A 60,948-nucleotide genomic window follows, 5' to 3' on the forward strand; every position below is an offset into this window, starting at 1 on the left:
TGTTCTATATAGTAGAAAAGTAGCGTTCTTCACACTTTTTGCTAACATTAGTCAGCTGTAAGATCTTAGAACAAAGATGAGTTAAAAAACGATAATCTTTGCAGAAAGATGCAAGACCTTAGATGTAAAATCTTAGTGCTAAAAAAACGGGCCAATTGGCATTTGTCCCTACACGCATTAAATAAAAGTCCCAGAAATACTTATAAGATAACTTATTACGGGTCATCAACAGTGTTGCCAGTGCTTTGAAATAAATAGTACCAGTTTTCCGATTAAAATTTTACCGCAAAAATGTAATTTGTATCATCGGAACAGCAGGTTAAAAATTTGCCATAACAATAAGAAAATTTTCAATAAACTATAACTTGGAACAGATATTTGAGTCAAAAAGGAGCAAATAAAACCTAAATATATCGAGAAATCTGATTGTACCAAAAAACTTCCAAATGTACTGCACTGTGCCAGGACCTCTAAATTGTACCAAAAACGGTGGAATTGTACCGCGTTGGCAAAAATGACCATCAATACCTTTATTTTATTCATGAATATGTCACATACAGAAAGAAGCCTTTGGCATTTTCTTTTCAAAAACCTAGAATAGGCCAAACTATCTTTTTCAAGATATTTCTCTTTGCTAGGACTTGGATCTTAGACCGTGTCGATTCTAAAAGTGCATTTTCTTATTTCGATCCACTGCACCTTAACCGAAGCAGCTTAATTGCTTTCAACTCAACCCCCTATTTGATTCAATTCTCATTCAACTGAACCCACATTTAATGCAAGTCCATGTAACAGAACTTCCATTCAATTAAATTTAATGATTTAATTTTAGTGTTAATCGTCTAATGGTTAATTAAATCTAATAGTTTAGTCAACTCATCTATATGGAGCTGATTTTTCCAGGGGAACTTACTTTGGTGGGGGGGGGGAGATCAAGATTCGACGAAAAACTTATGTTGTTCGGATACATTTTTGGGTTAGTTAGAGGTGATTTCATTTTAATTTCATCAGAAATTACTGCGTTGAATTTGAGGTAGGGGTGACCTGTAAAGAACAAAATTAATGAGTTTGAGTGGAATGGGGGTAATTTGCATGGGGCTTGAATTAAATATGGTCGCATTTGAACAAGGGTTCGGTTAAATTGAAGATAGATTTCATATGCTTTGAATTTCACGTGATTTTGCTAAATGGATTTGATTTGAATGGGGTCGAATCGAATGTATGTTGAGATACACAAAGGTTGGGACAAATTGGGTTGAGTTGAATGGGGCTAAGTCGCATTAAGTTACAATCTTCTGTAATTTTTGGACAATATTTTAAGACTCCCATCAAACTTAATAGCTGTTTGAGATTTGAATATGATTTAGATCTTTGACTTTAAATAAAGATATTCGAAAGCTCCTAATCAATAATTTACATAAAAACGACTAACAAGGTCTGAACATTCATTTTCTTCTAAAAACAGTCTATTCAAGTTGATTTGCCACTAAACCGCTTCTGATGTAACAATAAAAGCAAAGAAAATGAAATTAGTTTAACCAATAAAGAAGCAACGCTCAGAGTTTGAACGACTAGTAACCTATTTTCCAAGGTTTCTGGGAGTTGATGCTTGACATTGTCCTAGGCTATTGCTTCCTAGAAAACTGTCAATCGGGAGAAAACCTACGACAGTTTTTGAAAACCTTTAAATTCCCCATTGTGTAAAGTATTCAAATATAGTTTACTTGTTCAAATGGATTATTTTTTTTGCAAAACTATTATATAGTTGGGAAACCTACAACATTGGTTAAAAGAACGTTTTTTCTTATTGTATAATATTGGTTACATTGAACGATTCGTTGCCAGGGATCACCTAATTTATGCCACCTGGTTTGTATCTCGGAGTGCCACAAGGTTCCACCACGTATGACACAGTTCTGCCACGTTTGGCACACTTTTGCTACGCTTGGTAAGAGCCACCTAATGTTTGTGATTTTGAAAGTCGGTCCCATCGATTCCTTGTTCAAAATGGCGCGTAAATCCAGCCCGTCAAGGCGTCAAGCTAAAAATACGGCCGCTTTCGGCTTCAAAACATTTTGTCAGTTCAGCCCTTAGTTGGAGCGAGTATAAAATGTGTATAGACGTGCATGTTCAGTGTAGCATTGATCAGGGTTGCCACCCAGTGAGAAAAAATCACTAGATTTTAGGGATTTTTGATAGGTTTAGTGATTTTCTTCAATAATCAAGTTCTAGAATATAGCTAAGAATATGTCTTGAATTTTACGTAACTTCCGCTTATGTCAACGTATCTTCAGTTCACGTAGCAACATTGGTTAAAAGAAAGATTTTTCTTATTATCTTATTATTTCTTATCCTTATTATCTAGCATTATGTAAAAAAAAAGTTTTTTCTAACGAAAGTGAAAAGCTAATTTAAAAACTGAAACAATTATAACACCGTATTTACATATAATAGTATTGCGTACTAACGTATACCGTATACCCCATGCTACTATATCAGTGTTACGTATATTAGTATTACACCGTATTACGTATAACATTGTGTGAAATATCACAAACAAGGCCAAATGCCAGAAAGGGCTGTGATAATTTAGCATATATGCAATTTATCAGTCAGTTCGTAAGAAGTGTAATGTAAGTAAATAATGAACTGGACTGGTAATGAACTATAATTAAGGAGCAGCTAGGGCTAATAGCAATCGACAATCTAAAAAACAATTTTTAAGATCAATTAATGCACCAAAAAATTGAATTTTGCATAATTATTCTAAATATAAAACTCATAAGTTTAAAATTACCCATCGTAAGCTACGAGCCTGAGAAAATTTCTCTGTTTTTCAAAAAAGGGGGAAAACATCGAAGGGATAAGTGATACTGATGAAAATCACAACATCAATTTCACCATATTAGAAAACCCACTGTAGAAGCTTCAAGCTCCTGTCTACAAAGATTTGGTGTTCTGATTTTTTTTTCACATCAGTAGGGAAGCCCTTTCGACTCCGAGGCGAACACCGTGCTGCCATCTATAATCGAGTCTAATGGTTTTTCTCACTGAGGATGAAAAAACATGGTTTTTCTCACTTTGATGGTTGTTTTCTTGAATGTCAACAACCATTGCTGGAAGTTTCTTGGATGCCAACAGCAATTTATGTATGTGCTTATGGTTTTTCTCACTGAGGATGAAAAAAATGGTTTTTCTCACTTTGATGGATGTTTCTTGGATGTCAACAATAATTGATGGATGTTTCTTGGATGTCAACATCCGGTCGGAATACTATGATAAGAAGGTGACATCATCAGCTAAGGTTAATTACGTATTTTCTTGAATGTCAACATCCGGTTGGAATACTATAATAACAAGGTGACATCATCAGATAAGGAAATTTCAATATTGGAATATTCTTATTAGAGAGTTGAAAATACAGACATGAAAAGATAATTGATTGACACAATTTCTCCATGAGACATGATAAATTTGAAAGTAGAAACTAAAATGGTAAACCATCTGAAGGAATGCTAACTCCTATTAAGAGATACATATTGTTTTTTATTTGGGTCTTTCTCGACTGTGGTCGTTATAATACACAAGCTCCATTTGAATAGTGTTATAAGGTCCCCTATCCCAACCCCAAAGGCCCCCTGGCCCCCAAAATCCCCACGGGCCCTCAAAAGCCCCCAGGTCCCCAAAGGGCCCCCAGGCCCCCAAATGACCCCCGGACCCCCAAAAGCCCCCTCCCCCAGAGCACCAAAAGGGCCCTCCTCACCCCCGGGCCCCCCTCGCCCATCCTACTATCCCCTCCTCTCCTCCCTCTCCCCCAGGGTTGGTGTTTGCAAGTCCAAGTGTTTGTTTTTGTTGGTTTGTATGTTTAAAGTGCCTATCTATCTCTATTTGTATGTCTGAATCTATTTGTTTATGTGTCTTAGTTGGTTTTTGCAAGTCCAAGAAATTGTCTTTGTTGGTTTGTATGTCTAAAGTGCCTATCTTTCTCTGTTTGTATGTCTGAATCTATTTGCTTGTATGTCTGGGTTGGTGTTTGCAAGTCCAAGAATTTGTCTTTCCTGGATTGTATGTCTAAAGTGCCTGTCTTTCTCTGTTCTGTCTTTCTCTGTTTGTATGTCTGAATCTATTTGTTTGCATGTCTGGGTTGGTGTTTGCAAGTCAAAGAATTTGTCGTTGTTGGTTTGAATGTCTAAAGTGCCTGTCTTTCTCTGTTTGTATGCCTGAATCTATTTTTTGCATGTCTGGGTTAATTTTGCAAGTGCCAGAATTTGTCTTTGCTGGATTGTATGTCTAAAGTGCTCTTTTTATTTAAATGTCTGGGTTGGTGTTTGCAAGTCCAAGAATTTTTCTTTGTTGGTTTGAATGTTTAAAGTGAATGTTTTTCTCTGTTTGTATGTCCGATTGTATTTTTATGTACGTTAGGGTTGATGTTTGCAAGTCAAAGAATTTGTCTTTGCTCGTTTGAATGTCTAAATTGTCTGACTTTCTCGGTTTGTATGACTGAATCTATTTGTTTGCATGTGTGGGTTTTTGTTCGCAAGTCCAAGAATTTGTGTTTGATGGTTAGAATGTCTAAAGTGCATATCTTTATCTTTTTCTATGTATTAATGTATATTTTTGCATGTGTGGGTTGGTGTTTGCAAGTCCAAGAAATTATAATTGCTGGTTTGAATGACTAAAGTGAATGTCTTTATCAGTTTGTATGTCTGAATCTATTTGTTTGCATGTCTGGGTTGATGTTAGCAACTCGAAGAATTTGTTTTTGTTGGTTTGAATGTCTAAGATGCCTGTCTTTCTCTATTTGTATATCTGAATCTATTTGTTTGCATGTCTGGGTTGGTGTTTGCAAGTCCAAGAAATTGTCTTTGTTGGTTTGAATGCCTAAAGTGCCTGCCTTTTTCTGTTTGTATGACTGAATCTATTTGTTTAAATGTCTGGGTTGGTGTTTTTAAGCCCAAGAATTTGTCATTGTTGGTTTGAATGTCTAAAGTGCCTGTCTTTCTCTGTTGGTATGTTTGAATCTATTTGTTTGCATGTCTGGGTTGATGTTTGCAACTCTAAGAATTTGTCATTGTTGGTTTGAATGTCTAAAGTGCCTGCCCTTCTCTGTTTGTGTATCGGAATATATTTGTTTGCATGTCTGGGTTGGTGTTTGCAATTCCAACAATTAGTCTTTATTGGTTTTAATGCCTAAAGTGACTGCCTTTCTCTATTTGTATATCTGAATCTGTTTGTTTGCATGTCTGGCTTGATGTTTGCAATTCCAAGAGTTTGTCTTTGTTGGTTTGAATGTCTAAACTGTATGTCTTTCTGTGTTTGTATGACTGAATCTATTTGTTTACATGTCTGGGTTGGTGTTTGTCGAAGTCCAAGAATTTGTCGTTGTTCGTTTGAATGTCTAAAGTGCCTGTCTTTCTCTGCTTGTATGTCTGAATCTGTTTGTTTTTTCTCACTGAGGATGTTTTTCATGGTTTTTCTCACTGTTTGATGGATGTTTCTTGGATGTCAATAACAATTTATGTATGTTTTCATGGTTTTTCTCACTTTGTTGGTTTGAATGTCTAAAGTGCATGTCTTTCTCTGTTTGTATGACTGAATCTTTTTGTTTGCATGTCTGGGTTGGTGTTTGCAAGTCCATGAATTTGTCTTTGTTGGTTTGAATGTCTAAAGTGTCTGTCTTTCTCTGTTTGTATGTCTGAATCTATTTGTTTGTATGTCTGGGTTGGTGTTTGCAAGTCCAAGAATTTCTATTTGTTGGTTTAAATGTCTAAAGTACATGTCTTTTTCTGTTTGTATGTATGAATCTATTTGTTTGCATGTCTGGTTTGGTTTTTGCAAGTCCAAGAATTTGTATTTGTTGGTTTGTATGTCTAAAGTGCCTGTCTTTCTCTGTTTGTATATCTGAATCTATTTGTTTGTATGTCTGGGTTGGTGTTTGCAAGTCCAAGAATTTGTCTTTGTTGGTTTGAACGTCTAAAGTGCCTGTCTTTCTCTGTTTATATGTTTGAATCTATTTGTTTGTATGTCTGGGTTGGTGTTTGCAAGTCCAAGAATTTGTCTTTGTTGGTTTGAATGTCTAAAGTGTCTGTCTTTCTCTGTTTTTATGTCTGAATCTATTTGTTTGCATGTCTGGGTTGGTGTTTGCAAGTCCAAGAATTTGTCTTTGTTGGTTTGAAGGTCTAAAGTGTCTGTCTTCATCTGTTTGTATATCTGAATCTATTTGTTTGCATGTTTGAGTTGGTGTTTGCAAGTCCAAGAATTTATCATTGTTGGTTTTAATGTATAAAGTGCATGTCTTTGTCTGTTTGTATGTCTGAATCTATTAGTTTGCATGTCTGGGTTGGTGTTTGCAAGTCAAAGAATTTGTCGTTGTTGGTTTGAATGTCTAAAGTGCCTGTCTTTCTCTGTTTGTATGCCTGAATCTATTTTTTGCATGTCTGGGTTAATTTTGCAAGTGCCAGAATTTGTCTTTGCTGGATTGTATGTCTAAAGTGCTCTTTTTATTTAAATGTCTGGGTTGATGTTTGCAAGTCCAAGAATTTGTCTTTGTTGGTTTGAATGTCTAACGTGCATGTTTTTCTCTGTTTGTATGTTTGAATGTATTTATTTGTAAGTCTGGGTTGGTCTTTGCAAGTCCAAGAATTCGTCTTTGTTGGTTTGAATGTCTAAAGTGTCTGCCTTTCTCTGTTTCTATGACTGAATTTATTTGTTTGCATGTCTGGGTTGGTGTTTGCAAGTTCAAGAATTTGTCTTTGTTGGTTTGAATGTCTAAAGTGTATATCTTTCTCTGTTTCTATGTCTGAATCTATTTGTTTGCATGTCTGGGTTGGTGTTTGCAAGTCCAAGAAATAGTAATTGTTGGTTTGAATGTCTAAAGTGCATGTCTTTCTCTGTTTTTATGTCTGAATCTATTTGTTTGCATGTCTGGGTTGATGTTAGCAACTCGAAGAATTTGTTTTTGTTGGTTTGAATGTCTAAGGTGCCTGTCTTTCTCTTTTTGTATATCTGAATCTATTTGTTTGCATGTCTGGGTTGGTGTTTGCAAGTCCAAGAAATTGTCTTTGTTGGTTTGAATGCCTAAAGTGCCTGCCTTTTTCTGTTTGTATGACTGAATCTATTTGTTTACATGTCTGGGTTGGTGTTTTTAAGCCCAAGAATTTGTCATTGTTGGTTTGAATGTCTAAAGTGCCTGTCTTTCTCTGTTTGTATGTCTGAATCCATTTCTTTGCATGTCTGGGTTGATGTTTGCAACTCGAATTTGTCTTTGTTGGTTTGACTGTCGAACGTGCCTGTCTTTCTCTGTTTGTATGACTGAATCTATTTGTTTTCATGTCTGGGTTGGTGTTTGCAAGTCCAAGAATTAGTCTTTGTTGGTTTGAATGCCTAAAGTGCCTGCCTTTCTCCCTTTGTATATCTGAATCTGTTTGTTTGCATGTCTGTCTTGATGTTTGCAATTCCAAGAATTTGTCTTTGTTGGTTTGAATGTCTAAACTGCATGTCTTTCTGTGTTTGTATGACTGAATCTATTTGTTTACATGTCTGGGTTGGTGTTTTTCGAAGTCCAAGAATTTGTCTTTGTTGGTTTCAATGTCTATAGTGTCTTTCTTTCTCTGCTTGAATGTCTGAATCTGTTTGTTTTATCTTCCTGGGGATGTTTTTTCATGGTTTTTCTCACTGTTTGATGGATGTTTCTTGGATGTCAATAAAAATTTATGAATTTTTTAATTGTTCTTCTCACTTTGTTCGTTTGAATGTCTAAAGTGCATGTTTTTTTCTGTTTGTATGACTGAATCTTTTTGTTTGCATGTCTGGGTTGGTATTTGCAAGTCCAAGAATTTTTGTTTGTTGGTTTGAATGCCTAAAGTGTCTGTCTTTTCTATGTTTTTATGTCTGAATCTATTTGTTTGCACGTTTGGGTTAGTGTTTGCAAGTCCAAGAAATTCACATTGTTGGTTTGAATGTCTAAAGTGCATGTCTTTCTCTGTTTATATGTCTGAATCTATTTGTTTGCATGTCTGGTTTGGTTTTTGCAAGTCCAAGAATTTGTATTTGTTGGTTTGTATGTCTAAAGTGCCTGCCTTTCTCTGTTTGTATATCTGAATCTATTTGTTTGTATGTCTGGGTTGGTGTTTGCAAGTCCAAGAATTCGTCTTTGTTGGTTTGAATGTCTAAAGTGTCTGTCTTTCTCTGTTTATATGTTTGAATCTATTTGTTTGCATGTCTGGTTTGATTTTTGCAAGTAAAAGAATTTGTTTCTGGTCAATTGAATGTCTAAAGTTACTGTTTGTCTCTGTCTGTACGTCTGATTACATTTGTTTTTGTATCTGTGATTGTGTTTAAAATTCAAAGAATTTGTCTTTGATGATTTGAATGTCTAAAGTGCCTGTCTTCATCTGTTTGTATATCTGAATCTATTTGTTTGCATGTTTGAGTTGGTGTTTGCAAGTCCAAGAATTTATCATTGTTGGTTTTAATGTATAAAGTGCATGTCTTTGTCTGTTTGTATGTCTGAATCTATTAGTTTGCATGTCTGGGTTGGTGTTTGCAAATCCAAGAATTTGTCTTTGCTGGATTGAATGTCTAAAGTGCATGTCTTTCTATGTTTGTATGTCTGAATGTATTTGTTTGCATGTCTGGGTTGGTGTTTGAAAGTCAAAGAATTTATCTTTGTTGGTTTGAATGTCTAAAGTATCCGTCTTTCTCTTTTTGTATGCCTGAATCTATTTGTTTACATGTGTGGATTGGTGTTTGCAAGTCAAAGAATTTGTCTTTGTTGATTTGAATGTCAAAAGTGCCTGTCTTTCTCTGTTTGTATGTCTGAATATTTTTGTTTGCATGTCTGGGTTGGTGTTTACAAGTCTGAGAATTTGTCTTTGTTGGTTTGAATGTCTAAAGTTCCTGTCTTTCTCTGTTTGTATTTCTGAATCTATTTGTTTACATGTCTGGGTTGGTGTTTGGTTAGGTTAGCTAGTAAACATTTCTCCATGTTTAAGTTAGGTTAGGATAGCTTATCATGAGTGCTCATGATAAGCTAACCTAAACTAACCTAACTTATACATGGAGAAATGTTTAATGTCTAAAGTGCATGTCTTTCTCTGTTTCTATGTCTGAATCTATTTGTTTACGTGTCTGGGTTGGTGTTTGGTTAGGATAGGTTAGCTAGTAAACATTTCTCCATGTTTAAGTTAGGTTAGGTTAGGTTAGCTTATCATGAGCGCTCATGATAAGCTAACCTAACCTAGCCTAATTAAACATGGAGAAATGTTCACTTGCTAACCTAACCTAACCAAACACCAACCCAGACATGTAAACAAATAGATTCAGACATAGAAACAGAGACAGACATGCACTTTAGACATTCTAACCAACAAAGACAAATTCTTGGACTTGCAAAAAACCAACCCAGACATGGAAACAAATAGATTCAGACATACAAACAGAGAAAGACAGACACTTTAGACATTCCAATCAAAAAAGACACATTCTTGGACTTGCAAACAACAACCCTGACATGTAAACAACTAGATTCAAATATACAAACAGAGAAAGACAGGCACTTTAGAAATTCAAACCAACAAAGACAAATTCTTGGACTTGCAAACACCAACCCAGACACGCAAACAAATAGATTCAGACATACAAACAGAAAAAGACAGGAACTTTAGACATTCAAACCAACAAAGACAAATTCTAAGACTTGTAAACACTAACCCAACCATGCAAACAAATAGATTCAGACATACAAACAGAGTAAACCATGCACTTTAGACATTCAAACCAACAAAGACAAATTCTTGGACTTGCAAACACCAACCCAGACATGCAAACAAGTAGATTCAGACATACAAAGAGAGAAAGACATACACTTTAGACATTCAAACCAACAAAGACAAATTCTGGGGCTGCCAAACACCAGCCCAGACATGCAAACAAATAGATTCACACATAAAAACAGGGAAAAACAGGCGCATTAGACATTCAAATCAACAAAGACAAATTCTTGGACTTGATAACACCAACCCACACATGTAAACAAATAGATTCAGACATACAAAAAGAGAAAGACAGACACTTTAGACATTTCAAACCAACAAAGATAAATTCTTGGACTTGCAAACACCAACCCAGACATGCAAACAAATACATTCAGACATACAAAGAGAGAAAGACATGCACTTTAGACATTCAAACCAGCAAAGACAAATTCTTGGACTTGCAAAAACCAACCCAGACATGCAAACAAATTGATTCAGTCATATAAACAGAGAAAGGCAGAAACTTTAGACATTCAAACCCACAAAGACAAATGCTCGGACTTGCAAACACCAACCCTGACATGCAAACAAATAGATTCGGATATAAAAAGAGAGAAAGACAGACACTTTAGAAATTCAAACCAACAAAGACAAATTCTTGGACTTGCAAACACCAACCCAGACATGCAAAAACATAGATTCAGACATAAAAAGAGAGAAAGACAGTCACTTTAGAAATTCAAACCAACAAAGACAGATTCTTGGACTTGCAAACACCAACCCAGACATACAAACAAATAGATTCAGACATACAAACAGAGAAAGACAGGAACTTTAGACATTCAAACCAACAAAGAAAAATTCTAGGACTTTTAAACACCAACCCAGACATGCAAACAAACAGATTCAGACATACAAAAACAGAAAAACAGACACTTTAGAAATTCAAACCACCAAAGAAAAATTCTTTGACTTGCAAACCCCAACCCAGATATGCAAAGTAATAGATTCAGACATACAAACAGAGAAAGATAGGCACTTTAGACATTCAAACCAACAATGACAAATTCTTGGACTTGCAAACACCAACCCAGACATGCAAACAAATAGATTTAGACATACGAACAGAGAAAGATAGACATTTTAGACATTGAAACCAACAAAGATAAATTCTTGGACTTGCAAACACCAACTCAAACATTCAAACGAATAGATTCAGATATACAAACAGAGAAAAACAGACTCTTCAGACATTCAAACCAACAAAGGCAAATTCTTGGACTTGCAAACACCAACCCAGTCATACAAACAAATAGATTCAGATATACAAACAGAGAGAGACATGCACTTTAGACATACAAACCAACAAATACAAATTCTTGGACTTGCAAACACCAACCCAGACATACAAACAAATAGATTCAGACATACAAACAGAGAAAGAAAGACACTTTAGACTTTCAAACCAACAAAGACAAATTCTTGGACTTGCAAACACCAACCCAGACATGAAAACAAAAAGATTCAAACATACAAACAGAGAAAGACAGGCACTTTAGACATTCAAACCAACAAAGACAAATTCTGGGGTTGCCAAACACCAGCCCAGACATGCAAACAAATAGATTCACACATACAAACAGGGAAAAACAGGCACATTAGACATTCAAATCAACAAAGACAAATTCTTGGACTTGATAACACCAACCCACACATGTAAACAAATAGATTCAGACATACAAAAAGAGAAAGACAGACACTTTAGACATTTCAAACAAACAAAGATAAATTCTTGGACTTGCAAACACCAACCCAGACATGCAAACAAATACATTCAGACATACAAACAGATAAAGACATGCACTTTAGACATTCAAACCAGCAAAGACAAATTCTTGGACTTGCAAAAACCAACCCAGACATGCAAACAAATTGATTCAGTCATATAAACAGAGAAAGGCAGAAACTTTCGACATTCAAACCCACAAAGACAAATGCTCGGACTTGCAAACACCAACCCTGACGTACAAACAAATAGAATCGGATATAAAAACAGAGAAAGACAGACACTTTAGACATTCAAACCAACAAAGACAAATTCTTGGACTTGCAAACACCAACCCAGACATGCAAAACAATAGATTCAGACATAAAAACAGAGAAAGACAGGCACTTTAGACATTAAAACCAACAAAGACAAATTCTTGGACTTGCAAACATCAACCCAGACATTCAAAAAAATAGATTCAGACACAAAAACAGAGAAAGACAGGAACTTTAGACATTCAAACCAACAAAGACAAATTCTCGGACTTGCAAACACCAACCCAGACATGCAAACAAACAGATTCAGACATACAAAAGCAGAAAGACAGACACTTTAGAAATTCAAACCACCAAAGAAAAATTCTTGGACTTGCAAACCCCAACCCAGATATGCAAAGTAATAGATTCAGACATACAAACAGAGAAAGATAGGCACTTTAGACATTCAAACCAACAATTACAAATTCTTGGACTTGCAAACACCAACCCACACATGCAAACAAATAGATTTAGACATACGAACAGAGAAATATAGACACTTTAGACATTCAAACCAACAAATATAAATTCTTGGACTTGCAAACACCAACTCAAACATTCAAACGAATAGATTCAGATATACAAACAGAGAAAGACAGACTCTTCAGACATTCAAACCAACAAAGGCAAATTCTTGGACTTGCAAACCCCAACCCAGACATGTAAACAAATAGATTCAGATATGCAAACAGAGAAAGGCAGGCACTTTAGGCATTCAAACCAACGAAGGCAAATTCTTGGACTTGCAAACACCAACCCAGACATGCAAACAAATACATTCAGACATACAAACAGAGAAAGACATGCACCTTAGACATTAAAACCAGCAATGACAAATTCTAGGACTTGGAAACACCAACCCAGACATGCAAACAAATAGATTCAGACATACAAACAGAAAAAGACAGGCACTTTAGACATACAAACCAACAAAAACAAACACTTGGACTTGCAAACACCAACCCTGGGGGAGGAGGAGGGGAGGAGGGGATAGTAGGATGGGGGAGGGGGCCCGGGGCCCGAATGTCTTTGGGGGCCCTTTGGGGGTTTTTAGGGGGCCCGGAGGGCCTTTGGGGTTGGGGTAGGGGACCTTATATTACTATTCGAATGGAGCTTGTGTATTATAACGACCACAGTCGAGAATGGCCCAAATAAAAAACAATATGTATCTCTTAATAGGAGGTAGCATTCCCTCAGATGGTTTACCATTTTCGTTTCTACTTTCAAATTTATCTTGTCTCATGGAGAAATTGTGTCAATCAGTTATCTTTTCCTGTCTGTATTTTCAACTCTCTAATAAGAATATTCCAATATTGAAATTTCTTTATCTGATGATGTTACCTTGTTATCATAGTATTACAACCGGATGTTGAAATTCAAGAAAATAATTAACCTTATCTGATGATGTCACCTTCTTATCATAGTATTCCAACTGGATGTTGACATTCAAGAAAATAATTAACCTTATCTGATAATGTCACCTTCTTATCATAGTATTCCAACTGGATGTTGACATTCAAGAAAATAATTAACCTTATCTGATGATGTCACCTTCTTATCATAGTATTCCAACCAGATGTTGACATCCAAGAAACATCCATGAATTGTTGTTGACATCCAAGAAACATCCATCAAAGTGAGAAAAACAATGTTTTTTCATCCTCAGTGAGAAAAACCATAAAAACATGCATAAATTGCTGTTGACATCCAAGAAACACCCAGCAATTGTTGTTGACATCCAAGAAAACAACCATCAAAGTGAGAAAAACCATGTTTTTTCATCCTCAGTGAGAAAAACCATTAGACTCGATTATAGATGGCAGTACGGTGTTCGCCTCGGAGTCGAAAGGGCTTCCCTACTCGCATCAAGGAATCATGTTTATTTTTATTTAATTTTTTTATATTCCCGGGGTTGATCACACTGAGCCAATGGTCCTAGAAGATCAGGAGAGTCATCGATCAAAGGATACTAATATGAAGCAGGACAGTAGGTAATTGTGAAGGTGGGAGGAGGGCTGGATATGTTAAAGAGGGCATGCCGATAGACAAATTGCTTTTCAGGTAAAATTAGAAAGGGGTTTCGGAAGGGAGGAAGTAATGTCTTGCCTTCCCTATTTAGATTAACCCGAGTAAGACCGTGGCAGATTGATAGCAGTGGAGGATCCAGGGGGTGAGGGGGCAATCGCCCCCCTAAAATAGTGTAAAGCAGTGTAATTTACTTAGTTAGCGCAAGATTGCGTTAATTAAACTTGTTCCTAACGAAAGTTCATCGGATCAACCTATTTTGCCCCCCTCCCACTAAAAAAAAACCTGGATCCTCCCCTGATTAGTAGTTTTCTTCTTGTTGCAGAAAACTGTTTTAAATTTATATAAGAATTTAATATAATTATTTGATTACCTTGATGTTTCATAAGATTATATACATTGGTACGTAACTGAACATCAGCTATTATGAATGGAGGGTGGTGGGCCATTGTGGAGGCAAATATTCAAAGAGTATATTTGAATGCTCAAATTCTTTAAGTCTCATTGAACCTCCAGATAAATATAGAAGGAGTTTTGTGAAAGTAGGCGGGGTAGATTGAAATTGATGTGTAATCGCTCTTAATTCTTGGGAATGTCTTCAGTCTATTGGTATTGGGGGATGATAGCACCCCTCTCATTGTGACAATGTTTATTTATGTAGCATAAAAGATTATGTTCACATGAGTTCAAAAACGGAAGTGGCAAAACAGAGACTAGGAAACGAGGGGGGGAGGGTTTGTAAGTGCTGCTAGTAGATTTGTTTTCACCGGGTTTAATGGTAATATTTCTCATTTCCAATTTATATGCAATGTTCAAGGTCTTATTATTTGCCTTGGGGGAATTAATCCTTACTAGTCTCCATTGGTAGTATCCCTATAAAATAGGTTGGCCAAATAATTCGCCATTAGAACCACGGAAAGGATAACCCTGTCTATGATTTTTTAATATTTCAACCCCATTCACCTAAAAAATATTCGAGGGGCGCGTTTTTCACGGATGAGAATAATTTTTGAAGTAGTGTTTTAAGAATACTAAATTTAAATGTAAAATAGGGACTTAAAGGAAGGTGTAGTAGCCCCCTTCACATTTAAGAGAGCCCTAGATCTGAAAATAAAGAGTAACCCATGTCAAATGAAACCAATACTCTAAAAAGTTTTGATTACAACATTTGCAAAAACAAAATATATCATTAATTTTAATTTTGCTGTACGACATGGATAAATTTTAAAGTTACTCATTATAAGATATTAACACATAAAAATTGGCTTAAATTTTGAAACAGAAATTAAACTACCCCCAAAAAGAGTATGGGTTATTTCCCTTGAAGTGTGCTTGTCAAAAGCAATTATTTAATTTGATGAGTCCGGTTTCAGAGGGGACAGCCCTCCTAACATCACAGGTAATTGTGGGTAAACTTAAAAAAATAGAAATTAAATGAAACAAAATTCTCAAACGATAGCAAATAGTGACATTAAAACATAAAACGAGCAGAAATTGTTCTGTATATGAGACTAGCTGCCCCCTCCTCAGCCTCTCGGTTTTTACGATAAGTATTATAGCGATATAAAAATCTTTAAGAGAATGGGGAAAACATTCAAGGTTAATGCTCGGCTTCCTCAAAAAAAAATTTTTATTAAAAAAAAAAAAAAAAATCTAGTGTTACCAAGATTTATTAGTTTAACTTCAATATACATAATTTTAGTCAACCATAATAACCTGGAGTCTAACCAATTATTCTGATATGCTACCCAATAAAGATTTGAAGAAACTAATCACTGAAACCAGCGCTGGACTAGACCCATCAATCGAAGAATCAGAGAAAATTTTCGGCTTTGTCGTTGTAGGTCTTGGTTTTCGGCCAACAAAACGGTATATTTCACTGGCTTTACCTGTATCAGATATCTCGGCATCTGGAACATGCAAAACAAGGTTTTTATGAGTTGTCCCTATATTTTCACTGCTATCACTCTGAAAGCGAAGTTTTGAATATAAAGATTTCGGTCCTTGATACGCTCGATAATCAATCCCATAAGGCAAGGGGGAATACTCTGATGAAGGCAACATTTCCCTGCCTTTAGCTCTTCTGGCTTTTATACTTGACAAAATTTGATCACTTACAAAATAAGGAAGACGAGTAGCCCTTCGAGGTTTCAAAGTAGTTTCGGGACGGGGGGGTAGCGTAGGAAAAAGTTCAGCCAGGCTTATATCTTCCGGTAAATGTGTCAAGTTTTCAACATCTCGGTCAATTTCTGTTGAACTCTCAATTACTTGTTTTCTATAGAAATCTCTTCCCATGATGGGAATCTTTTTATAAACAGCAGCATTTAGAACTGGGATAGGGAGCTCTATAGCAGGTAAACTAGCTTGTAATTTGACTGAGTTTGGGGTTATTTCTCCCTTATTAGTAACTTGCAATTCCTTTCCCTTGACACCATTGTCAAAATCTTTCATTTTAATTAAATCAATTGGAGCAAGAAAATTGTGTCGTGAACGAGATTTACTTTGAAAAAGTTTTCTCTTTACACTTTCCGCGGCCTTTAGTTCGACTTCAAAAGGATAGTTCTGTCTACTCTTTTTTCCAGGAAAATTATACTTAGTAGCACCACGGCTATTGAGATTTAATGTTCCTAAACTATTCGCTTTAAGTTTGTTATTCTTGTATAAACTGCTTAAGATAGGTGTAGTCGAGCTAGGCGGTAAGACAGTCGTAGTGTATAAGCTTTGTTTAGTATCCAAACCATTATCTAAATAATCGCTCTTTTCTTGTACTTCTTCCAGTTCTTCTTCTACAACTATGCCATTCCAGGTATTATTTACTGAGTTAATATGGCTTGGAAGTCTTAAGACTGGAACTGATGGGTCAGAAATAGTCACCCCCTTGCTTTCTGATTTTTGAAAAAGCTTGAGCCAATTAATAGGATTGGCTTCATTGGCTATCAAAGTTTGGTGATTCCAATTAGTGGATTTGATAAGTGATTTTGTAAATAGCTCAGGTGGCATTATAGTTGAAGATGGAACAGTTTTCTTAGTCCCACCGATATTATATTCCATGCCATCTATTTCTATTAAGTGATGAGCATCATCTTTCCATACCAATGGGTCGTCTCCCTAGTAAAACAAAAATGATTAAAAGCGTAAAGTAGGGGAACCAGGCACGTATATATGAATTAATGTCAGAAAGAGCTGTATTTTTTCTAGACAAACTTGCAACAAATGCAAATAACAAAAAAAAAGATAATGAAAAATATAGACCATGACCGAAATATGCTGTTAGCGAAAATCCTGTAAAATGGCCAACGTTGCTGTTCAAAAGCTAATGTGTAGAATGTGCTGCTTCTTCTGCAAAGAATTTCAAACATATCAAGTAGTATATTTGAAATTAGCGTTAAAAAATATATTAAGTGGTTTGTTGATGTTTAACTTAGCGAAGTAAAAAATGAATTGAATATTTACCGACTTGATTGTGTTACAGTTCCTCCTTAACACCTGGACATATAAGCAAGTTTGGAGATCTCTTTTAAAACTAGTATTATTGGGCATTATCTGCCAACTATTATTCTTTTTTTTTTTTCATTCCAATATTCACGGCACCAGGTACTTCAAAGTATCTGATATGCGGCTATTCATTTACCTCTTTCAATGGCCTCGAGGTTTTAAATGTCTATTGAACCTTCTTTTGAAGGTGTCAACAGAGGGATTTGCTGGGATAATATCCCCAGGAAGATCGTTCCAGACAGAAGTGCAACGCTGGATGAAGCTGTTCCTCAAGTACTCGGTTTTCGGCGTATCCTCCTTTAGATAATTGGACCGAGTTTTATGCCTTCGTGTCTGCCTTGTCGGCTGGACAAAGGGGGGCACAATTCGAGAGAGCTCGTCTGAGGGAGGTGAATTCATGTATTTGTAGAAAACAGCCATCGACGCTACATCAAACCTTTCATTTAGAGGCTGGAGCAATTCTTGTGTAGAGGCGCAGCCCGCCCTATTTGCCCTATTCTGGATCTTCTGAAGTGGTGCCAACAGCGTTGTCGGAGCACCAGCAAATAGCGGGCATCCATATTCAGCTATGGGTCTGATGCAAGTCTTGTAGAGTGGGATGATCTAGCTTGATGGAAGAAGGTTTTTGCAGCGAAGAGTACCTCCCAGCTTTCTTGCGCAGGAGGTTCTCACCTGATCAAGGTGGTTATTCCAAGAGAGATCGGTGGAGAAATGAATCCCAAGTAGACGAAGCTCGTCGACTCTCTTTATAGCTTCATTTTTGAAGATGAAACTGGGGTGTTCCATTGGCATCTTTGATTGGGTAATTAGAAGCTCCTTTGTTTTCGATGCATTGAAGTTGATCATCCATACATCAGACAACTTGTCAATTTCAAAAAATCCAACTGTGAGGAAAGTGAGGCTTTTATTGGGTCTTCGTGTTAAGGGGCGGCTGAGTGCGTTATCGTATCGTCAACCAACAAAATTACTGAGCTTTTGTCTATATGCTAGGGATAAATACAGGCATAAGAGGCGGGGGGGAGACTGGGAATAGATGGACTGAAAGCTACTCTGATAGTAAAATGGAGGCAAGTTTTCTGTACTTAATGAAGTAACAATAAAAATTAAGTGTTTAGTTTTCCTAGTCCGAATAAAAACCATACAAAAGTCACACTATTCATCCAGGATAAAACAAGAACACGGAGTTTTCGGACACGCTCATAGAGAGGAGAGGAGACGGGATGACTTTTTTGTTCCTCAGAAAGTTGCCGAGCTAGGTGAATGAAACTTTTAGGAATGTTTCCGCAACCCATTTGGAGCCCAAACAGTGTCATAGAGCTCTTAATGAGACACCTTTTCTGCTCCAGAACTCTTACTTTGCAAATCTTGAAAATTTGTTGAACTAGCACCGAACTAAGCTTTCAAAAATGGATATAAAGCTCTAATAAGAGTATGTGATTTCATATTAGTACCTCGCATATCACACGTTTAACTAAAGTAGGCCTACATCTAAATGCACGATTTAATTTTCTTTATTAATCCATTTGATTAACTTCATTGATTATAAGTTGGCCTTTGGCTCAACGGATATGCCAGGAATTATTATGATATTTTCTATTATATTATTTATAATAAATTATTTTTTATTTATTATAGTATTTATACTAAAAATTTCAGCTAAGTTTATAAGTGTCATTAGCCCAGTTCAAATTAGAATCTGATACAAAACAGGGTTTACCCTTTTTCCCCTTTGTATAAGAATTAGGCATATTATGATAGAAGCCACGATGTATCCGAATCAGTCTAAGCTGAGGATTTTAGGCTGCATGGGAAAAGTGCGATCTTGTAAACTTTACCCAAGTGCCTAGGAATATAAGTGGTGACCAGGGTTACCACCGTAGTGAGTTCCTGAAGTGCTACACTTTGCCAAATTTGCGGGCTACATAGCGATGCTCGATGCTACAGTCAAAAAATGGACTGTAATTGTACTAAATTAACACTTTCGTGCTACGGCTGACACACTGAAGAAACAAATGAGCTTTTGCACCTAGGCAGTGTTTTAACTAGCTACGGATGTTGGACCGAAGATGTAGCAAATATAATAGCATGAGCCTACGGTGTTTTCGCTCCTCTTAAAATTATTTGGGTGAGCACATGTGCGTAAATCAGGAAGACAGAGAGATGCGGGGTAGTTGCCCTTATGTTTTATTGCCCCCTTTCTCGAAGATTTTGAAAATACTTTTTTTGTTATTTCCACTGAAAAAAACCTGTTTTGTACAATCATTGAAAGAAAAATAAAACAAAATTGCCACCCTCTAGATTTTGAGAAATGCATTACCTCTACATTTTTGTGAATTCACGCCCCCTTTGATACGGCTGAGAGTGCAAGTCCCATACCGTATGGGCCTCATAAAAGGTTGTCTTAGGCAACAATGACTTGATCTATAAACCGTATCCTAGAATAGGCATACTAGGCATACTCAACAGGCGGCCGAATAAAAAAATTTATTAAGTCCCATTTACTTTACAGAAGTGGTGATATATATAGTACTAACAGTAGCACGATCAGGATGCGGCAGCGAATTCTCCTATTCAATAAGCAAAGAATTTGCCAACCATGTCACATAGATAACCACGTATTTAAATGGCCGACATACTAAATTTCAAGTTAAATCCTTGCGATGCGCCTGGCATATCTTGGTTTAATTATATTTTACATTTGAATTTTTGACAAAATCTGCCTTTAGCATCTCTCTGAAAAGGTATATATCCAAAAAATGTATGCGCTGTAACAAAATAAGGCTGATCCCCCCTCTCTATCTTTTACTCAATCTTTTTCTCTGGATTCTATTTTTATGCAAAAGCATCACAGTAAAGAGAATATATTCTTAAACTGTGACCAGCATGTTATGTGCCGAGTTTGAAACTCTAAAGATGTTCTTTTGTCTCAATAAATATACAAGTAATTATTGTCATCAGGGGCGTAGCTCCAGCATTTTTATTGGGGGGCAAGAGGGGTCAATATTCGGATAGCTTACTTACTGTCTTACTTTCGGGAGGAACCAGACGATGAACTGTCCTGCCCGGCACCAAAGGATCTTGGAATGACTTCCGACGACCTTTTGGACCTGTCGGCTGCAGCTTCTCCGGCGACCTTCAGCCAAGCTTTGTCCCATCTCCGACCGTGTCTCCTGAATCCTCCCCATAGTTCCAGATCCTCCTTGTATTTTTGCCACAGGTTCTTCTTTTGTCCTCCTGGTTTACGTTTCCGGGAGGAGGCTGGTTCACAGACAAGGATATCTCGACATATCATGTCTTCAGGACAGCGCAATGTGTGGCCGAGGAGCTTCAGGCGACGTTTTTTAATGATAAGCGATAGCTCTCCTGGTTGGCCACATCGACTCTTTACTTCACTATTGGAAATCCTGCCCTTTTCCTTAATGCGGAAGATATAACGAAGGCAGCGGTGGTCGAAAACATCCTAAGCTCTCGCTTCTTCAACCTCGATTGGCCATGTCTCGCAAGCATAAACTAGCACTGTTCGAACAGTTGCAACGTAGATTTGGACTTTTATTTTGGTTGAGATCTCCCGTCTGGTCCATAGTGTTTTTTCAGACTAGTAAAGACTCCCCAGGCTTTTGCTATGCAGGCAGAGATATACCTTTCAGCTCTGCCATCTGGTGGTATGATAGAGCCAAGATACTTGAATTCGTTGAATTTTTCTATTGGCTCGGCGTCAAGGGTAACCTGGCAAGGAGCGGGTTGGTTGAGAGCCAGTACTTTAGTCTTTGCGCCACTGATGGTCAGTCTGATGCGATTTGAGACCTCAGAGGTATTTTTGATCATGCCTTGCAAGCTGTCGGCGGCGGTTTCAAGCTCAGCAACTTCGTCTGCGAAGTCCAAATCTGTCAGGGACTGGCGGAAACCAGCTATTTGTCCGAAAACTATTCCGCTATGGTTTCTTATTATATTATTCATGATCCAATCTATCGCGCAGTTGAATAATAAATGTGACAGAGGGCATCCCTGCTTTACCCCAAACTCAACTGGAAACTTAGGGGTGTAATTGCCGGAAACACGGATGCAAGTCTCAGTGTCCTTATACACACTTTGGAGTATCCCAATGATATCTTGCGGCGTACCGTCTTCAGCTATAATTCTCCATAGCTCCTCTCTGGTAAGGGAATCGAAGACAGCTACAAAGTCAATAAAGGCAATGATAAGGGGTAGACGAAACCGGCTGTACTGCTGAAGGATGAGACGAATCGTCAATATCTGTTCAGGACAGCCTCTGCCTGGTCTGAAGCCTGCTTGTTCAGGACGGGTTAACTTGTCACGTGCGTCTTTGAATCGATTCAGAAGAATGACGCAGAAGGTCTTCATGGCATGGTCGATCAGGGAGATACCACTATAGTTTCCTCAAATGACATTATCTCCTTTTTTGTATAGCGGAATGAGGACTGATACTTTCCAGTCTCTAGCGAAGGTTGTCGTTGTCCGAATCTGTGCAAATAGGTCAGTTAGACGGTACAGTAGAGTGGGTCAGGACTTGAACATTTCAGGAGAGATTCCCTCCTCTTCTTCATTTTTATAGTTTTTCATGCCCTTTAGCGCTTTTTGTACGTCCGCAATACTTGGCGGATCGAGGTTTATTGCGTAAGGCTCTCTATCAGCACTCAAGAAGGTAGATAGATCGCACGGGGGGTTGACAGGGTTCAGTAGCTCAGAAAAATGCTCTCGCCAGCGTTCCATGCGTCCTTCTTCTGTTCGGATGAGTTCTCTTGACTTATCTTTCAGTGTGTCAACCGCTACACGAGCTTTTCCTGTAGCTTCTTTCAAGAGTTTGAACATTTTCCTGCTGTTATGGTTCTTAGACGTTTTTTCCAATTCATTCGCCAGATCTGACCAGTACTTTTCTCTGTACCCTTTCAGTGACTGCTTAACTGCTTTGCGGGCTACTTTTAAGGGTTTTTTTGCACCTCCCACGAGGGGTCGCTTCTTCTCGACTAGTTCTATGGTATGCTCAGAGATCGAGGCTCGTTGTTTTCGCTTTGTGTGACCAAGCACCTCCTCAGCTTCGTCTTGTGTTTATTCGGGCTATATTCGGATAGTCTATATAACAATTATTTTCTCCAAATTATTGGGGGACTACCCCTTGCCTTCCCCCCAAAAAAAACACATGCCTGATTAGCAAAGGCCTACTTGCTAGCCATTTGTCTTGTTAATGGATTCATTGATTACCTGAATCTCGTCTGAAATATCATAGTTTCTGTAGTTTTTTCGTCCTTGGGGTAAAAATGTACTTCTTTCCCATAAATGAGGTCCAATGAAATCCAAATCGTTTCGTCTCCTTCCACCCTGCAATCATAAAATCAGTTTCTGCTTAAACCACTCCCTTTATGGATTGCATTTATCGGATATATATATATATATATATATATATATATATATATATATATATATATATATATATATATATATACCCAAAATCTACCCAAATATAATACCCAAAAGCAGTAGAAACGGCAACTTTGTTTTACCCGCCTGTTTTAGCAATCACGTAACGCAATATTAATTTATAAACTAATGTCGTAACCGGTGCCTTATGATAACCTACATGGCCATGGTAATTCTTAGCTCATTCTAAATGAGTTTCAATATCGGTGCTCACAGAAACATTGAAAATTAAGTCTTCTTTTGTTTGAGTTCCTTCTAAACAAGGTGCAAGACTTTACTTCATTCCAATTTTTTCTAAATAGATCAAATCCGACCAAGAGTTTCACCTCCCTTCACGGCTATAGGCTACAAAAATCACCTTCAAAAATTGGCCAAATAGAAAAAAGTGACTTCAGAATAAGATAGGCTAAGCTTATTACCAGGAGTTACGGGGATACCAGGAGTTGCTCGGGAATCCTTAAGATAGTTTATCATAAGGTCCATTGCTCTATAATATTTTATTAATATCGACATTTAGCTTGCGCTTATTTCAGCCAGTCAGATTTTTCATAAGATTTTTCAACCAAAAAAAAATCTATGAAAAATCAGATTGGCTAAAATTAGAGCTAGCTAAATCTCGGTTTTAGTAAACTCTCATTGCAAGTGCGGTCTGTGGCAACTGGTAGAGAAACTAATAATTTCTGCGGCTGGTTGAGCATAACAAAACAGGAAAACGTAATTAGAATACGATATTAGATAAAACGGAACGAAAAAACAAGATAATACCCTCCCTAGAGAGCAATTGGCCTTCAAAAAATCGTTATTAGAAATATATGCTCAACTGAAAGTATGAAATACCATTCGATGACGGGTTTTTATTCATTTGCTTTTTCACCGTTGACGAAAATTTTTCTTTTTTTTTATTACTGAATTTTACGGGATTTTTCTTTTATTGTCCTTTTGCACTTTAATTTATGTTAAATTTTTTTTGATTTTGCGCCACTGACCCTTGAGAAAAGCCGTCGACCAAAATATTTGAATTGTTCTCTATTTTGCCATTGGCTCTCGATTTCGTTTTTCCTCGTTTCTGAATTTCCTCGTTGTTAGTAGTACCCCCAGGGTCTCCCCAGGGGAGACACCCTTATCTGGGGTCTAAAGATTGCCTATACTAAACTAGAGCATTGACGTACTTACATTACGTAATTCATTGAGTCGTTAGCATAATCCAGCCGGCATATCATTTTCAAATACCTGTCTGGACATGATTAGCAAGATAAAGTAAACCGTTTGATTTGATTTCAAATTGGACTAATAGAATTTATAAAATAGTATTGAACTTTAAATAACAGTATCTATAACATAGATATCGTGTAACAGCTTGTATCATCATATTCATGTAATGAGTGCTTATATCAACACTTATTTTAGAGTTGACTTAGAGTTGACAACACTTCTTAGGATGACCTATGGTCATCCGTGTCCCAAACTTAATGGGGCCCAATGCCTCTCACCCAATTTTCACTCCCCCCATTTTTGTACTTTATTTTTTTAAGTTTATATTTTTAACTAGTTTTTTTACTTAGAAAATTTTTCAACTTTTTTTCCATGTCTTAAAATGACAAAATATACTAAAAGAAATTAACTTGTGATGTTTTCAAAATAAGAAATTCAGATGATATAGATATGTTAGTCATGATTTTTTTTATTAGAAAAATAATGTTTGTAGTGACATTTTTTTTCTTTTTTGACTTAGAATTTCTTGGAACTTAGAAATTTTTAAAAAAAAAATTTCTTGTCTCAAAATGACATAAGTTACACTTAAAACAAAACAAAATTCACTTGCGATATTTTAAAAATACAAAATTAAGATGATGTGGATATGTTAGTTGTGATTTTCCTATTAGAGAAATGCTGTTTGTACTGACATTTTTTTAAACTTAGAATTTTTGGGACTTAGAATTTGGCTGGCCATTGACAGTACCTAGTTTATTGTATGTCTTCAAACAGTATTGTTTTTATATTGGAAGGATAAACACTCACATCATACTTTGAAAAAAATGAAGATTAAACATTCCAAGAAAATGTGTGCACATGATAAAGTTATCGTTATATTGAATGCTGACAAAGACAAATCTTTGAACCATGAAACAACTACTAGTGGTAACACTATCGGAAATGCATGCGTGTATTTTCATGAAATTGAGAGTTTAAAATCCTTTAGAGCACCGAAAAGATTAAAATTTTATGATGGTGGATATTTGAGAGTCACTTTTCCAGAGATATTAGTGCTTAAGGAGAATGCAAACATAAGACTATTGGTTGATGACTCGATGACGAAGGCCAGCTTCTTGCTGCTGATGGTGGTAACACGTTACCTATTGATGGATCATATCGTAAACTTTCTGGTAATACAATTCAAAAGAAAGCAAAGGGAAAAAGAAAGGCCTACTGCTGCACTGATAACATAATGCATATCTTGTATATATCCCAAAACTTCAAACTATGTAAAAATAATTTGGTAATAGACAATGAAATCGAAAGCAAAATAGAAAGGGCTTTGGCAGACAATATCTCTAAGAAATATAAAGACGAATTGATGAGAAACAAAACACATGTGAGCATTATTAATACCATTGATCGTATACCTACAGATATAGTCAATGCACCCAATAATACCAATGATGAAATATGTGATGCAATTTTAGCTGAAACCATTTTAAAGTCGTGTATGACCTCAAAATGAAATAAGGGCTATGTCAAGAGAAAACATAATTAAGTATTTTATGGAATGAATTCAAAGAAATCATTTTTTATGATGATACTTTACATTTCGTTATTTCAATAAAAATATTTTATGCATTACTTTGTTATGTTTCCATTATTTTCAGGGTATTTTAGCAAGTTGAAGGTCTTGAATGTTCATAAAAAAGTCAGAAATGTAAGAAAAGGAATCTTCTGAGACATAGATACTACTACCGGGCTCATAGGGGTTATATTTAAATCTGAGATATGTTAACAGGGCTTTTACCAATGTCTAAAAAGATGAATTGGATGGTTTTTTCCAAAATCCACAAAGACAAGCAAACACCCACTCAGACACACAAACACACAAAGACAAACACGGAGACAAGTGAAAATCCCCGCAGACACACAGACACAGAGAGTGAGAGAGATGAAAACACATACAAAACAAAGGGCCAGACAGGAAATTACATAAAGACAGAAATTAAGACAAGCAAACAGTCGCTCACACACATAGACGTACAGAGAGAGAGAGAGAGAGAGAGAGAGAGAGAGAGACGCACACAAACGCAAGGAGTCAGGCATACAAAGACACACACAGAGACAAGCAAACAGCCATTCAGACGCACAGGCAAAGAGATAGAGAGGTAAAAAATACATACAAACAAACAGATTCAGACACAAAAACACACTGAGACAGACACAGAGACATAAAAAAAGTCGCTCAGACTCACAGACACAGAGGTAGAGAGAGGCAAACACACATAAAAACACACCGAGTCAGACACAAACAGACAGACACAAAGACAAGCAATAAGCGGCTTAGACACATAGACATACAGAGAGAGAGAGAGAGAGAGAGAGAGAGAGAGAAAAGGCATACAAATACAGTGAGTAAGACACAAAATCACACAAAGGCAGACATGGGGACATGCTAACCGCAACTCAGACACATACACATACAAAGAGAAAGCGAGAGAGAAAAAAAATACATACAAACAAACAGAGTCACACACAAAAACACACAAAGACGGACATAGAGACAAGCAAACAGCCTCATAATCACACAGGCACAGAGACAGGGAGAAAAAAAACACATACAAACGTCCAAAGTCAGACACGAAATCACACAAAGACAGTCATAAGGACAAGTAAACCGCCTTTCAGACACATAGGCATGCAGAGAAAGAGAAAGACAAATACACATACAAACACACAGAGTCATACATAGAGACAAGCAAACTGCCACTCAAACACACAGGTACAGAGAAGAAAAATACAAAACACATACAAACTTACAGAGTCAGGCACAAAATCACACAGAGACAGACATAAAGAAAAACAAACCAGCTTTCAGAGACACATGTATACAGAAAGAGAGAGAAAAGAGAGAGAAAGGCAATAAAACACCAACAAAACCACAGAGTCAGACACACAAACACACAAAGAGACACATGCAAACAGCCGCTCAGACAGATAGGCACAGAGAGAGAGAGAGAGAGACAAAAAAACACAAAAAAACACACAGACACACAAACACACAAAGAGACACATGCATTCATCCTCTCACACACAGGTACCACGAGTGAGAGAAACAAAAACACATACAAAAACACAGATTCAGACACACAAAGATATATACGGTGGGAGAGCGAAAGAGAGAGAGAGAGAGAGAGAGAGAGAAAGAAAGAGAGAGAGAGAGAGAGAAAGAGAGAGAGAGAGAGAGTGAGAGAGAGAGAGAGAGAGTGAGAGAGTGACAGAGAGAGAGAGAGAGAGAGAGATGAGAGAGAGAGTGAGAGAGAGAGAGAGAGAGAGAGAGAGAGAGAGAGAGAGAGAGAGAGAGAGAGAGAGAGAGAGAGAGAGAGAGAGAGAGAGAGCAAGAGAGAGAGAAACCCATACAAACACACAGAGTAAGACATAAAATTGCACAAAGTCAGACATAGAGACAAACAAACAGCCTTTAAGACACATATGCATAAGGAGAGAGAGAGAGAGACAGAGAGAGAGAGAGAGAGAGAGAGATAGAGAGAGAGAGAGAGAGAGAGAGAGAGAGAGATAGAGAGAGATAGAGAGAGCGCGAGAGAGAGAGAGAGACAGAGAAAGACAGAGAGAAAGAGAGAGAGAGAGAGATAAAAATACATAAACAATTAGAGTCAAACACAAAAAAAAACACAAAAAACAGACATGGGGACAAACAAACCACCACTCAGACACATTGGCATACAGAGAGAGAGAGAGAGACAAAATGTAAATACAAACAAACAGAGTCACATACAAAAATAAACAAACACGGACGTAAAAACAAACAAATAGCCGCTCAAACACACAGGCACAAGGCACAGAGAGAGAAAAAATAACACATACAAACGTAAAGAGTGAGACACAAAATCACACAAAGAAAGACATAAAAATAAGCAAACCGCCTTTCAGACACATAGGCATCAAGAGAGAGAGAAAAAAAAATACAAACACGCAGTCTGACACGTAAAGAAGACACAAAAGACAAGCAAAAAGCCACTGAAACACATATGCATACAGAGAGATAAAAATATATGCAAACGCACAGAGTCAGACACTGTGTGTTTGTAGATTGCTCTCTCTCTCTCTCTCTCTCTCTCTCTCTCTCTCTCTCTCTCTCTCTCTCTTTCTCTCTCTGTCTCTCTCTCTCTCTCTCTCTATCACTCTCTGTCTCTTTCTCTCTCTCTCTGTGCCTGTGTGTCTGAGTGGGTGTTTGCTTTTTTTGTGTCTTGCTTTGTGTGTTTATGTAGTTGTGTGTCTGACTCTGTGTGATTGTAGGTGTTTTTGTTTTCTCTCTCTCTCTTCTCTCTCCCTCTGTGTCTGCGCCTCTGAGCGGCTGTTTGCTTGTCCCCGTGTCTGTCTTTGTATTTTCTGGGTCTAGACTCTGTGTGTTTGTGTGTGTTTTTTATCTCTCTCCCTCTCTGTGGCTGTGTGTCTGAGCGGGTGTTTGCTTGTCCTTATGCCTGTCTTTGTGTGAGTTCGTGTCTGTCTCTATGTGTTTGAATGTGTTTTTTCTCTTTTTCTCTCTTCCTGTGCCTGTGTGCTTGAGAGGCCGTTTGCTTGTCTCTATGTCAATCTTTGTATGTTTTTGTGTGTGACTGTTTATTTATACGTATTTTTATCTCTCGCTCCCTGTGCTTGTGTATCTGAACAGGTGTTTGCTTATCTTCTTGTCTTTCTTTCTGCGTTTTCGTCTGAGTGTTTGTATGTGTTTTTGTGTCTCTCACGCTCTGTGTCTGAGCGGATGTTCGCTTGTCCCTGCGTCTGTCTTGGTATGTTTGTGTGGCTGACTCTGTGTGTTTGTAGGTGTTTTTGTATATCTCTCTCTCTTTGCCTATGTGTCTGAGTGGCTGTTTGCTTGTCTTTCTCTCTATGTACCTATGTGTCTGAGTGGATGTTTGCTTGTCTCCATATCTGTCTTTGTGTGTTTGTATGTCCGAGAGGGTGTTTGCTTGTCTGTGTGAATTTTGAAAAAAATCCAACTCATCTCTCTCAAACTTTGGTAAAATCCCTGTTAATCAATCTGAGATGTTAATATACCCCATATGAGCCTGCTAGTAGTATCTATGTCTCTGAATTTTCTTTTCTTATATTTTCGAACTTTTCATAAACATTCTGTGCCTTCGACTTGCTATCGCACCCTAAAAATAATGGAAACATAACAAAGTGATGCATAAAATATTTCTACTTAAATAGCGACATGTAAAATATCATCCTCAAAACAAAAGTGAATGCTTTGAATCCATTCTATAATATACTTCATTGTGTTTTCTCTTGACATGGCACTTATTTCATTTTAGGTTCATAGACGAGTTTTAACATGGTTTCAGCTACAATCACATCCCACATTTTATCATTTGTGTTATTGTGTTCATTGACTGTATCTGTTGGTATGCGATCAATGGTAGTAATAATGCTCACTTGTGCGTTGTATCTCATCAATTCATCTTTATATTCCCTTGGGATATTGTCTGCCATTGGTCTTTTTATTTTGCTTTTGATTTCACTGTCTTTTACCACATTAATTTTACATATTTTGAGGTTTTGGCACATATACAAGATATGCATTATGATATTAATGCAGTAGTAGGCCTTTCTTTGCCCCTTTGCTTTCTTTTGATTTGTAATACCAGAAACATGGTGATATGATCTATCAACAGGTAACGTCCTACCACCAGTAGTAGCAAGAAGCTGATCTTCGTCATCAACTAATAGTTTTATGTTTCCATTCTCTTTGAGCACTTAATTCTCTGGAAAAGTTGCTTTCATATATCCAGCATCATAAAAGTCGAACCTTTTCCGTACTCCAAAGGATTCTAATCTCTCATTGTCATAACAATAGACGCATTTATATCCAATAGTGTTACCACTAGTAGCTGTTTCATAGTTCAAATATTTGTCTTTGTCAGTATTTGACGCAACGATAACCTTATCATATGCACACATTTTCTTGTAATTATCTTTACTTTTTATAAGTATGATACGAGTTTTTATCCTTCCAATATACAAATAATACTGTTTGAAAACACACAACACACATACAGTAAACTTGGTACTGTCAATGAACAGCCAAGTTAAAAAATATTGAAGTAAAAAAAATGTCACTACAAACATTATTTTTCTAATAGGAAAAATCATGACTAACATATTTATATTATCTTCATTTCATATTTGAAAACGTCACAATTGAATTTTGTTTTACGTAAATTTCATGTCAATTTAATACATGAAAACAAATATAAAAATTTGTAAGTTCCAAAAATTATAAGAAAAAAAAATGTCACTACAAACATTATCTTTATAAAAGGATAAATCACGACTAACATATCCATATCATCTTCATTTCGTGCTTCAAAAGTATCACAAGTGGGTTTTTTGTTTCAAGTTTTTTTTGGTCATTTTAAGATATGAAAAAAAGTTCTAAAATGTCTAAGTAAAAAAAAATAAAGTTAAAAAAAAATTAAACTGAAAAAAATTAAGTACAAAGGAGGGGGAGCAACAACTGGAGAAGGGGCATTTGGTGCCTTTCAGGTTGGAACACGATGACCATAAGTTCCCCGTAAAAGAAGTGTTGATATAAGCAATCATTACCATTTATATTATGATAAAAGCGGTTACAGTATGTCTAGGTTATAGATGTTGTCATGTAATGTTCAATCCTATATCACAAATTCCATTAGTCCATTTCAAAATCAAATGAAACAGTTTACTTCATCTTTTTAATTATGTCCAAACAGGCATATGAAAATGATATGCCGGCTTGATTATGCTAATAATCCAATAAAATAGGTAATGTAAGTAGTTCAATGCTCTAGTTTAGTATAGGCAATCTTTAGAGTCCAAATAAGGGTGTCTCCCCTGGACCCATCCTGGGGATACTACTGTTGTTACGTTTTCATGTTTTGTTCGGAAGCTACTGTCTGCTGCAATATTAGGGGTCAGTTTAATGGTTGTTTTTTCATTGATTAACTAAAAAAAACACAAAAGAATATTTTTAAGAGATTGACAATTTAATGTGCTCTGATATTCATTCCAGAAAGTCTAGGTAATTATGTATTTATTAACTTCATAAAAGAGAAAAGTTTTTAAATGTATTTTGTTTTCGCTAAGTTTCAAGGCATAGGGGGTTAGTCGTACTCCTTTCCGTGGTAATTTCTGTTCGTTTTAAATTTAACTTGAGTATTTATTATAATTTCTATTCGTTTAATAAATTGTGTATTTATTAACTTCATAAAAGAGAAAACTTTTAAAATGTATTTTGTTTTCAGTAAAGGTTCAACGCATAGGGGTTAGTCCTACTCGTTTTTGTGGTCGTTTCTGTTTGTTTTAATTTTAAGTTGAGTATTTATTATAATTTCTGTTTGTTTAGGGTTTCACTCATCTATCAATAATCCTTTAAGGTGGGATATGAGACTAGTAGCTGGTTTCGTATTGATTCAGGAGTTAAGCAGGAATGCATTCTGTACCGTGAGTAAAATATGATATATTTAAAATACAAAAAAATAAAGTTCCTTCTTTCTAAAGATAATTCCGACCTAAACTAATCAAGTTTAAATCTATTTTCAAAAAAAGAAAAGTCCTTAATCAGCATAAAGAAAAACTTCCTTTTAGTTCCAGCCAAAACTAGGTGAAAATCACGGGAGATGGTTTCAAATTTCGCTAAGATCTTTGGCAATAAGAAAAATGATAGATAGAATGTTTCGCAGTAAGTCTAAGTGATAAGAGTGTGTGAACGTTTAAATCATCAAAAATATTTAAGACAGATTATTGGACGGAGGGTTTGGCCCACCTCAGGACTTAGGCCAATTGTGGGTCGGCTCTTATAGCGCAGGACGAGGACTATGTTTTATAGTGTAGCAAAAGTGCTTTTTGGGGTATTCGTAAATGAGATTCAAGATTATTGTAGACAGAATTATATTGGCATTCAAGCATTGCGATTCAAATTATTATGCAGTCATTGTAGAGACTTGGTTATTATTTGCCACCAACTGAAGTGAGCCCTGTTGTACAACTAAAATGTAAGTTGCAATAAATCTATTGCTCTTCTATTTGTGTTTATTTTGTTTTATATCTCTGTATCTAGTCACACGACTGGTAATTAGTTCGCATATTTCCATGGTAGCGCTACCAGAGTAATTTGATTTATATATAATATAACAAGTCATTGACTTCGAGATAGCCCGAGGAAAGAGTTTACTTATATATAATTACATATTTTACTTTCTCGCGTTTAGCGAGTGGCGCGGTCACCCATTTTTCTACCCCCCCCCCCTTTCTGCAGCCGGTGCAGCCGTCGACGGCACGAGATAAGCTATAACGGCTCGGACGATGCGATTGTAAGATTACCCGGCGGAAACGGCGCGACCTTTAACGCCTTAAACGGCACAGTCTTTAGCACTATAAGTGGCGCTATCAAAGAACTTATAAGGTAAAGTTCACGGCTTTTAAGCATAATATTACATTTGACGCGGTCAATATTTATCGCCACAATTAAGCCCAGTCCCAATAAAAATTTATCGCTACAAATGGCGCGTCGGAAATTGGAAAAAACCATGCGAACTAATTAGGCTATAAACTTTGTAATTTAAATTTAATTATTGGAGAGATACAGACATATAAGTAAAGCGATTAGGCCTTTAGCCGCTAGGCTGTTACAGTACAACCCTTTAAAATATCTCATAGAAGATAATAGCCTCCCCCAAAATAGGTCAAGTGAAAAAATAAATTTATTTTGAGTTATTCAAACACAAAAAAAATGTCAGAAGAATTAAGCGATTTATTAATGGCGCAAAAGTTGGTCTCCAAAAATATAGAAACAGCAAAGTCTATCCTGCAGTACAGTGTTCAATCAGATATTGATGAATTTAATATTAAATTGGCCCAGTTTGTAGAACTAAGACAAAAAGAGCAAGAGACGTTAGTCGCCATGCTTCTATTACGATTAAAAGGCCAGGCCTTAACCTTTCTAAAACAGATTGAACATACTATAGGTGATGACGCCGGCTTGCCAATAAATACTGTAGACAAATTGTTAACGGCATTTAAAGATAGATTTATCAAAACCAGTTCCAAAAACAAATTAAAACACGGAATGGTGTGCTTTGACTATTCACAAAATATAAGAGAATATCTTGATAATATACGCATTTCAGTAGAGGCAAAATACGGAAGAGGTTCAGGACAACTGTATGAAAAAGTCATACTAAATACCTTTTTGCAATGGCTACCCCCAAAACTATATAGAATGGTAATATCCAAAAATATTCAGACGTTGGATCTTGCAGTTCAGGAGGTAGAGCGATGGATCGAAGTTGATACGATGGTAGCTAATCACACTAAAGCAAAAATAAATAGCCTAGGCAAATCAAACGCAAACATGACCTTCAAGGGCGGTCAGGTGTCTCCTAATTTCTTTTCAAGGGAAAACTCCCCAGCGTCAAAAAGAAATAACACCCAAAAACCCACTAGGCAGAAAATAATACGTTTTCAGCCTGTCAAACAATATAATTATGAAAATAACCATACAATAATAAGATGCTATATTTGTAATTGACCTGGGCACATCACGAGGGAGTGCCGTTATGTCCCCAATAGCACACCAAGAATTGCTATTGGCAGTATGTAAAATTATGGCAACTATTTGATCGGAAGAACAAATTTTATAGCCAGGGAAGATTGCGCCAATCAGTACCTTACAACACGTACCAACCAAATTTGTATAACCATCCCCCCAATAGACAAATTAATTACTGATTTGAAAACCCAAATACTCGCCAAAGCCAATATAATGCGAGAATACTATATAGAAATCACAAAAATTTGCCGACGGGAAATGAAAATTTTGCAAGCCAACGGCATTGGCAGTCAGCGCCAGCAGGCGGCACTGACGCAAGACATTCAAGTTACCATAATAATACATGGTGAAGGCAGACAGATGTAAATCAATTAGATCTGCCTACGGAATCTCATATGTCTGAATATCCGTTGCAGGCACCGACGCATGAAATAAATCTGCAGGGAAACGTTTCAGGCCCCTCAGAAATATAAATTGGACCCAGAGGGGGCCCAGAATTTTTTATAGGTCCAAACCGATATTAATACCGTCTTGTAGTGATAGTACTAACAAGTTACCTATATTTAATGATTTTTGTGTAGAAAACGTTTACTTTAAGGCTTTGATTGACAATGGTGCCACGGTTAACATCATAAACTCATGCGTATTCAATGTGTTGCCTCCCCAAATTAGACAACAAAAAAATTTTAATAATCCCAATTTAACTAGCGTGACAGGGCATAAATTGGATGCAAGAGGTTCAATTCACCTAGACATAAAAAGGGATAATAGAATCTTTTCGACAAATTTTATAATATGCGATAACTTTCCCCATGAAGTAACTATAGGCGCAAATTTTTTAAGGTGTAATAGAGTACTATTAGACGTAACGAACGAAAGGCTTTTCTACCCGGCTAAGGTAGGAGAAGAAATTTCTACCTTAAGAAATTGTAACAGAGGTTACGAAGACAACGTAACAGTAAATACAATTTCTGGCGGTATAATGTCGCAATCTTTTGAACCTCATGTCTCGCAAGGAGGAAAAGGAATAATCAGAAACTTGTCCAATTATTCTGAAAGAGATTGCAGAGAGGAAGTAAATTTAAAAAATAAGGGTATTGAATCTGCGAAAATAAAAATAGGAGATATGCGGCAGTACAGGTCAAACGAAATCAAGAAAATAGCGGAATTATGGAAAAACATAGCAAAACCCAACGTGACGCCGCAAGATGCCGCAATGGCGCAGCATAGCGTCAGTATGAATCTAATAAACAATGAAAATAAAAAGAAATATTACGTATTCACGATAAGAAAAAGAAAATTCCCTCCTAAATCGATGCAATATATTCGAATATCACAGATGATTGAACCAGTGGTTAGCAAATCCGAAATATGGTTTTCGACCCCGTCAAATGAAATTTACTAAAGTATACGATGCAAAGAACAGATTATATCTTACGAAGCAGGAGAAGGTTTTATTTGGGCAATTAATAACAACGAGAATGATACAATTACAATAAAAAAGGGGACGTGTTTAGTTCAGCTCCAAGTTATCTCGGAAAATGATTTAAATAGATGGGAGAATTCCAAAAGAAACCTTGTTAACGGCATTAAAACCTCAATTAACAAATATCCTCTAACTAAATCGCAATTTTCAAACAAATTTAATATGGATCATATTACGGACGTGGAACTTAAAGAAAAATTATACGAATTATTATGGAATTTTAAATATTTATTTGCCGCATCTGAAGATGATGTCGGACTGATACCTTTTTATGATCACTAAATTTTAACGACTGGTAATCCTCTAACAAAACAGCCATATTGTGTGCTGTATAAGCACAAAGAATGGTTAAAAAATAAAATCCATGAATTATAAAAAACTGAAATTATACGCCCCAGTATAAGTCCGTATTCTGCACCAGTGATCTTGGTACCAAAAAAGAATGGTGATCTTAAACTTGTAGTAGATTATAGAGCCCTCAACAAACAAGTGGTTAGCGATAAATTCCCTTTACCAAGAATAGATGAAATTCTTGACTCTATTTCAAGCAAAAATAAAATCTTTACTTCTTTGGACCTTACACAAGGCTACCACCAAGTGAAAATAGCCGAAAAAGATGTCCAAAAAACTTGCATTTTCAACAGCTGAATGTGGTTCATATGAATATTTAAGAGTACCTTTTGGACTTAAAACAAGTTCAAGCGCGCTATATAGACCCTTATTACATCTATTAAGAGGATTAAAGAATATCATTCATTTTGTTGATGGTTTCATATGCGTTGGAGAAAACGCTGAACAACACTTAGCAACATTAGCTAAGGTGTTCGAGAAATTCAGACAGGGCAATTTAAAATGCCGGCCTGAAAAAGTAAATTTATTTCAATCTAAAATTAAATTTTTAGGAGTAGTAGTGATACAAGGAGAGATATCCCCAGACCCAGATAAAATAAAATGTGTTGAAAACCTCAAACCCCCTAAAACTATGAAAGAATTAAGAAGAATTCTATGTCTTACTGGTTACCTTAGATAATTCGTGCGCAATTACGCCCAAATTGTGAAACCCCTCACGGAGTTAACTAAAGGAAATCCCAAAATATTATCTGGTTTCAGGAAGCTCAAACTTCCTTAGACCATCTTCTTTCTAGACCGCAATTATTTCGCAAATAATCCCGGTAGAAAATCCTTATCCTCTAGAGGGAAAGCCTAAACAATAACAAATAGAAAAAGTTATATGCTATTCGAGTAGAACTTTATGAAAAGGAGAAAGTACTTTTTTCACCACAAAGCTAGAATTAATATCTATAATCCATCACTTGTACAAATTTAGACACTATCTATTCGTTAGAAAATTTATATTACGATCAGACCATAAAAGCTTGCAGTACCTGCGAACATTCAAAAAACCCACGGGAATTCTAGATGATTATGAAATTCCAAAACCTAGATTACGAATTTGAATATTTAAAAGGTAAACAAAATGCAGCTTGCGACTTTTTGAGTAGATACCCAGAAAATATTCCGTCGGAAGCTAAGGAAAATGAAGTTAACGCTATCATTGCTAAGAGCAAACATGAATGTAAGAAAAATAAAGTCAAAGACACAGTAAAAGAAAATAAGGTTAATAATTGTCCCCTGTCTTTAGAAAATATAGAAAGAAAGCAAAAAAAGGACGAAATGTGTGTAGCACTTATTAATTATTTTGTGAATGACGATGCGTTACCAGATAAATTCAAAACTCTTAGAAAAGAAATAGACAATTTTTACTACGATCTTGATGAAGAAATACTATGTAGAATCGTGACTGCTGAGAAAAAAAGAAACCAAACCTCAATAATACCTGTATTACCAAAAAATTTAATAATACCTGCCTTAAAAGATTTTCATTCAGATATAGGTGGACTCTTAGGGGTAACGAAAACCTTTCATAAATCAAAACAGTATTTTTACGTGCCTTCGGGAATAACAAAACTTAAAGAATTTGTATGTACATGCGAAGCGTGTAACTTAAGAAAAAAAACCCAAGCTTATCCTAATCCTCCAATGGGAAGAGTCCCGGTAGCGAGATTCCCCTTTGATATTGTCTCATTTGACTTATATGGAACCAGCAGAGGCTTGCCTGTTTCCAACAGAGGCCAAACTTGTATTCTTTCAGTTATAGACCATTTTTCTGGTTTTACTTTTGCAAAAGCATTAAAGAATCAAGGCGCTTACGCCACAAGTAAGGCGTTAGCGAAATTATTTTTAAAATTTGGCATTCCAAATAAGGTTTTAAGCGACAACGGTAGCAATTTTGTTTCAAAAGTAACAAAAGACTTAATGAGTTTTCTTAACATAGAGAAAATGGTGACATCTCCGTACCACCCACAAGCTAATGGTAAATTAGAAAATAGGCATAAAATATTTTCGAACGCATTAAGTATTTATACAAAAGACAACAGGAACGATCGGGATCAATTCTTACCTTATTTAACTAACGTAATCAATACTGCTTATTCAGAAACAACTAAAGACAATCCATTTTATTTACTTTTTGGTCGTGATTTTAGAATCCCCTATGACGAGATTATTGAATCTCGGCCGTATTATAATAACTCGGAGGATTACAAACAAGAATTCATAAATAGGATGAGGAAAACTTATAAAATAGTTAAGGGAGAGTTGGAAAAATGCAAAATAAACCAAGAGCTAAGAAACCAACCCAAAGTCAAGGGGAGTATAGATTTCAAAATAGGAGACTGCGTCTACCTAAAGAGCGAGGCAAAAACGGAAGGCAAAAAACTTTCCAACAAATATTCTGGAACGTACAGAATAGTCAAAAAGTACGATAACGATTATACTTTTAAAATGGAGAACCCCGATAGCGGAAAAACATACAAAGCACATGTTAGCCGAATAAAAAGAGCAAAATTTCCGGAAAGATGGGTACCGCGTCCCTCGTCTACTGATTCGTCAGATGCTGAAAATGAGCCCCCTAAATCAAGATTGGCAGAGCTAAAACCCTTTAATTTCAAGCAAGACTATTTCAAGGATGAGAGCGATGAGGAAAACTTTGAAGAATTTTTAGCTATGAAAAATCTAGTTATTCCCAAGAGAAAATCCCTAATACCAGAGAGAGTAAAAACGCCGAAAGATCCAAAAAGTTCATCATCGGAGAGCGCGGGAGAATCGGATTATACAATATCTCCAAAAAAACCAATTTTTCCCCGATAGAATTTCGACCCCTTGTCCCCCCAAAAGATTTCCAGACGATATGGTTTCCCCTGCAACACCAATAGAAACCGCCCCTGTCTTTACAGGAGGAATTAAACAGAGCTCTAGAAACCCCCGGTATTACTGTAAAGAAAACTCCTCCCAAAGATTCAACTAAAACAAATCTGCGAGAAGCTATGGATTTAATTAATTTCCCCATAAAAACGAGTCAGAGTACATTGTCTAAGAATAACACTCCCAAGGAGGACCAGCAAGGACAATAACATTATATAACTGTGTCCGAGGTCAGGCCTAAATAGTGGATATCATGGAGGGAAACCTTAGTGCAAAGAGTGCCCATCCCCCTAAAGACATGGCATTTAAACAGTGGAGGAACCCGGAACCCCGCAAAAACTTTTGATTCCTCTCAAAGCTCTCAAGAATCTTTTAAATCTCCAGAGCTGAAAACTCAAAGCGAGAACTTATAGAATAAACCTTCTACTTCCAGAGGAGTAGAACTTTACGAAGTAAGGGCAGGTGATACCTCAAAAAGTGCCACCTCTAAAAGTTCTAATCGGGATTCGGAAACCAGTTCCGAAGAGTCTGACGGTGAATTAGACCATATAGAAGTTAAAGAAATAGGGAAATCAAAACCGACTTCAGCAGCCGCACACGCGAAGGAAACAAAATTAAAAGGGCAAGAATTTTTGAAAAAACAATTCAAAAAATTTGATCTTATCTCGCTAGCAAAACCTAAAAAGAAAAAACCACAAGAAACAGACGAAAAAGCAACGACACAGTCAGGTAGAACGATTAAGAAACCGGACAGATTATGATACCCATAAAAATACAAAAAAAAGGATTTTAATGGATAGGCGTCATAAAGGAATAATAATTTTAAAAAACTTTTAATTTACGAGTAAAAATCATACAATTATAAAAAATGCTGTAGAAAAATTTTGTTCAACATATATCATGGCTTCGCATGAATCAAAACCGGCTGATACGGTCTGTTCAACATGTATCAGTTCCCAAAAACAAATTCTAATTAAAAAGTTGCATATAATTAATTCGAATAATTTCCTTTAATATAAAATATCTACCCGTACCATTCCAGTACGATGCACCCAGTCTAACTGAAAGAAGCCTCAATAGGAAGTAATAAGCGAGAAATATTTATACATCTTAGAAATTTTCCGTTCCAAGAGAAACTGTTGGAACTATGTCTTGTTATAATAATACAGAAAGAATAGACCCAAGTTACAAAACAGAATTACTGTTACAAGATGTGGGTACGATAACCATAAAACAAGGATGTCGACTTGTAACTAGAGAGTCAACTGTTCGAACGCCGTTAATTACTACGAGCACAAAGATAATAAGTCCTAAAATAATCAATTTTGAGGCAATTAACCTGTCATACACTATTCCCAATATAGAGAGTGAGGAAATGAAAACCTCAATATGGTCCAAAATAGATAAAAATAAAGGGACAGTAAAGCTTACAACAATTAGAGAAGCATTAGACTCCCAGATTCCCCTATTTACAAACGAGGACCAGAGATTAAAGTATGTGGATAATAGATACGGATTATTCTCATCCAATTTCTGGTGGAGCATACTACTGACCGTATGTTTCGTGTTCGCGACTTCCCTGACCATAAGAACCTTATTGACTTTTAATTATGAGAAAATCCTGAGACTAAGAAGGCGAAAACCAAGAAAAGAACACGAGGAAACGGCTGAAATGCAGAAATTAAACCCGGAACCCCATGAGAACGTCTAAGCCAAGAAAAAATGAAGACATTAGAAAACGAGTGGGTATAGAGGTCTCCACTCGTCCTTGCTATGTCTTGTTCCCTCATTGTAGTGTCGTTTACGTAAAACCGTGCGGTTACGACGCTGCAAAATGCGTTTCTTAAAAAGCACGGACGTGCGTGAACAATGCAGGCAAGAAATATGTTGTAAAATTAGAACTTAAATTTAATAATGCAGAGTAACTTATGTTTAAAGGATTGTTTTAAATCTAAGGGAGAATTTAATAAGTATTGAAGAATTAAATACGTTTTTTATCGTTGTTTCCATTCTCAAAACAAATTTGAAGACATCTGTGTTTTAGATTTCCCAATGGGAACTATACGCATATGAAACCAACATGAAAATGATGTCGTTTTATTATAACTAATGTTATGTAGTAATATCAGTGTATCTTTTTATATTATCTTGTAGGATAATCTTCACCCTAAAATGCACCCAATCGTATTGTTTACTATGTATTAAGACTACTTCATTTTAAAGAACATTTGATCCTGCCTCGTTATTTTTATTATAGGAAGTGGATTGACATATTGGATATCGATCATTACCATGAGTTGTCCAGTGCAAATACAACCTAGTAGCATCTATTTTCATCATACCTCAACCAACGAAGAGTACTCACCATAGACTCCAGCCAATTTTCATCCCAGCTACGTCTACAAAAATTACAGTTACCTTTTGATCGTTGTTTCCTCGACCATGAACCATATTACGTATCAGGTAACATTATATTTGAATATCAGTATCCAGTGCATTATCGAACTATATAATCACATAAATCCTGAGAACCCCATCGACCAGTACAAGATATTACCTAAATATCACCCATGATAATCCTTAAGGACACATGAACCATTTGACTGTATAGCTATGATAGTTGATGATCCCAAAAATTATTTATATAACGGAGATTCACGCGTTGAATCCCTTTCGACCATCTCTCAGAATCCATCCTATCCCCTCTGTGTGGAAAGTTCATATCTCTGTTATCCCATAATATTACGAGATAATTTCTGAAAAATGGACCTGGAAACCTACCATTGAATCACGGAACCCAAAATTAACCCCAGTGACTAACCCCTCAGTGACAGTATACCCCTCCCACAAGTTTAAGACAATATGTTGAAGGAGTCACTATAGTTTGATGTAGACCTGTTCCAAATCCAAACTTCAATTCCCCTGTGATTAACCTAGGAATCACCGCAAAGGTTAATAGACGCAAGCCATGAACTAACAATTTTATAGGAGAACTGTGATCCCTAAGTGCACGAATGAACAATTTTATATGAGAAATACATTCTCTATTTGCCTTTAAATATCCCAAAAATGATATGCTGAGAAGAAAATAAACGCACTCCCAGTATTCGACCCTTTAATGATAAGGCACCCTATGAACTATCAAAAAGGAGGTGAGAATGAACTCTGATAGCATATTCCCACACCTGTAGTTGGAAGTATTATTTCCCATCTGACAATTAGAGAAAGCTTGTCATTTGAACACAATCAGTCTCGAACTGTTCCATTAAGAAACTATATTGTAAGTGCTTTAAAAATTTTGCCAAGACGAAAGGAGTGAAGGGCCATAATTTACAACAGGAGGATTGAGTACGCTAAAGAGACTCGAAGGTGATGAAATAGGTGTGAATTTACATATGTTACTTCTTAATAACTTTTATAACTCAAAAATTCCAATATCCTATCGTTAACGTCGCGTAGCAAACATCCCCAGTGAAAGTGTACTAATGTTACCAGTGAACATGGTAAACCCAATGTTGTGTGTTTTAAATCGTTCTTATATGTAGTGTTAGATATTCAGATAGAGTTATGTGTAGCGTTTTCGTGCTATTCATTTAATGTAGCGTAAATAGAAAGAAGTGTGCCCTATAGACAGCAAAATCAAGAAAAAACTTGTAAAAGGTGAATTCTCAAAAAAATCTTATGTAAAGGACGAATAGCCCAAACCCTGTTGGAAATCTAAAATTAATCAGTGTTAGATGTAGAAAAAAAATCTTTAGTAAAGTAGCTAGGCTATTACCATAAATAATTTTAATTCTGTAGATGAATTTAAGAAAAGGAAGTATAATGATATAAAAAACATAATAGACAGAATTTATTGCACTCCTGAGTAAGCCAAAATAAAAATATGAAATAATACGATGTCAATCAAACTTATGTAGAATAAATAGTTAATAAATTGCGAACATTTCAAAAGCCCAAAGGCAAGCAAATCCTAATGACGGGACGTCATTAAATAAAGGGAAGGGTAATATGTACCGTGAGTAAAATGTGATATATTTAAAATACAAAAAAATATAATCTTCTTCTTTCTAAAGATAATTTCGACTCCCTCTAATTAAGTTTAAATCTAGTTTCAAAAAAAAAGAAAAGTCCTTAATCAGCATAAAGAAAAACTGCCTTTTAGTTCCAGCCAAAACTCGGTGCTAATCACGGGAGATGGTTTAAAATTTCGCTAGGATCTTTGGCAATAAGAAAAATGATAGATAGAATGTTTCGCAGGAAGTCTAAGTTATAAGAGTGTGTGAACGTTTAAATCATCAAAAATATTTAAGACAGATTATTGGACGGAGGGTTTGGCCCGCCTCAGGACTTAGGCCAATTGTGGGTCGGCTCTTATAGAGCAGGACGAGGACTATATTTTATAGTGTGGTAAAAGTGCTTTTTGGGGTATTCGTAAATGAGATTCAAGATTATTGTAGACAGAATTATATTGGCATTCAAGCATTGCGATTCAAATTATTATGCAGTCATTGTAGAGACTTGTTTATTATTTGCCGTCAATTGAAGTGAGCCCTGTTGTACACCTAAAATGTAAGTTACAATAAATCTATTGCTCTTCTATTTGTGTTTATTTTATTTTATATGTCTGTATCTAGTCACACGACAGGTAATTAGTTCGCATACTTCCATGGTAGCGCTCCCAGAGGAATCTGATTTCTATATAATATAACAGGTAATTGACTTCGAGATAACCCGAGGAAAGAGATATAATTACATATTTTATTTTCTCGCGTTCAGCGAGTGGCGTGGTCACCCATTTATCTATCCCCCCTTTCTGAAACCGGTGCAGCCCTCGACGGCACGAGATAAGCTATAACGGCTCGGACGAAGCGATCGTAAAATTACCCGGCGGAAACAGCGCGACCTTTAACGCCTTAAACGGCACAGTCCTTAGCGCTATAAGTGGTGCTATCGAGGAACTTATAAGGTGTAAGTTCACGGCTTTTAAGCATAATATTACATTTGACGCGGTCAATATTTATCGCCACAATTAAGCCCAGTCCCAATAAAAGTTTATCGCTACAATTCTATGTCCACTGATACGAGAAATTTTGATGGACTTTTTCCTATAGAAAACAGCATTGGGTTAGGCCTTGGAAGAGCATGGAATAAAATAGGAGAGTAAAACTCTCATAGTTCTAGGTTATGCTCATAGACACATTCATTTTATAGTCGCAATCACAAGTAGTTGTGATCTCAGTCCCAAGCCGTAGCCGTAGCAATTAGTTACATTCCAAGTCAAAATCAATTTCATTCAGAGACGCAAGTAGTCACAGTCTTCAATAGTTGTCGTCACAGTCACAACCACAAGCAGTCGCAATCACAAGTTGTCAAAAACACAAGTATTCGCAGTCATTAGTGGCTGCTGTCGCAATTGCAAGTAGTCGTGTTCACAAGAAGCCATGGTCGTAAGTTGTAGAAATTAAATGCATTTGCAGTCACATTCACAAGTATTTGCAGTCAGAAGTGGTCACAGTCAAAAGTAGTCGTGGTGACAGTCACAGTAGATGTTGCAGTAGCAGTAGCAAGTAGAAAGGTGTCTTCTATTAGTGGACGAATTATACAAAAATGATAATTCTTCACCGAAAATGCTGCAAAATATATGAGTTCTAAGCAAATTACAATAGGCTAAAATAGAATGCTGCAACATTCCATTGAAAGCTATAGGAAAACCTTACTTTGTACCAAAGATATAGAAAAGGGTTACTTTGTACGGCATTTCCTGTTTCCGAACAGATAATAAGACTTGCGTGCCAAAGTGACACCTGGCGTCTAGCTACGAAATTTATTTAATAATATCCAGACGGGATTTTCCCTAAATAAGCCTATAGAAAGCAAAAATAATCACTTTTTTACCAAGCTGTGAACTTCAACATATTTTTTACCTTAATGGTTCCCCGAGAATATGTAAAAATCTTCCTTTTAAGGATTTCTGTGTGGTCATTTTAACTCTTCTTTTTTCGGATTTCACTTCTTGCTTTGAATTTTTCAGAATGTTTTTATTTTCTGGAATTTCAAGATATTTTCCCTTTCCCAGAATCCTCTTCGGCCTATTTTTCTTGTCATAAACTGAAGATATGCATAATCTTTTAGATAATTTATTTCTAATATAAACAAAACCGCAAAAAATATTTAGAAAATGCCAGCAGACAACAATATCGCTCATTGGAGGTCTAGATCTCAATCTAGTCCTACATCGTTAAACATGTCGGCTGCTAGGAGGACAAGAACACAAGGTTTCCCCTGTATTACGGAACAATAGCTATTACAGACCTAATATTTGACTATAATAATTATATCTCCCCCTACTGAGAAGGCCATCAACAGCGGACATACTGTCCCGAAACCTTATATGTAGCCTACTAGCAGGAATAAATTTCTTATGTTTGTTGGTTGTCATTATTTTTTGGGGTATATCCTTGTTTTAATAAGGATTTTTAATAATTAAGCCTTATCCTAGTAAGGAGGGGGACGTAGTCTCGCAATTAACAAAGTGAGTAATAATTGTAAGACGTGTTAGTGACAAGCCTGAAACCCCTAAGCAGCCTTAAATACATGATTTTAAGAAATTTTGCATTTTCTTCCTTTCACCCCTCTGCATTTCACATTGAAGTAACTGAAGCTTTCAAAAGCCAAGAATGTCTTTTTTTCAAAATTTCAGAGTTCTCATATCACGTGTTAACAACAAAATAATTCTCAATTATGATTTTACCAAATTTAGAATTTTCTTCCACATACCCCTCTGAATTTCAAAAGTAAATAATTAAACCTTTCAAATATTAAAGATATCACCTTTTTTCAACATTTCAGAGTTCTTACGTCAAGTTCTGACAAGGAAACCCTTTCCAATTCGTGATGTTAACAAGTTTCACTTTTTCTTGCTTCTTATCCTTTAAATTTTAGATTTAAATGGCCAGGCCTTTAAAAGCTAATAGCATCATTATTCTTTCACATTTCAGAGCTTTTACGTCCAATTTGGATAATGTAAAGACCCTCCTAATTCATGGCTTCAACAAATTTTGCATTTTCTTCCTTCTAGGCTTCTGAATTTTGATTTGAAGAACTAAAGCTTCAAATCAGTGTTACATGAAATATTAGCAAGATTTTTGAATGTGCCCCAGTCCCATATATTACTGAATTGACTGCGAACTTTTCGCCACAAGTCAAAGTGCAGCTGAATGTTTATTACCTTCACTAGGTGAGTGGTTGAAATAAGCTGAAAATGTGGCCGCCCTACCAGGGCTGCCACCTTGCACACTTCTCGTGTGAAACGCACTCTTTTTTTCATTGCACTCTTTCACACCACGGACCGGATTTGCACTCTTTTTGTCCATTATTTGCTCTTTGCTCTTTTTTGCACTCTTATATGAAATGATTATAGAAAAAGTATTAAGCCAAATACATAACGGTACTTGACCTGACTACAGTGAAGTTATCTATACTTGACGACTAGTTATGTGGACCTCTTATATTCCTTTCATAACATTTGGATAAAATGGAGACAACATTTTAACTAGACATTTGATGCAGTCAACAGTTCAGTTAAAGATCCAAGCAATCAAAATAAACACCTGCAAATTTCCAGCAGAGGATTACATTTTAAGCTAAAAAAAGAATAATAATCATTATCTAATCCATTATTTAGAGATTAATTTAAGAAGGGGTTCTTCCCAGTTTTATTTTAAATACAGTTGAAAAATTTAAAGGTAATATGTTTATTAATCGAAGGATAGCTGATAATTATTTGTAAATGGCGTAAAAGTGATCAGAACAGTGAAAGGGGCTGCAAATTCTGCAAACTTGCACTCTTTTTTGGCTCTGATTTGCACTCTTCTTTGGCGTCGGCAGTTGGCAACCCTGCTCCCCCCCTTCATCTGGGTCAAACTCAATACATACTCGAAGCTCAATTGTGAAGGAAGGCCCCAGATTTGAAGCCCCCGGAATCGTGCTATATTCTGGATTAGAATCCGGATTGCATGTGGGCGTGTTTGCAAGGGCATGTGTTTGATATAAAAATTAAGGCAAAAGCAGACTTTAAGCAGTTATTTATTTAAATAAAAAAAGAAATATTCACTTTTATCAGAAGAGGATTCAACTTGTTAACATCTTGAGCAGTGGTTCTTTACCAATTTTGGGCTATGCCCCACCTTGGCATTTCTAACATCTTCATACCACTCTCTGATTTTTAAATCCTGTTATTCAAAATTTTACTTGTGTAAAAAAGACTTTGTTACTTCTAAAACCTAGTAAAGCCAGCTTAAATTTAAAATAAGATTTTAATTAAGTTTATTTTGATAATTCATCGGATAAAAGCACACTTTTAAGATCTGTCTCCTTTATGATTGTTATAAAATCAATTTGAAACGTTGTATCGAAAAATAATTACAATACAAGTAAAGAGCCATGTTCAAACCGAGAACGAGCAGAAATATAGTCATATAGCAAGTACATAAAACTTTCAAATGATACTTTAAAAGTTTTATTACGTTATTAAATTAAAATATTTTTTTATATAAAATAAAAATAGGAGCTAAAATATTAATGAAAAAGTGATCTTTTGAAATACTACCACTTAATTAATCGAAAATGTATTTAGGCCTATTCTAAGTGATTATTAGTTGTATTTTTTTGCTAGCTCAATTAATACTTTGATAAGTTTTTTTTGAGTGGCTATGATTAAAAACAAGTGCTCAAAATGTATATTGTTTTCAGTTCAGTTAAATAACCAAAAAGGTTTGCCAAATAAAATAAAATTAAAGTTCTTTCATTCGGTCCCCTGGTACTTTTCAATTAACTTCAAGAAATTAACTTCAAGAATTCAAGAAAATAACTTCAAGATTCCTTCAAGAAATATAGATTCCTGAAAACGATGGGTTTGAACTTTCAGAAAGATGACTTTTGGATGACTTTTTTTTCGTTTTGTTGGTTTTCTTCGTTTGGTTCGATATGGTGCTGAGTTCTCTAAAAGTGTATTACAACTGAAGGAAGTTATTAACCGTTCTAAATATGATTTATTAGGGACCAGTAACGTTACCCCAGATTTGCCTTGGCTTAGGCATTATTAAAATATATTTTTTAGGATTGAGTATAGTGTTCATTATCAAGGCTTAGTTTCTAAGCTTTTGACTGCTAAAGTTTGCAACATCATGTTATTCCTGTATCAACTAAGCGTAATATTAATAGTATACTTAAATTTAAGCCTAAATCATGTGATCTTGATAGGATTAGCGCTCATCATTTACGTGTGACTGTCCTGTATTAGTCACCCAGTTCCAGTTACTAGTCCAGTTTAGTTTATGTTTGTCAATGTGGCCTGATTCCTTTCTTTGTAACTCGTTAGACTCTATTCTTAAGAGTAGAAAAGATTCTTTTGACCGCAGTTCAATCTCAAACTCAAACGATTTTACTGTCAAATGCCATACACGTTCATACCCATCAGTGGGAGTTTTTGTCATAATAAAGATAAGGCACTAAACATATAAAAATCACAGCTGTAGATATTGTCATAAAATTCATATGCTAACTCGAAATAGCACCAAATGTGCCCCATCTGGCCACTGCGGTTCAGCTACTTATCGCAGAAGCCGTTGGCACAGAGGGAGATTTTCAGGGGAAGGATTTCACGAAGACGGTGATTTGCCAAAATACCGAAATCAAATTTAGAACATAATTCATCACGGCGTGCCAAAAGAGTTGTTGCATGCAACATTAGTAATATTTTTGAGTCTGTTCATCCCCATATTACTGATTGACTGCGACAAATTCAAAACAATTTTGCTTCCTACCTCACATTGGGTACCAACATGCACATAAGGTTTTAGCTTCTGATGTCCAGTCTAAAGATTATGAATTACGTATTTGGACTTTGGATTTGTCTAAAGCTTTCGACACCATTTACATGCCCTAGTGTGGCACACTTTATCAGTATTTGGAGTGAACCCTTCTGTTATAGATGGACTTAAATTTTAGTATAGTAATTCGTGTTCTTCGTTTGAAAGGGCGTTCGGGGCTCTATGGTAATATATCTGATCAGTTTGAGAACAAAATTGTGGGGTGCTCTCACCCTATCTATTTAATGCTTGCATTCACAATGTGCTATTAGGAATCAGGCCTCAGGAATTTCCATAGTTTATCTGATGTTGAAAATCGTGTACTCGAACGACCTGTTAGTTTTAAGCCGGAATAAGTTCAATATGGTAATATCTTTGCAATGTATATATATTATGTTTCAGAATATTGATTAATGCGAATATCTAGCCTTTAATCCCAAATCATCAGCCAATAATTTGTCTAGTGAATCCTTAGTAATTCTTAATGTTGCGAGATTACGGTGGTTAGGGATACATACATGGGCGTAGGGAGAGGGAGGCAGGGGGTTAGCTGCCCCCCCAGACCTTCATATTTACATTAGATATGGCTGAAAAAGCAGATGGCTGGAAAAGCAGTTGACAAAAGGTAGATGGTTGAAAAAACTGGAAATAAACAGAAATGTCCAAATATCGGTTCCAATATTTGGACATTCATCAATATGCTGACAATCATCAATATGCTGAAGCATATTGATGATTTATAATTTTTGGTGACTACTTATTAATAAGGATTTCATAAGTATGATAGAACTTGCTGGCAATTTAAGGTTTTGTGAACTGCCAATATAACTTCGGCTCCCTCCCCCCCGTCCTTCATTACAGAAGTGGCTGCACCCTCCCCTCGGCAAGAAGCTACGTACGCCCATGCGGACATAACTTCATCTCCCCCTCCATCACACAATCGACTCCCCCCCCCTAGACAATATGCTGCCTACGCCCATGGATACGTATCTGTTCCACGCTACCTATTTTTGCGACTTCAGGTTTTGACAGATTAGATGATAAAGAAAATTTGAAGATTGGATACACGAAAATTCCACCAAAACTTGGTAAAAACTTGGTAAACATTCTGTCATACTTTTTACTGGTATGTATTCGCTACTGAAGAAGAAAGATTTGCACCCGATCCATATTGCTTATTTTAGATGTTTTTTTGTTGCAATTTTGTTTTTTCTGTAAATTTTGTTGCATATACCCTCTTCATATCGCAATATACGTATTATTGAGAATTTCAATACTACTTATATTATTCAGTTGTTGGAATTGCTTATCGTTAAATTGAAAAGACCTGCTTTCCTTTCTCTTGGCCCAAACTAGTAATATCCTTGTATTTTTAGCTGATATAAAAGTTTAAGTTATGTATGTGTCTTTGTTTTTGTTTTTTTCTGTGCAATTTGCTCCGCTTGTTTTGCCTAAAAGTGAGTTTATGTTCAAAGTTTTGACAAGCACAATCCTTCCAATTCACGATTCTAGCAAATTCTGTTTTTATTCCTTCTAAGCCTCTGAATTTCAGATTTAAATAACTAAACCTTTAAGTGTCAAGAATATTAAGTTTTTTCAAGATTTTAGAGTTCTAACCTCAATTTTTACCGATCAAAAATATAGATTTCTAAATTTCTCTGAGATTTTTGCTGTTTTTCAATTTTTTTCGTAATAGTTTTAAATTGATTAGTTTAAATGGGAAATTTTATACCATTTTAGTTTTTGTCCAATGAATACACAGATTATGGAAAAAGAATTTTTTAGTTCACATTTTCACATGTTCTACCTATTAACGCTCTGAATTTAAGTTTGTATCGAACGAAATCACTCCAAGATTCATTATTTTAACAAATTTGGCATTTTCTTTCTTCTAACACTGTTAATTTTAGATTTAAATGACTACTACTACTACTACTACTACTACTACTACTACTACTACTACTACTACTACTACTACTACTACTACTACTACTACTACTACTACTACTACTACTGCTACTACTAGAAACTTACCGCAGCATCAAGCCACTTGAGGCCAACACAGCTCCGCACGCTCCTCCTCAATCCCAATTTATTCAAAGTATCCCTCTTTACACCCTCCCAGGATGTTACTATTTCCCTTAAAATCGTTCTTTATGATGTCTTCCCGGCCCGGCCAGGGATGACCTGCTCTCCATTTAACCCTAGACGGTTGGTGGAAAAGGATGATTTTCGGTAATCCTTCATCCTTCATCTACAGAACATGACCCAGCCACCTCAACCTTTCTCACGTCATAGCCCTAGAAAGCGGGATTGATAAGGAGGTTGAGCAAGCTAATCTAACCATAAACTCTACCAAATCAAAAGTTATTCGGTTTAACCCTGTAAAGCGTGATCTTGATGTCCCAAACTCTCTGTTTCCTCTGTCCAACAGTGCCAAATTACTAGGTGTAATATTATCATCGGACTGTAAATTCAACACCCATGTTGAATCAGTGGCATCGAAGGCATATAGTGCCCTTCAAACCATTATTACAATGAAACGTTCTGGTTTAGGACCAGTTAAGAACTGCCTTCGTGAACTATGTCCACCCTATGTTCCTGCAGTGCAAAATTCACCATCCTTATCTGAAATGCTGGAAAATGTACAAAAACGCACAGTTAAAGTGATTCTTGACAGGGACTACATCAACTATGAGGAAGGACTTTGAACAATTGACCTACCATCGTTTTCTGAAAGAAGAGATTAATTGATAATGAATTTTGGTATATTCCTAATAAACAACAAACACCATAGATTCATAGTACCCCCTGATGCCCCTATCAATATGAAGACAAGGACCCAACTTAAACTGTTACCACCAATGTGTCGCACTTGAAGGCATGAAGATTCTTTCGTGCTGTTTTTTTTTAACAAAATGTATAACAAGAGCTTATATTTTTACCCTTTGTTTTTTTTTTTCTTTTTTTTTTTTTTTTTTTTTAGTTTGAGTTTGTGAAAATCAACTGTGCAAAACATCCTGAGCCTTGGCTATTCTACTTTTAAAATGTTCACTGCTCCCACCGATTTTACTAACAATTAATCAAAGAAACTTTTTGCAACAAACGAGTTTTTCAAAAAAAAAGTAAAGAACTCCATTATACCGAAAATGAACACCCCTAGAATTAAACAACTTATCAAATGTACAACCACCACAAATCAGTATCAATAAATAAATGAAATTCAAAACGAATAGAAATTAAAATAAGTAAAACTCAAAACGAGCAGAAATTAATGCTGAGTAGGGTTCTAAACCCTAGGCTTTCTTAAAGCCAGAATACAATTTGTACCTTAGTGAAAAAAACTCAAATGAATTTACTGAAAAGAATGTGCATTGTCAGTTTAATATAGCCTACATATGCTGATATTTATTGCTGAAAATCTTAATCAATTTTTGTTGTCTTAAAGTTATAAGTGAAAACATTTAAAATAATATTTTTTTCAGTAAAGTACAAATTATATTCTGGTAAAAAGGGCACTGGCCATTTCAATTTCCAATCGAATAAGCCCTTTTTGAAGTTTCTACGACAACGCTTTCTATAAAAACCTTATATGCCCCAAGGGCACAACTTACAAACCCTTGCTCTGAGGGCTGTGGATGGGGGGGGTGTCATCCTTAAAGACCTAATTTCCAAAATTTCAACTACATTGAACAATATTGGCTATCTCAAAATTTTGACTGGATGTGTTTGGGGAAAAGGTGGGCGTGAGAGGGGGGTTAATTGCCGTCCAATCCCTTTCGACTACTAAAAAGGGCACTAGTCCTTTGAGTTTCCAATCGAATGCATCCTTTTTCAAGTTTCTACGACAGAGCTTTCAATAAAAACCTTACCTGCCCCCAGGGCATAACATTTAATCGTTGCTCTGAGGGTTCTGAGGGGGCTGTCATCCTCAAAGACCTAATTTCCAGAACTTTCAACTACGTTGAACAAAATGGCTATCTCAAAATTTTGATTGAATGTGTTTGGATAAATGGTGGGATCGAATCCTGCGATCAGAGTTCATATCTCGGTGGAACCTTCTTTTTTGAGGTGAATGGAGCTTGTCCGGAACGATGCAGACCATGTCTGTTGACCACGTACCTCTGGATACGGGGTTTCCCCTAACTAAACGTTCCGATCAGAATGGCCTCAACCTCACGAGGTGGGTAGAGCCCACCTTAGGATTCTCAGTGTCCAGGTAAATCCTGGCTTCAATCAGAATCCAGGCCTAGGGTCGGTTGGGCTTGCAACCCTCCAGAACGAAGCCGACACCGAAACAAAGGACACTTTCTACTCTGTCCTGACGAATGAATTGTCTAAGATATCCCCGCACGATATTGTCACTCTCCTTTGGGACCTTAATACAACTGTGAGCGACAACCACAACTTATGGCGACAAGTCATTGGACCTGTTACTCAAGATTCCCTAAATGACAATGATCTAAGGCTTCTACAACTCTGGAGCATGCACAACCTTTCTATTGCGAATACCATGTTTACAAGGAAGGACATTCACAAATATACATGGTACAGCAACGACGGCCATACCAAAAAAATGATCGACTACATCATCTGAGGGCAGCTGAGATTGGAAACACTGACCATCGCCTCGTCGTTGCTAACATGCGACTAAGGCTCAAAGCCCAGCGCTCAGAACCAAGACCAGTCAAGATCGATGTATCTCGCCTCTGCGATCAGAAGATACGGTCGAAATATGCCATTGATGTCTCGAACCGCTTTGATGCACTCCTGAATTTTAAAGTTGTGAGGACGAATGGCTTTCGTTCAAAAAGAATGTCCTGTAATCAGCAACAGCGAATGTTGGACGGGAAAAGCACGCTAATAAAGCGTGGACTCAGTCGGATACGCTTGAAGTCATAGAGCAGAGACGCAAGGCGAGGTTACTCGGTGACATGCCACCCTATAGAAGCCTTAATGGTGTCCTCAACAAACTGATACAGCGAGGAAAGAAGCTGTTTGTGGAAAGGAAGGCACATGAGCTAGAGAGTACATCCAAGAAAGGTGACGTTTGCAGTCTCTATAAGCATCTCCGTGATCTAACAGGTGACAAAGCCCCCTCGGTGGCATCTGTCGTCTCTGTGGATGGCCAGCCACTCAGTGACGAAGCTGCCCAGGTCAGTCGATGGAAAGACCACTTCTCGGGCCTCCTCAACGCCGAAGCCGTAGCGCAGACTGACGAGGAACTCATCAGCCTAGCCGCCAGCACCCAGGAACTGCTGACAAGTGACACAGAAACTCCTTTCACGTCATCATAAATCTACACATCAGTAAAACGTTTGAAGAACAACAAAGTGGCAGGCATATGTAGAATATCTGCTGAGCTCCTGAAGTATGCCGGACCGGCGATGCTACTTTGGCTCCACATGCTGTTTTCAGTGGTTTGGCGCACAGAATGGATCCCGAAGGACTGGCGAGCTGGTATAATCCTGCCTTTATGGAAGAGAGAGGGGAGCCATAGCAGCTGTTCGAACAACAGAGGCATAACGCTACTTTCAGTGCCTGGAGAGCTCTTTGCTATGACCCTGCTGGATAGATGCACGAGTATCCTCAGAATAAAGAGGAGAGTCCAGCAGGCGGGTTTATGCCCGGGAGATCCACTGCCGAACAAATCTTTACCATGCGCCAGTTAATTGAGAAGACGAAGGAATTCAGGATGAAAGCAAATGTAGCCTTTGTGGACTTCAAGGCTGCGTTTGACTCGGTGGATCGCAACTCGCTCTTGCTGATACTTCGATCAACTGGTCTACCAGAAAAACACTGCAAGTTGTTTGAAAAGCCTTACGAAGAGACCGTGAGTTGCGTCCAAGTCAACGGTAAACGGAGCACGACATTCGGCATCAAAACCGGTGTACGCCAAGGTTGTGCCGCCACTCCAGAACTGTTCAATTTCGTAATAGACCATGTAATGACACGAACAACAAATCGCTTCCCTTTGGTCTACAGTTTGGAGATCACGTTCTGACGGACGCTGACTTCGCATATGACCTTGGTCTCGTTGCTGACTCGACCGACCAGTTGATCGACGCTCTGGAAGTCCTGCCAGAAGAGGCAGCAACAGTGGGGCTGAAAATAAACTGGCTTAAAACGAAGATAATGGCAATTGATCCCCCAAGCCCAGTCTCGCCCCCTGAGAACATAACTGTTTGCGGAGCTCCTTTTGAAGTTGTATAAAACTTCACTTATCTTGGCTCCGTGCTGTCTAATGACGGCCCTATAGAGGAAGAGGTGTGCAGCCAAATCTAAAAAGTCTTGTCTATCATCGGAAGGATCAACAATCTCTGGAAAATGCCGCATATATCTAGGCGCACGAAAATGCGAATTTATAATGCATCTGTAAGGTTGATCCTCCTCTATGCAGCGGAAACCTGGCCTCTCAAATCAAAAATCCTCCGCATGATAGACGTCTGCCAGACGAAACAGCTCCGTCGGATTGAGGGACTCCAATGGGACGATCTTGTAAGCAACGCAAGGTTGCTCTTACTCACCTCCCAAGTGCCATTCTCCGTCCAAACAGTGGAACGTACTCTCAGATGGCTCGGACACCTCCTGCGTATGCCGACGACAACCCCAGCCCGGATAGTCTACGATTTTGACGCTAAAGCTCATGGCTGGTCTCGCCCGATGGGCAGACCTAAGACAAGGTGGAAGGATAGCCTCAACAAATTCCGGGAGATTGCTAAAATTGCTGTTGACAGCCCCCACTAATAGCAGAAGACCGGTCAGCCTGGAGGAGCAGAGTTGCGACGCTCTCTACGCCGCCCCCAACGCGGCAGAAGCCTTAAGTCAGTAAGTCAAAGCCAACTGAGAGGGGGGGTTAGTTGCCCTCCGAACACTTTCGACTATTAAAAAGGGCACTAGCTATTTCAATTTCCAATCGAATGAGCCCCTTTTGAAGTTTCTACGACACTTTCTATGAAAACCTTATTTTCCCCCAGGGCATAACTTATAACCCTTGCCCTGAGGGCTCTGGGGGGTTGTCATCCTCAAAGACATAGTTTCCAGAAGTTTCAACTACGTTGAACAAAATGCCTATCTAAAAATTTTGATTGGATGTGTTTGGGGAAAAGGTGGGCGTGAGAGGAATGTTAGTTGCCCTACAATCAATTTCGACTATTCAAAGGGCACCAGTCCTTTGAATTACCAATCGAACGAGCCTTTTTTGAAGTTTCTACGACAAAGCTTTCTATAAAACCTTATGTGCCCTGCAGGGCAAAACTTACAACCCTTGCCCTGAGGGTTGTGGGAGGAGTGTCCTCCTCAAAAACATAATTTCTATGTGGAAATCAGCTACGCTGAACAAAATGGTTCTCTCAAAATTTTGTTTTGATGTTTTTGGGGAAATGGTGGGCGCGGAAGGGGTGTTAGCTGCCTTTCAATCACTTTAAACTATTAAAAGTGCACTAACCATTCCAATTTCCAATCGAATGAGCCCTTTTCAAAGTTTCTACGACAACTCCTTCAATACGAAGTGCCCTGGTACGCAAAAAAAATAACACATTGTGCTAACATCGTTCTTTACTTAGGCAGCGCGATTGCGCTGCCTATGGTACTACCAAGGTAAGTGAAGCTGTCGACCTGACCAATCTTTTCTTAACCCAATGTCACCTTTTCATCTTCACTTATTCTTAGCCTTAGCACCCTGAACTCGCAAAACCTCTAAAAGTTTCATTTTAGAGGTTTTTCTCATTCATTTTTCTCACACTTTCAACTAGGATGCTTAAACTACTACTACCAACAGCTCACCGCAGCACACAGCTGCCTGAGGCCAACTCAGCTATGCATACTCCTCTTCCCTCCCACTCTATTCAAAGCCTCCCTCTTTACACCCTCCCAGGAAGTTCCTATTTCCTTTAAATCTATCGATACTTGTCTAGAATCTGGGTACACACGAAAGAAAGACTGCATCGAAATCTCAATGCCGCTATTGATAAACAGGTTTCCACTACGTAGTGAGATATCGCTCACTCTGGGACGAAGATTTAAACTTTAGTTCTTTGGGGTTTAGGGGGGCTAAAAGGTAGCTAGGTTAGATTAGGTTATGTTAGACTACGTATTTAATATATGCTATGCTTTACCCCCACCCCCTAATGTGCAAATAGCCCAAATTTGTTTCTAAACTATTATATTTTCATCCTATATTGTTTTATTTCATTAACATTAACGAAACTTCACTTCTCTCGTGTATACCCAGATTCTAGACAAGTACCAATCTTTCTATATGATATCCTCCAACCTCAACCGTGGACGACCTGCTTTCCGTTTAGCCCCAGACAGTTGGCCGAAAAGAAAAATCTTCGGCAATCTGTCGTCCTTCGTCCACAGAACGTGTCTTAGCCACCTATAGTTGTAGACAGAGACCAGGCTAATGCCTCGATAATTACCACACTCACTCTTATCACCTTTCTTATACAGTGGTTCAATTAGAGTTTCCTAAAATCACTAGGTACTTCCTTTTTTTCCAAACTCATATTCATAATCTCCGGCAACTTATTTCTACCCTCGGAGCCACCTTATTTAAGAAGCTCATTTACCAAACTATCAGCTACTGAGGCCTTATTAATTTTTAATACTGTTCCTCCTCACGAAACAAATCTTCCTTCACATCCAAGGTATCACAAACTTTTTCATTTTCCTCTACACATTATCCTACCTCTCTATCCCGGCTTAGCACATTTTCAAAAAGTTCTGCCCATCTCTCTTGAACTCTTTCCTTATTACTAATTGTGGCCTTGTTAAATATTTGATCAATATCTTCATAAAATCCAAGCTTATCTGTGAGGTTCCACCTATTTTCGCTCCACATGGGGCTGGTGCAAGTTACTGTACGACGCTTAGGAGCAGACGCCTTACAAATCCTTGTAAGGTGTCGGAAGACGTTGTAAAATCATGAAAGAGCCCATGTATTGTGAACTGATTGTACATATTCTCGGTTATCGATGATTTTATTGATTTTAATACAGGTCATATTCTCGGTTATTGATTTTAATACAGGTGGAAAAACTTGGTATCAAACAGTTCGTGGTAACGAACTGTAAGTAAGGAGCGACCCGGCTCAATGGTAACCGAAACTCTAAAAAACGGGATTTTGATACCAATAGATACATCAAAAGAATCAGATTTTAATACTGATTTCAAATATATAAGTTTCATTAATCTTACCCATCAAAAGTTACGTGCCTGAGAAAATTTGGCTTATTTTGGAAAAAAGGGGGAAACACCCCCTGAAAGTTACAGGACCTTAATGAAAATCATATCATAAGATTCAGATTATCAGAGAACCCTACTATACAGGTTTCAAACTCCTATTGCAAAAATGTGGAATTTTGTATTTTTTGCCAGAAGAAAGATCATGGATACGTGTTTATTTGTTTTTTGTTTTTTTTTTGTTTTTTTTTCTTTTCCCCAGGGATGATCGTTTCGAGCCAATGGTCCTAGAATATCTTGGGAGGGATCCTTGGAACGGAAATCAAAAGTTCTAGTGCCCTTTTCAAGTGACCAAAAAAAATGGAGGGCAACTAGGCCCCCTCCCACGCTGATTTTTTCCACAAAGTCACCCGATCAAAATTTTGAGATAGCCATTTTGTTCAACATGGTCGAAAATACGATAAAAATGTCATTTAGGATGAATTGATCACCAAAAGTCCCCAGGGGGAGGGCTGAAAGATATGAACTATACTCAATGTTAACATAAAGTAGTGGTTATTGTGATGTATACATAATTTTTAAGATGAGATTTTTTCTGGTAGGTGGGGGACGGCGAGGGTGGGGGGCTATATGGAAGTATCTTTCCATGAAGGAAGTTTTCATGGGGGAAGGGACATCGCTATGAAGGGGGCACCGGATTTCCCAGCATTATTAAAGAAAAAGATCAGGAATTAAATAAAAAAAAACAAGTTTTTCAACTGATCAACTGATTGTGATTAAGAGGTCATTTTTAAAGAACTGGAAAAAAAATTCGAACTATAGTTTAAAGAGCAGGGTATTGACTAGGGGGCGAACCCCCTAATATACGTGTTAAAAATTTATGAATATAGAAGTTCGTTACGTAAGTTAATTCTAAGTTACGTATATTTATTACTAATCAAAACGTTCGTAAATAAAATTAAACAAGTTTCGAGAAAGCCATTTAACCAAATATAATATGCAAATTTTGTTTTAATTATTCATGTACGGTGAGCCAATATCAAAACCTGAATTAATTCAAAAACGTTCAAAAATTAAATAAAAAAAGCAAGTTTTTTTAACTGAAAGTAAGGAGCGACATTAAAACTTAAAACGAACAGACATTATTCTGTATATGAAAGGGGCTGTCCCCTCCTCAATGTCTCGCTCTTTAAGCTAAAGTGTTTCATTGTTTAAAAAAATAGAGTTGTGAGAAAGTCAAACTTTAGCGTAAAGATCGAGGCGTTGTGGAGGGGACAGCTCCTTCCATATACAGATTAATTTTTGTTCGTTTTAAGTTTTAATGTCACCCCTTACTTTCAGTTAAAAGAACTTGTTTTTTTTATTTAATCTTAAAGAAGAATGAACTTTCTGTTTATGACATTGCAAAAAAAAAAGATCGATAATTTTACAGGCCTTCGATCTTGAATGGCTTAACATGAGAAACAGAAAGGCTGTCAATGGCAAAATTTAGAATACTTTTTCCTTTTTTTAAGCTCAGTTTAGACTATTTTTTTCCAGCTCCAAGGACTTTTTCTATGATAAATATTTTGCAATATATAATGACAAACTATAATTTGTAGATATAAATTTTACCGGATCTTATTGTAGTCAAAGGAAATTTTAACTTGACTATTTTTTTTTCCCTTAAAATCCTATAGAACTACCCAAAAAATTACGATTATTTGTCTTGATATTGCTCTATCATGGAAAATTTTTGAAAGGTTGAAAATACGTATGGTCAATCTTAATAATCACCGAAATTTCCTTTTTACATAGAAAAAGATATTTTCTCAAAAATAAATCATTTTGGATAAAGAAATGATTCTTTGTCACATCTATATTCTTATCAGTCGTAAGTATTTTAAAAGAAACAAAATTTTGAAGGGCCGATTCAATTTCTTAGTAACTTCAGTTTTCAGGTCAGGTGTAACTATTATAAATAAATTTAGGCGCTCTTGAAATCATGGCACCTCTGGCAAAAAAAAAGCTTTCAAAAATTTTAAACGTAGAGATAAATATTTTGGTGATAAATGTTGCAACACCTAAGAAATATCGGTACTGGTGCATTATATGGTCACTTCTAAAAATTCAAGTTTGGTTAACGCTAATGAAATAAAATAGGATGAATATATAATAGTTTATAAACAAATTTGGACTATATATTTGCACCTTAGGGGGTGGGGTGTGGGGGATGGTAAACCATAGATATATTAAATACGTAACCTAACCTAGGTATTCCCCCCCCCCGCGCCCCTAAACCCCAAAAAACAACAGTTTAAATATCGTAAACGCAATGAAAACCACGCTTTGCATTGCATTTCTCTATAGCGGTCTCTTGCAGCTATCCCATCTGGCGGGTTTTTTGTGACTGGTTTCCTTGTAAAATATATAAAATTGACCATATAACGCACCAGTACCGAAATATCATTTGGGTGTGGAAGCTATTCGAGACTACTACCCCACTTAGAATAAAAATATATGGGAAACGATATTTTTATCAAGATTCTTATAATATAGGCCTTAACTATTTGCATGTTTTGTGGAAAGGGGAAGCATCTTAAGTTTAAATATTACCTTCGAGTGAAATATTGATATCCATTCACTTTGAACTGATAAACATGTATGTAAAAAACAGACTATCCATATTTGTTTCTTCATATTCAAAGGAAATTTGCTTGAAAATCCTGTCGTTGTGGGCTGTTAGAAGCTCTCCGGACAGACTAACAAGCTAACTGATACATTTTAAGCCATGTAATTTCGCTTTCAACTTCAATTTTTGTATAGGGTTTCATTTGCCTTCTAAATACACCTTCCAAAAGAGAATTTAAAGACTTTTTATATAATTGAGTATTTAAGTAAACCAATTTTGAATTTTTAAAGTCATTCGACATAAAGGGTAAAATAATTCAATCCAGTTAGACCGATTTATACGAGGATATACGATTTATGCGTTTTACAATAGGAGCTGGGATTTTGTATAGACTTAAAAATTTCCTTCCGCAAAAAGTTCTGCGAACCCTTTATTTTACTCTTGTTTATCCTTATATGCATTATAGTTGTTACGTTTGGGCTAATTCTTTTTTTTATAATTTAAAGAGAATTAAAATCTTGCAAAACAGAGCTGTAAAGTCAATTTATTTTAATAATCTTAATACTAAAGAAGTTTTTCTTAAATCTCAGTTGCTAACAGTGACACAAATTTGTCATCTACAAACTGCTGTTTTCATGTATAAATACTTGAATAGTCCCTCACCCGCAAAGTCTAGCACCCGCAACACACCTTGTCTTTTTTCATTTATCGTCATATTATCATGCTTATCCAACGTCATCATCTACACATTTTTCTCTTATCTCGGATATTGTCACACGCAAAGAGCAGCTTTTTCAATCAAATACGTTGGAGTGAAATTATGGAACAGTATTCCGCTGGAAATAAAAGATTCTGTTTCAGTTCCGTCATTTAAATATAATTATAAGTACAAATAAATAGTTTTTAGGAGGATTCTCTCT

At 36.7% G+C, this 60,948-nt stretch overlaps 1 protein-coding gene across 1 annotated transcript; it reads right to left on the reverse strand.

Annotated features, from left to right (window-relative positions):
* Window positions 1-15,525: 15,525 nt before the first annotated feature.
* On the reverse strand, window positions 15,526-60,146 carry LOC148938721 (uncharacterized). Its single transcript, XM_089107591.1, has 3 exons — window positions 60,013-60,146; window positions 22,581-22,697; window positions 15,526-16,973 (listed from the first exon to the last, which is right to left on the reverse strand). Exons 1-3 carry the CDS (start codon window positions 60,094-60,096, stop codon window positions 15,597-15,599), a joined length of 1,578 nt encoding a protein of 525 aa, XP_088963717.1. The 5' UTR covers window positions 60,097-60,146; the 3' UTR covers window positions 15,526-15,596.
* Between the last annotated feature and the right edge of the window lie 802 nt (window positions 60,147-60,948).

The sequence above is a fragment of the Artemia sp. Qi Xiang Cuo genome, unplaced genomic scaffold, assembly GCF_049724085.1.
Source record: "Artemia sp. Qi Xiang Cuo unplaced genomic scaffold, ASM4972408v1 HiC_scaffold_3007, whole genome shotgun sequence".
NCBI lineage: Eukaryota > Metazoa > Arthropoda > Branchiopoda > Anostraca > Artemiidae > Artemia > Artemia sp. Qi Xiang Cuo.

Excerpts from the sequence above, each read along its gene's own strand:
- LOC148938721 (XM_089107591.1), bottom strand. The coding sequence starts at position 60,096 with ATGAAGAAACAAATATGGATAGTCTGTTTTTTACATACATGTTTATCA. Across the intron at positions 22,698-60,012 it reads TATCAATATTTCACTCGAAG|GGTGGAAGGAGACGAAACGA; the intron begins GTAATATTTAAA and ends TTATGATTGCAG. Across the intron at positions 16,974-22,580 it reads ATATTTCAGACGAGATTCAG|GGAGACGACCCATTGGTATG; the intron begins GTAATCAATGAA and ends TTGTTTTACTAG.